This window comes from Eucalyptus grandis, chromosome 2 (genome assembly GCF_016545825.1).
Source record: "Eucalyptus grandis isolate ANBG69807.140 chromosome 2, ASM1654582v1, whole genome shotgun sequence".
Classification (NCBI taxonomy): Eukaryota; Viridiplantae; Streptophyta; class Magnoliopsida; order Myrtales; family Myrtaceae; genus Eucalyptus; species Eucalyptus grandis.
The window spans coordinates 31,510,028-31,582,116 of NC_052613.1; the positions used below are offsets into that span (position 1 = coordinate 31,510,028).

The following is a 72,089-nucleotide window of genomic DNA, read 5'->3' on the forward strand; positions in this document are numbered from 1 at the left end:
TGACCTAACTTTAATGATGAGGAAGTTCTAATTAAACGAACCTAGCAATCACTAAATGACGTGCATTTTATAAACCTAATTCTATATGACGTGCACATGAATTTTATTTTTCTAAAAATGCAATCTATTCTAGATAATGAAATTAATTTATTCTAAGACAATTTTTTTTTTGTATTTTTCATGAAATTCAAAATTAAGAAAAATGCAAAAATACTTATCTAGATTAAGACTCTATCCAGCTTATATTAAGGATCAGGTCAGACTAAATGCTAATTTAACACATGACATATCTTAACCTAGCAATCTCTAACCTAAGATGCAATTTATCTAAAAATCAATTTAAACTCAAAATGAGACATGCAATATTATCCAATATGCAATGACGTAACAAGAATGCCCTAATTCTGCATGATATATGCATGATGACCTTTTTTGTGTTTTTGTTTTATTAATTTTGAAATTAATAATTGTCAAATTATTAAACATGCAACCTAAGTAAAAAAAAAACTAGCAACCTAAATTGATTGATTTTATTTTTGATTTTTGATTTTGATTTGATTTTGGAATTCGAAATAAAATCTCTATTCTAAATATGTAAGATAACAAGAAATATTTTAAAACAAACCTAATCCTAACTCAAATATTTTTTTGGATTTTTTTATTTAACAAAATAAAATTGATTCAACTAACGTGACAACAAATTAGATAAGATAGTATCGATATCTACAAACCGGCAAACCATATATTGCGCATGAGATCAGGCTGGCCAATTTTTAAATAAATTGCGAATCGAATCTCGAACGGGAGATCGGATTGGCGATTTTTCAAGTGATTGCGATTGCGAGTCGGATTTCGGACGCGAAAATCGGACTATCAATCACAAATTTCACATGTTTCATATCGAACACCTCATCATCAAATAAAAAACAAAATGAATAATAAAAACTAAATAAATAAATAAATAAATAAATAAAATAAGAAATCTACCTAATTAGGGTTTTGGCCTCCTAAACTAGGGCTAGCCGGCGGCTAAATGGGTTGCCGTTCGCAGCTCCGGTGAGGGCGGCGGGTGGACCGGCGGCAGCATCATTAACCAACGGGCGGGGGGCTGCTGTTTGGCGTTTGGGAGCAAGCCGCAGCTGGTTCGTCACTTGGGCGTGCATCGGGTCGGATATGGCAGAGCAGCATGGCAGCAGGGTTCGGGGCCTGCTAGCATCGAGCGGACCACCAGATCTGCAGCAGCGACTGGTCACGGACCGGCGCGGAGGTGCGGGCTATAGGGGACGCCGGGGCATCGGATGGGCGTATAGTGGCTTGGGCTCCAGATCTGGAGCGGTGGGTCGTGCGGCGGTGGCATATGCAGAGCTGTGAGCAAAGATAAAAGGCGGGGGCACCTTGGCCCGGTGACGCTGCAACAGAGGGCGAAGCAACCCAGGCATCGCGGATCGACACGGCGACGGCTTCGTTGGGCTGCCGGTGTCACGGCTTGCGCGGGCGGCAGGGACCAGCATGGCTTCAGCAGATGACAACGAAGGAGATCGGCATTGGAACAACAACAACGAACAGGGCAGGTGACGTCGGGTTGTCGGGGCAAAGGCGAAGCGGCGACGGTGCGGCGTCGTGTCTGGACCTTGGGCAGAAGGCACGGTGGCACAGTGCTCGCGGTCGAGCGACGTGGGCGCAGCTGCCGGTGGCGGCGGAGGTTATCGGTGAGAGGCGCCGGCAGAGGGTCCAATGAAGAAGACAAACAGTGGTTCCTCTTTCCCCTCAGTTGCACGTCCGATCACTTCTTTCAGCAAAGCACTGTTGCAGCTGTACCTTCCCTGTTTCTTTTTCTTTCTTCACGTTTCCTATATCTTTTTCCCCTTTGTTGACTTATCAATCGGCTTTTTCTTTTCTTGTGCTCTTCTACGAAAGAAAAACCACGGAAAAGACTTCCCCCGTTCTTCCTTTTTGCGATTTTCCTTTTTACTCAAGAGAAAACTAAGAAGAAGTCCCTCTCTTGTGTGGCCGTATATTCAATGTGTGACCCTTTCCTCAAACCTACGCATTTAATCTATTTATAGGCCACGATTAGGGTTTTAATTTTTCCAAATTCGTAACCACGAAAATTCCTTTTTCCAAATGCAATATTTGCTTTTGATACGATTTAGGATTGCAAGAGGATTCTTCTAAAATTTGAAATCTCGCACAAATCAATTCGTAAAATCTTTCCGAGGATACGGGCTTGAGCCGATTTACTCCATTCGTGGGCTTAGTCCAATTCACCAAATTAATATTCTGAATCATCAATTTGAACCCATTTGTCACCGGCCTAATGTAAATGCAAATTAAAATAAATGCACCTAAAACTATATGCTATGCAATTAATTAATTAACTAATATTTTTTAAGGGTTAAAATTAATCCCTAATTTTTTTAATTAAAAGGGTCACCAAAATTTAGGTGTCAACACATAAGATTTTTGTTTCCATTTAGAAATTAAGAGGAATTAAGCACAGGTCAAAGACTCATCCGGTCAGAGATTCCAATGCGAATTTTAGATGACTCCATAGTTAGATAAAGTATATATAATAGGAAAAAACAATCCAATGTAATTTCTAAGGATGAAGTGGACCAATGGCCATTTCACGTAAGCTTTTGAACCTGCGCATTGAAACTTCCATATGAGCGAAGGTTAATCCAGGCATACCATGAATGAGTGTGCACTCTCCCTCTACAAAAAGCACCCGAGCTTGCATCTACCAAAGCCACATCCCTGAAAACAACATTTCTGTGGAATCAAGGAGAATCAAATCATCCATGGTGAAGGTCAGCAAGGAAGAGGTTGTGGTGGCCATTGTTGGCGTAGGGCCTTCAGGCCTAGCGGCAGTGGCATGCTTGAACTGCCTCGGCATAGCCAACATCGTGCTCGAGAGAGAGGATTGCTCCGCCTCTCTTTGGAGAAACAGGTCGTACGATCGATTGAAGCTCCACCTAGCCAAGCAATTCTGCGAGCTCCCCCCACATGCCCTTCCCCTCCAATTCACCCACCTTTGTCCCTAGGGCCTAATTCATAGAATACCTCGACAACTACGAGTCAGAGTTCAAGATAAAGCTGTATTGCTGACGGTCTGTCGAGAGCGCGTCGTACGACGACCTAATCGGCAAGTGGCGGATTGCAGCAAGAAACACGGGCTTGGGCGAGCATGAGTCCTACGTGGCGGAGTTATTGGTGGTGGCAAGCGGGGAGAACAGCGAAGGCGTGACACCGGAGGTCGACGGCTTAGAGAGCTTCTATGAGAAGGCGATGCACTCGAGGTACTACCGGAATGGGAGGGAATTCAGAGGGAGCAACGTGCTGGTGGTGGGATGTGGGAACTCAGGGATGGAGATTGATTACGATTTGTGGAGTCATGGCACCAACACTTCTATTGTTGCTCGAAGTCCCGTATGCAAACTCTTTCTTTAAACTCATGCAATTTTCCTTCTTTAGTAAGCGGATAGAAATTAGAGAATTTTAATTTTTTCGTGGAAATTCAGTCGGGAGTTGATAGCGGGATCCCTTGCAATAGACCAGACATATTCGAATGATTAAGGAATCCATTTACTTGGAGTGATAAACGACTAAATGATCAAATGATATAGAGAGCAAATGAAGCCCTTATCTTCTTTTATAGCTATAGATAGTGGCTACGTTTTTTTCACGACCTTTATAGCCTAATGAAGAGAATTCGCGGGTACATGTCGTTACCAAGGAAATGGTGTTTCTTGGTATGGTTTTGTTAAAATTCCTCCCATGCCGAATCGTTGCATCATCATGGTACTACTTAGCATACCAATATATGGTGACTATTTCAAGTACGGCCTTCGGAGGCCAAAGAAAGGTCCATTCTATCTGAAAGCAACGACCGGACGATCCCCCACCATCGACGTTGGGGCAATGAAGAGGATCGAGGATGGAGTGATGAAGGTGAATTAAGGAGTTATGGGCTTGTTTTCTTTGAAATTGAATTTCGAACTGAATCGAAAGTCTGTCAAACCTTCTCGAGTTATAATAAAGCCAATGATCTAGCTTTTCCCCTCCATCAAAAGCATTAACGGGAAGCCGGTCACGTTCATGAATGGCACGACCAGTGAATTAGCGCATGCATGGTAACGTTTCTATTTCTCCCAAATTTTGGTATTTTGTTTCTCGGAACAAAAAAAAAAAAATGAAAATCTGCTTGGTAATGCCAACCATTTTTTCTATTCCCCATTATAGAAAAGTAGATGGAGAATAGATTTGGAACATAAACAAGAAACAAAAAAAAAAAGTAGCATTTTGTTCTCAGGAACAATTTTTAAAAATAAGTTTTTTTTCTTTTCTATTTTTCTTTTGTTCTTCTTCCTTATAGCGGCCACTATCGGACGCCTGCCAACCGTTGGCTGCCTCCCGCCGCCCACAGCCACCATTGACAGCCGACTGCCGGTGATTGCCGGCGACGGTTGCTGCAGTAGCCCACCAGCTACCGCCTAAGGTCACCGGTCGATGATCGCCACCGTCTCGTCGGTAGCCTACCGTTGCCAACTGCCATACTATCGTGGCGCCACCGCACGACCGCCTATTGTCACCATCGAATGCCGCCGTAGGACCGTCGCCCACAGCTCACCAGCTACCGCCCCCTCCCACGAGCGGTGGGCGGTGGGTGGCAATCCTGCGGTAGCGATCGACGGCGACGGTCGGCAGTCGTGTGGCAGCGGGTGGCGGTCGGCAATCCGTGAGTAAGAAGAAAAAAAATAAATACAAAAATTTATAAATTCTTACCAAACATATTTTTATTCTTTTTCTATTCCAAGAATAGAAATATTGTATAATTATCAAACGCGTTATTTTACTAAAAAATTATTCATGGAGAAGAAATAGAAAAAAGCTATTTCTGACAAGAAATAGTTTATCGGAATAGATACGTTGACAGACGAACCCTTAAAGCCATAGTCTTTGCCACCGGCTACAAAAGCAATGTGCGTAAATGGCTCCAAGTACGTTTTCTTTGTATTATTTTCTTCGTTGGGCCACTTAATAATGATTGCTTTTTCTGAATTGGCAACTTCTCCCATTTTATCTTGATATTTATGGTAACTTTACTAGGGTGGAGATGATCTCTTCAACGAAGACGGAATGACCAAGGTCTTGCGCTAATGGAAAGGAGAAGATGGCTTGTACTGCGTCCGTTTCTCTCGGCAGGGCCTGCTCGGCATCTCTGATGACGCGCAGAATGTAGCATGCCATATTAGTTTGAAACTTCGACGCAGAAGGAAGTGTGAGTGACAGAAATAAGAAGCGATATTGTTCATGCAACAATATGCTAGTACCAAAAAAATAGAGGATGCATGATGACCTCGCACTGTAAACTAAATAAAAGCTTCATCAAGGTCAAAATCAATAACGTCATTTTATTTGCAGATTAGTGATCCATGAGTTTACGACTTCCCCTTTTGAAGTTTCTTTCTCTAATGTTCTTAAATTTTAGCAGTTCAAGTCACTTACCGACAAAGATCACTGATACTCTATGCAACAAATTGTTTTGAAACGGTTATATTATATGACTTACCTATTTCTCCTCTATCAAAACAAGAAAGTTATCTTAGAAGTTAAAGTACAATCCAAAATTGGAGACCTAGGAGACAGGTGACGGGCGACGGAACGTACGGCCATGCATTAAATGGGAACGTAACAAGATCATTTTTTAGTGTTTAGTCAATCTGACCGAGTACCTTGAACGCGAGGCAAAATAAATGTTTTATATGGGCAAATTTTAAGCGGTTGTTTGCCCATTATTTGGACCAAAATAAGATTTGTGCCAATCCAAGACTAGCAAGAATGATTTGAAAACGTCTTCTTTCTCTCCCTCTCTCTATGGAAAAGACAAATTCTACATTCCTTAGTTAGATCGTATGAAGCCATGTCTTTATTGTTCAAACCATAGTGAGATAATAATTCATACACTTGTGTAAAGAGAAATAAAATTCAATAATAGACTACAAGTGTCATCATTTTTTCAAATAAAAGCTTAAAGTAAACATTATTTCAAATAAGGGTATGAAAAATCCTCAATTTCTCAAATAAAGATTTAAAATGAATCTTATTTCAAATAAAGGCATGAAGTTGCCATATAACTTTAAAAAAGGGCCCGAACTTACTATGAAGAGCATTTTATGTTTTAATAATTTATTTTCTCCTTTTTCTTTATTTTTCCTATTTTATTCTTTCCATAAAAAGGGAAAATTCTAAAACGGACTCAAAATGCCATTATTTTCTTAAATAAAGGCTGGAAGTGTACCTTATTTCAAATAAAGGCATGAATGGCTATGTCTATTTCAAATAAGGGCCAACTTTCCGATGGTCGAGGGTATTTTGCCCGATGGTCAAGGGTATTTTTGTGATTTATAATTTTCCCTTTTTTCTTCCTTTTTCTTTTCTTTTTCTTTTTCCTGTTTCTTCTTCTTCCTCTTCGCCCATGGCTAACAATCCACCTGGTGATGCCCATAGAGGGGGCGAGGCTCGCCCTAGCCTGATTTGGTGAGGGCCACCTATGTTGACTATAGGCGAGGGACAACCCCACTTGGGCGAGGCAACCCTCACCCTAGGGGAGGCCACCCCTTGCAGCCATCGGTGAGGTTAGCACTCGTTGGCCTCGGGCAAGGCCGACCCTCCCTATATTTGGCGAAGGTGGCCTCGCTCGTGATCTATGAGGGCTCGACAACCTTGTCGATCGCTAGTAAGGGCCAAAGAGTGCTTGTAGGTCCTCGCTAGCCCTTCCCAGCAGCTAGCGAGGGTTGCCAAGCACTCGCTAGCCTTTCTTAGCAGCGGCCAAACAACACTATAAAAGAAAAAAGAAGAAAAGAGAAAAAAAGATAAGAACATTTGGACAAAAACTCCCTTGACTGGTTTAAGAGCCAGTTGGCGACCAACAAGGTCATGTCTTTATTTGAAACAACCATGGCTACTTTAGGCTTTTATTTGAAATAACAAATACTACTTCAGATTCTTATTTGAAAAAAGATCTACTCCAAACCCTTAGTTGAGAAAATGAGGATACTTTGGGCCTTGTTGTGGACACGAATGTCCAAAAGTGACGGGTCGAGGCTAAGAACATTTCGTCGAATGTGAGTGAAGCGTATGTGGGGAGGTTTCTAGTGGTGGCTAGTGGTGAGAATGGAGAGGGTTCGGTACCCAATGATGGTGCTTGGTCTACGTAGTTTTGGAGTGTTCATGCACTAGAGCAGGTACAAGAATGAGAGAGATTATCGGGGAAGGAATGTACTGTTTTGGTGGCTAGTTGTAGAAACTCCGGAATGGAAATCGCTCGAGATCTTTCCGATTGCGGCGCTTCAACTTCCTTCGTTGCTCGTAGCCTAGTGATCTTTCTCACACAAAGTGCGTATCGTCATGGAAATAGTCATGGTCTTTTATAGAAGGATCGTCATTGACAAGGATCACGTTTGTGGTGAAAAGGTAGTTTCTAGTAGAGGTGACCATAGTCTGAGTGAGTACTTCTTTGCTTAGAATTGGGAAGCGCCCACTATGGATTGGTTCCAAAAAATTTAGAAATGAAAACCGCCAGTTGGTTCCATGGATCTATCCGAGAATGAGACCGCCAGTTTAGTTTGGTTCCCATGTGAGCTTATGGAACCCTACAAAATTGCATTTATTAACTAATATCACGGTGAATCTAATTTCTATTTAAAGCACTAAAGCTTGTTCGGTCTTAAATTCAAATTGAATTACAAACCATTAATTTTGATTAAGGATTGAAAACTATAGGGTAGAATGAATTGATAATACTGGTTAGTTAGGAAATTAATTTCTTCGGGGGTAAGTACACCATTAGTGCCAAAAGTTGTGTATGGCGCTCACTTTGTTGCCAAAAGTTTATTTTGGATCACTTAAGTGTCAAAAAGTTTGAAAAATGATCATTTTAGTGTCAACTGTAATCTGTTCGCTGGAAATCTAACGTGCCAACTTTTTTATTAATTTTTGACATTGATTTGGTTTGCTAGAGAGTACAGTTAACATTTAAATAACAAAACGATGTTGTTTGGTGTCTTTCCCCCAATTCAAAACTCTAAATCCCGGCGGTTGCCGTCCTAGATGGCCCCGTGCTTGGTGACCGTGGCTTTGACCCCGACCCCAACCCCGACAATGAGTCACTCGGCGGCCAAGGGTCATTTGCAATAAAAATTCCTAAAAGCTACCGGGTCGCTTAGGTCACGCTAAAATCACGCCAAATTGAAATTAATTGCGAATTTAAATCCGATTTTAGAAATTGAAAGCTCTGCCATGTCATAAGTCATTTTAGGAACGTCGATTCAGTCTCCGAAGATTTTTCTGCAAATCGAGATTTTTGGTGAAAAGTCGAGATATGGCCATTCTCGACCTGAAAATGTAGAGGACCGTTTTTGATCCTGCAATTGGGATGCAAGTAGGTTCAATTGGTGAGGAAAATTACCAATTTGATCGAGGACTCGATATTGGAATTTTTAGAAGCCAAATTGGATTGATTCAATGGAGGATTGAAGTCCAATTTCAGAGGAATCAAATGAAATTCGTATGCCCCTCATGGACCTAACTTTGGACCACTTCAAGCTTCTAAAAGAGGAGTGTTTTGGCTGAAAATTGGATGCGGATGACAGCATGCATGGTGGGACCAAGCTAGGGGACAAGAAGATGAGGTAGAAGACCATGGTGGCCCCCCCTTAGCCAAACTGGTTCCTTCCTCCTTTCCTCTCCTCCCACCGTCGACCAGCACCCTCCATTGCAGCCTTGAAGCTTCAAAATTCCCTAGAAAACCGAGCTGCAGCCTTCTTTCTTCATTTGAACCATCGCATGTCGTAATGTCGTCACACCCCGCTTGCTTGTGCGCTAGTCCAGCGCCTCCTCAGGTCATTGTTCTGCCTCAACCACGAGCTCAAGACATCCTTGGAGCCAGTCGTAGCTCCCCCGCCGTCGCTGGAGCTGCTTCGTCGCTCACTTGCCGTCGTGAAGCTTCGCTACAGCCTTGCCGGTCTTCCTTAACTATTTCGGCCCTAACTAGCCATCGAAGCAGCTTTGCCAACCATCGAATAGAAGCTGAGCAGAGTGGGTCTCCAGCCACTATTTTGGCCCGCTTTGGACCATGTCTCGACCCCGTTTGGCGGTCTCGCTTAGGAGTTTTTTGTTCCTTGCCGCATCCCCGTCGTTTTGATCCGAGCGGATCATTAATCAAGTGAGTTTAACTCTCTAATCATTGCTTAGTAAGTTAATAATGTTTAAGGGTTGATTAGTTTAGACTAAGTATGGATTAGGTGGATAGTTATATTAGATTAACAATTTAATTAATTGTTATTGTATGTTAGGTGGTTAGAGTAGTGTAATTAGAGTCTAAACAAGATCTAGTATTTTTCTAGAGTGGTTCGGAAATTTTACGGGCCCGTCTAGGCTTTTAATTAGGCTTTTCCCGCCTAAGTTGCTATTTTTTGTATTTATTAATTAATTTTAGTAATTATTCAAATAATTATTGATTTTTTGGAAATTAGACTGGGATAGTCGATGATCGGAATTTCGTGTTGATTACAATGGTGTGATATATTTATTTAATTGAATGCCTATTTGTGCAAATTTAGTGTGATTGCAATTTTGGATATTTATCCCAAAATTTATTAATTTTATTTTTTAATTAGAAAATTACCGAGCGTCGGTTTACAGCACCAAAAATGTTTTATCATTATATAAATAGTGGGAATTTATAAAGTAAATATATTATATTTTTGGCTCATGCTGACTGTGTACCCATATACGATTATTTTTATTGGGTGTTTTTAACACGAGAAAATAGGCCAAGGTATTATATTGATTGAGAAATTTAAGCGTAGAATACCACGTTCTTGGCCATGGGTGATTAACTGTGTCATGGTTTATAGTCGTAATCAGATGACTATGGAAAGTTGTTGGGCATGTTGTTGGGTAAGATCAAGAAAACCGCCGAAGTATGGCCATGCTCGTTGAGCCGTAATCAACCACCGAAGTGTGGCTGTGCTCATTGAGCCGTAATTAACCACCTCATATAAGTTGTGATCGTTGGGCCGTAATCTACCGCCTAACATGGACAGGTTGTGCCCATTGGACCGTAATTCACCGCTAAACATTTAGTAGGCTGTGCCCATTGGGCCGTAATTAATAGTTGGAGCGAGTAATTGAAATGACTGTATGATGGTCCTGATGACATGTAATTGACTGAGTCGATTGATTGATGATTCGATCGGTTTGATGATTTGATTGTTTGAAGTCAATTGGTGAAATTGTGAATTATATTGACTTGTAGGAAGGAACTGATGCAAAGGTAAGTTCTCTGACCTATGCTTGTACTTAGACAGCCTTTGGGGCATATTTTCTTCCTAGTATGGGCTTAGGGGGTTGAACTTGCTGAGACGTCGTCTCACCCCGTTTTTATTGGGATAATATTTTCAGGTCCTTATATGGTAGTCGTGGAGGACCAGAAGCCTTAGAGTCTGGGAAGGTGGAGATCGAAGAATCGGTGAATGTGTCTGACTAATGGGTCATAGGACAGTTCCCTTTTTGGGTTGAGCCGATATATTTGTAAACAGCCTGGTATTGTAAATAAATTTATTTGTTTATAAAAGGCTTGTTTTGGTTTGAAAATTTGTGGCCATGGTTTCCTATCCCATCGTATTGTTGTCTGGAGATTATTTATTTGCTTCTGCATATGCATATTAAAAAGAAAGGGTCAGCGATGTGTCCTAGGACGTCGCTATTTAATCAACCGAGAGGGATGGGCACGTGCTCGGAGGATCGGGGCATGACAGCCACCGATCCATATGACCGTTAAATGGGTTAATTATATTAAATAAATTGTCATAAATGGGTTTAAATATAATATGGATATTAAATGGGTTATAAATGGATTATAAATAGGTTTACAACTTACTTAAACCTAACCCACCTTTACAACTCTCTTTTTTTCCTCGCCCACACTTGATCTCTTGCTCGCTCATTTCGTATTTTCACTTTAGTTTGTTTATGAGTTTCTGTAAAGAGTTTTCATAGCATAATAGTTTTTGAACTACTACCAAAATAACAATATGTTGTGAATCACAAATTCTTAAAAGAGTGGATCTCACAACGATTTATAATCATTTGTTATTTATTAGATCGTTGTTCTTATAATAAATTCAAGACTATCACATATGTATTCCTCTTTCGTAAATGGATTAATACCTTAAAAAACCCCAAACCGGTACACTTGTGACTAATTTACCCAAAATTATTTTTTTACCATAAAAAACCCCAAATGGTTACACCTTTAACAAATTTACTCAAAATTGCTACACTTGTGACAAATTTACTCTGTTAGCTTTCGTTGTTGGTATACCAATTTGGGATTTTATGCTTTGTTTGTCACATTTTACAATTTTTTTGATTTTTTTGTGGTATTAATCCAATTTAGTGGAGGGAATATTTGTTACAAATTTACCAGTTTCGGGCTTTTTATGGTCAATTGTGATAAATTTGTCACGTGTGTATCATTTTGGGGTTTTTTTTAGTAAAAAAAATAGTTTTGAGTAAATTTGTCACAGGTGTACTAGTTTGGGGTTTTTCGGGGTATTAACCCTTCGTAAATTGGGTTAAATACTGAAATGTCTTAATAATGTGAGTCAAGTCAGATATGACTTATGTTGGATATGAATCATTATATTTGTAATGCATGAAAGTTAATTAAAACGGGTTAAATGAATCTATTTAAGTCTAGTAAATCTCTAAGATCTTTCCAATAATGGCGCTTCGACTTCCATCGTCACTTATAATTCAATCATCTCTCTCTGCATACACATGAAAATAGTCGCGGTCTTCTTTGAGGGTAGTGTCATAGACAAGGATCATGTCCTTGATAAAAAGATAGTTTCAAGTACTCTTACTCCTCTCTGGGCAAAGCTCGTTTGAGTTTTTTTTTTAATGGTGAATTTTGAGCTTAAAATGAAAAGCTCATATAGGAATATGAGTCAAAAGAATTGGGTCATATATTAAATCATCTTCTTGCACCTTGAATATACAATTTACGTGGCTTTGTGTGCATGGTAAAACCAGAAAAGAATGAGCGACTCTATTATGCTACGAGGGAAAAGTACTAAAGAAATTCTAAATACATTGCATTGGTATCAATTAACTTTAAACCTTTCAATTGGACTGATTTGAACTTGCATGGTAACATTTATATTTCTCCCAATTTCTGTTTTTTTGTTCTCCAGAATAAAAAAAGAATAGAAATCTGTTTGGTAACGCCAACTTATTTTTCTATTCCTCGGAATAGAAAAGTGGCTGGGGATAGATTTGGAACGGAAATGAAGAAAAAAAGTAGCTTTTTGTTATCGGGAACAATTTTTAGAAATAATTTTTTTTTCTTTTCTATTTTTCTTTTGTTCTTCTTCTTTGTTGCGGCCACCGCCGGCGGCCTGCCAACCGTTGACCACCTCCTGCTGCCCACGGCCATCATTGGTAGTCGATTGCCGACGATTGTTGGTGACGGTTGTTGCTGCCTATAGCCCACCGCCGCACCCACGGCCCACTGGCTGACGACTGCCACCGTTTGTCGACAGCTTGTCATCACCAATCGCCGCACGACCGCCGCCTGCTGCCGCAGGACCGCCGACCGTCGCTGCCAACCGCCGTCGCAGGATCGCCGTGCACTCCTCACTAACCATTGCCCCCTCTCATGGCCAGTGGTTGTGGGCAACAATCTTGCAGCGGCGGTTGGCGGCAATGGTTGGCAGTTGTGTGGCAATCGTGCGGCGATCGTGCGGCAACGGGCGGCGATCGACGGTCTATGAGTAAGAAAAAAACAAATAAATACAAAAATTATAAATTTTATCCAAACGCATTTTTATTCTTTTTCTCTTCCAAGAATAAAATTTTTCTATAATTACCAAACATCTTATTTTACTCAGAAATTGTTCTGGAGTAGAAATAGAAAAAACTATTTTCGAAAAGAAATAGTTCTCCGTAATAGAAACGTTGCCATGCGCACCCTAAATGGATAAATTTAATCTCCTTATTCAATTTCTTGCTTGAAAATCAACACTAAATAGAACACGTCATAGCATAAGATTTTTGTTTCCCTTGAGAAATTAAGAGGAATTAAGCACAGGTCAAAGACTCATCCAGTCAAAGATTCCAATGCGAATTTTAGATGACTCCATAGTTAGATAAAGTGAATATAATAGGAAAAAAACAATCCAATGTAATTTATAGGGATGAAGTGGACCAATGGCCATTTCAAGTAAGCTTTTGAACCTGCGCATTTTAACTTCCATATGAGCGAAGGTTAATCGAGGCATACCATGAATGAGTGTACACTCTCCCTCAACAAAAAGCACCCGAACTTGCATCTACCAAAGCCACATCCCTGAAAACACCATAGCCGTGGAATCAAGGAGAATCAAATCATCCATGGCGAAGGCCGCGACGAAGAGGTTGTGGTGGCCATTGTTGGCGCAGGGCCTTTAGGCCTAGCGACAGTGGCATGCTTGAACCGCCTCGGCATAGCCAACATCGTGCTCGAGAGAGAGGATTGCTCCGCCTCTCTTTGGAGAAACAGGTCGTACGATCGATTGAAGCTCCACCTAGCCAAACAATTATGCGAGCTCCCCCACATGCCCTTCTCCTCCGATTCACCCACCTTTGTCACTAGGGCCCAATTCATAGAATACCTCAACGACTACGAATCAGAGTTCGAGATAAAGCTGTACGACGACCTAATCGGCAAGTGGCGGATCGCAGCGAGAAACACGGGCTTGGGCGAGCATGAGTCCTGTTGGGATATAATACGCGGAAAGGATCTTGTATCAATGCAAAATCACCAGAAAAATAAACGAGAAAAATAAGGACATCAGAAATTTACGTGGTTCGGTCCGAGTATCGGTACCTACGTCCACAGGGAGAGCTGGTAACAAATAATCAATTAAAATCGGAGAATCAGAGTTTACAATCGCTCAATCGCTCAAGTGTTTCCCACACCTAGATTTAACCCCAAACTTTAAGTGTTTATAAATAATAACTCACTTGGGAATAAACTCACGGCACAAATTACCACGCAACAAAACTCTCTATGTACGGCTTCGCGAGGCTTCAAGATCTTGTGGATCTTCTTCAAGCGGCGTGGACGTGCGGCTTCTCACGTACATAGGGCTTCGGTGGACGTTGAGCGGCTACTTCACACATAGGGTTTTGTTTTCCTTTTATACGTGTGTGTGCCCTAAAAGTCAAAGCTTGACTTTTGGGCCCCACCTTTTCTTACGCGTGCAGAAGAAATCACGTGCAGGGGCTTCACGGCTTCATTCTTCTTCTTCATTTCGGATTCCGCGGGCTTTGAAGCAATGAACTTTCCTCCCTTTTATTTTATCATCATGGGCTAAAACAAGAAAGCCCATGCCGTGGGATTTGAATACTTTTATTTTTAAATCTTCAAGAATCCAGCAAATCACGTTTTTACAAACGCTCAAAATCGAGACATAATTTAACAATTCTCCACCTTGGCTCGATGTTTGAAGCCAAGTTAAAGTGCTCATCATCCATGCTGCTCTCCCAACGCCCCGACGAGCGTTCACTCTCCACAGACACTAATAGAGCTCAAGCAAAGCTTGAATTTCGCTAGAGGAACAGACTTAGTCATCATGTCTGTTGGGTTATCTGCTGTAGCAATCCTTTTAACAATAACAAGACCCTTAGCTAAGACATCTTGTATGAAGTGATACTGGATGTTGATATACTCCGTTCGCTTGTGATAAATTGGATTATACGCCAAATATATGGCACCTTGATTATCACAGTGTATATCCACACTTTTCTGATCTAACCCAAAGTCCGAGAGCAAACTTTGTAACCATATTGCTTCTTTCACTACAAAGGTTAGTGTCATGTACTCTACCTCAGTTGAAGACAAGGCAATGTGATCCTGTAAGGACGCTTTCCAACTAACTGCACCACCCACTAGCGTAAACATGTAACATGTTAAAGATCTGCAATCATCCAAGTCACCAGCGTGATCCGAATCCATAAAACCTCAAATATCTGAGAATTCACTTCACAGCTTCCCAATGAGTTTTACCAGGACACTTCATATAGCAATTAACCACGCTCACAGCTTGTGAAATATCAGGCCTAGTGCACATCATAGCATACATAATACGACTCACGACACTAGAATAAGGAACACGAGACATATGCTCCTCCTCCTCCTCAGTCTGCGTTGATAATTTATCTGAAAGTTTAAAGTGCTTTACTAAAGGTGTACTTACAGATTTTGTCGACTGCATATTAAAATGTGCCATTATCTTCTCAATATATTTCTTTTGAGATAGAGGTAAAACTTCTGCAGTCCTATCACGCAAAATCTCCATACCCAAAATTTTCTTTGCTGCACCTAAATCTTTCATCTCAAATTCAACATTCAACTGCCTCTTCAGCACATCAATATCAGCCATATTCTTAGCTGCTATCAGCATATCATCAACATATAAAAGTAGATAAATCAAAGAACCATTCTCCAATTTCCTAAAGTAAATGCAGCTGTCCATCTGACTTTTTGAATAGTTTTGACTAGCCATGAAAGTATCAAAACGTTTATACCACCGTTTAGGAGATTGTTCCAAACCATATAAAGATTTCTTTAACAAGCAAACATGATTTTCCTTATTCGGAATAACAAATCCCTCTAGTTGCCTCATGTAAATCTTCTCCTCCAACTCACTGTGAAAAAATGCAATTTTCACATATAGTTGTTTTAACTCGAGATCCTGCGAAGCAACTAAGGTAAGTAAAACACGAATAGAAGTATGTCTTACCACAAGATAAAACATCTCATTGTAGTCAATGCCCTCACGCTGTGTATATCCCTTTGTCACAAGTCTCGTCTTATACCTCACTGCCTCAACACCAGGAATGCCCTCTTTCCATTTAAAGACCCATTTACTTTCGATAATCTTTTGGCTCTTTGGTACTTTGACCAGCTCCCATGTTTGATTTCGATGGAGAGATTCCATCTCTTCACTCATAGCCCCTAACCATTGCGACGACTCCGAACTAGCCATCACCTCAGAATAAGACGAAGGCTCATCTGTCTTCACCTCATCACCTCCAGTCAATGCATAAGCAACATCTGTATAACCATAACGTACCCATGGTTTAATTTGCCTTCTCTGTCTATCTGCGGCTATAGTCTGCTGCAGCTTTACTGGTTGTTCACTATCACCGATTTCAAGAATTGCGGCTTCATCTGTAGTCTCAACCTCTGTTACCTTCGAGGTCTCCGGAGTCTCCACCTGAAGCTCCACCTCACTAATGACACCATGATCTTTCTTCTCTGCTAGTTGTGTCTCAAAACTCCTCTGTTGAAGCATTGCAGTCTCGTTGAAGATCACATCTCTACTGATTAGAAAATCGGGTGATCTGGGATTGGTGCACCACAATCGGTAGCCTTTCACCCCATGTGCATAACCCAAAAATATGCACTTCTTCGCCCTCGGCTCAAGCTTACCATCACTCGCATGAGTATACGCAGGACATCTGAATATTCGTAATCCGGAATAATCAACAGGTTTCCCCGACCATACTTCCTTAGGAGTCTTCCACTCGATAGCAGATGATGGAGATCGATTAACCAGGTAACATGACATATTCACTGCTTTAGCCCAAAATTCCTTGCCAAGTCCTACATGCGAAAGCATGCATCGAGCTCGCTCAAGCAAAGTTCTGTTCTTCCGTTCTACCATGCCATTCTGCTGTGGTGTCCCAGGTATTGTGCGATGTCTTACAATACCTTCTTTCTCGCAGAACTCGGTAAAATCTTTACCATAGAACTCCATGCCATTATCGGTTCTCAGGCACTTGATCTGTTTATCTGACTGCTTCTCAATTAATGCCTTAAATTTATTGAACTGATCAAACACATCATATTTGTGCTTCAGAAAGTATACCCATACATTCTTCGAATAATTATCGATAAATGTCAACATATATAGGGCACCTCCTTTCGAAGGAACCGAAGACGGGCCCCAGACGTCTGACTGAATATATTCAACTAGTCGTTTGGTTGAGTGAATAATTGTAGTAAACCTAACTCGATGTTACTTCCCATAGATGCAGTGTTCACATAAGTCCAGCTTCCTTGTTTTTTGACACTTCAACAACCCCCTTTCACTCAGCATCGTCATACCTGCCTCACTTATGTGCCCTAAACGCATATGCCATAATTGAGTCAAGTTAGAGTCTGACTCACCTGATGAAACTGCAGTAGTTCCGGTCACGGTCTCTCCCAGTAGACGATATAGAGTATTTAACTTTCTTCCCCTTCATCACTGTCATAGCACCTCGAGATATCTTCAATACTCCACCTTCAACGATGTACCTAAACCCGATGTCATCGAGTGTCCCAGAGAAATAAGGTTCTTCTTGAGCTCTGGCACATGCCTTACATCTGTCATGTGCGAACCACCCCATCGTGCATCTGGATCGGAATTGTCCCAATCCCTACAGCCTTACAGACTACATTATTCCCTAAAAGAACCCTACCACCATCCGTAGCTTGGTAAGTAGTAAACCAGTTCTTATGATGTGTCATATGATAAGAACACCCCGAATCTAGCACCCATTCCTCTCTTGACGAAGTAGTAGTCACACATAAAACAGCTTCTGCATCCATATTGCTCCCTTTAGCAACGTTTGCCACACTGCTTGTGGCATTCTGCTTATCAACTTTATTTCTCCACTTTGGACAATCTCTCCTGATGTGCCCCTCCTCGCGACACTCAAAGCACTTCACACGTCCTTTGGACATTTTATTGCGTGATTTTGATCTGCTTTTACCTCCGCTGCTACTAGGCTCTCGATGTTGTTTTCTACCTCGAATCATCAGTGCTTGCACTGCTCCTTTCGCCAGACCGTCATCTCGCAACTTTTTCTGCCACTCCTTAGAGAATAAGGCGGACTTTACCTCATTTGAGGTAATAGTAGTACGTTCCTGCAACATCGAATCAATAAAGTGCTCTCATGACTCTAGTAAAGAAGCTAATAACATCATGCCTTGTTCTTCATCATCAAGTATCTTACCAATGTTCTGACGTTCTTCAGATCCAACATGAGTTTATTAAATTCATCTAAGTGGGTTCTGATAGACGTACCTTCAGTATATCTAAATTGAAACATCTTCTTCAACATATATAAGTGATTGTTCAAACCTTTCTTCATATAGAGAGTTTGAAGTTTTGTCCATAATGCTGTTGCATCCTTCTCCTCAATAACCTCTAATAAGACCTCATCTAACAAATTTAATAGGATTATGCTATTTGCTTTTCCCATAAGCTCTACCCTCTTTGAGGCTTTCATTATAATCGACAATTCATCTTCGCCATCTAGTGCCTTGGCCAAACCTTGTGTTGTCAATAAAGCCCGCATCTTCATGCGCCATAACACAAAGTTATTTCTCCCATCAAACTTCTCAATCTCAGATTTTCTTTCAGACATAATTGCAATAACATAATTTCCATATAATAATTAGACAAGCAAAATCTCCAAATCACAATCAAGAAATCCAACCCCAAGCTCTGATACCAATTGTTGGGATATAATACGTGGAAACGACAGGATCTTGCAATTTACGTCAATGCGAAATCACCAGAGAAATAAACGAGAAAAATAAGGATACCAGAAATTTACGTGGTTTGGTCTGAGTATCGGTACCTATGTCCACGGGGAGAGCCGGCAACAAATAATCCACTAAAATTTGAGAATCATAATTTACAATCACTCAAGTGTTTCTCATACCTAGATTTAACCCCAAACCCTAAGTGTTTATGAATAATAACTCACTTGGGAATAAACTCACGGCACAAATTACCACGCAACAAAACTCTCTATGTACGGCTTCGTGAGGCTTCAAGATCTTGCGGATCTTCTTCAAGCGGCGTGGACGTGCAGCTTCTCACGTACATAGGGCTTCGGTAAACGTTGAGCGGCTACTTCACACGTAGGGTTTTGTTTTCCTTTTATACGTGTGTGTGCCTTAAAAGTCAAAGCTTGACTTTTGGGCCCCACCTTTTCTTACGCGTGCAGAAGAAATCACGGGCAGGGGCTTCACGGCTCCATTCTTCTTCTTCATTTCGGATTCCGCGGGCTTTTAAGCGATGAACTTTCCTCCCTTTTATTTTATCTTCATGGGCTAAAACAAGAAAGCCCATGCCGTGGGATTTGAACACTTTTATTTTTAAATCTTCAAGAATCTAGCGAATCGCGTTTTTACAAACGCTCAAAATCGAGACATAATTTAACAAGTCCTATGTGGCGGAGTTCTTGGTGGTGGCGAGCGGGGAGAACAGCGAAGGCGTGACACCAGAGGTCAACGGTTAGGGAGCTTTGACGGGAAGGCGATGCGCTCGAGCTACTACCGGAATAGGAGGGAATTCAGAGGGAGCAACGTGCTGGTGGTGGGATGTGGGAACTCAGGGATGGAGATTGCTTACGACTTGTGGAGTCATGGCGCCAACACTTCTATTGTTACTCGAAGTCCCGTATGCAAACTCTTTCTTCAAACTCATGCAATTTTCCTTCTTTAGTAAGCGGATGGAAATTAGAGAATTTTAATATTTTCGTGGAAATTCAGTCGGGAGTTGATAGTGGGATCTCTTGCAACAGATCAGACATATTCGAATGATTAAGGAATCCATTTACTTGGAGTGACAAACGACTTGATGATCAAATGATATAGAGAGCAAATGAAGCCCTTATCTTCTTTTATAGCTATAGATAGTGGCTACGTTTTTTTCACGACCTTAATAGCCTGATGAAGAGAATTCGCGGGTAGTCGTTACCGAGGAAATGGTGTTTCTTGGTATGGTTTTGTTAAAATTCCTCCCATGCTGAATGGTTGACATCGTCATGGTACTACTTAGCATGCTCGAATATGGTGACTATTTCAAGTACGGCCTTCGGAGGCCAGAGAAAGGTCCATTCTATCTGAAAGCAGCGACCGGACGATCCCCAGCCATCGACGTCAGGGCAATGAAGAGGATCGACGACGGAGTGATCAAGGTGAATTAAGGAGTTATGGGCTTGTTTTCTTTGAAATTGAATTTCGAACTGAATCAAAAGTCTGTCAAACCTTCTCGAGTTATAATAAAGCCAATGATCTAGCTTTTCCCCTCCATCAAAAGCATTAACGGGAAGCCGGTCACGTTCATGAATGGCACGACCAAAGGCCATAGTCTTTGCCACTGGCTAAAAAAGCAATGTGCGGAAATGGCTCCAGGTACGTTTTCTTTGAATTATTTTTTTCGTTGGGCCACTTAATAATGATTGCTTTTTCTGAATTGGCAACTTCTCCCATTTTATCTTGATATTTATGGTAACTTAACTAGGATGGAGATCATCTCTTCAACAAATACGGAATGACCAAGGTCTTGCGCTAATGGAATGAGCAGGGCCTGCTCGGCATCTCTGATGACGCGCGGAATGTAGCATGCCATATTAGTTTCGAACTGCGACGCAGAAGGAAGTGTGAGTGACAGAACTAAGAAGCGATATTGTTCGTGCAACAATATGCTTGTACCAAAAAAATAGAGGATACATGATGACCTCGCACTGTAAACAGAATTAAAGCTTCATCAAGGTCAAAATCAATAATGTCATTTTATTTGCAGATTAGTGACCCACGAGTGTACGAGTTCCCCTTTTGACGTTTCTTTCTCTAATGTTCTTAAATTTTAGCAGTTCAAGTCACTTACCGACAATGATCAATGATACTCTATGCAACAAATTGTTTTGAAACGATTATATTATATGACTTACCTATTTCTCCTCTATCAAAACAAGAAAGTTATCTTAGAAGTTAAAGTACATTCCAAATTGGGGACCTAGGTGACAGGTGACGGGTGACGAAACGTACGGCCATGCATTGAATGGGAACGTAACAAGATCACTTTTTAGTGTTTAGTCAATTTGACTGAGTACCTTGAACTCGAGGCAAAATAAATGTTTATGGCCAAATTTTGATTTGCAAGCGGTTGTTTGCCCATTATTTGGACCAAAATAAGACTTGTGGCAATCCAAGACTAGCAAGAATGATTTGAAAACGTCCTCTCTCTCTCTCTCTCTCTCTCTCTCTCTCTCTCTCTCTCTCTCTCTATGGAAAAGACAAATTCTACATCCCTTATTTAGATCGTATGAAGATCTTTATTGTTCAAACCATAGTGAGATACTAATTTATAAAGTTGTGTAAAAAGAAATAAAATTCAATAATAGACTATAAGTGTCATCATTTTTCAAATAAAAGCTTAAAGTAAACATTATTTCAAAATAAAGGTATGAAAAATCCTCATTTTCTCAAATAAAGACTTGAAATGGATCTTATTTCAAATAAAGGTATAAATTTACCATATAAGTTTAAAAAAGGGCTTAGACTTACTATGAAGAGCATTTTATCTTTTAATAATTTATTTTTTTCCCTTTTCTTTATTTTGCCTATTTTATTCTTTCCATAGAAAAGGGAAAATTCTAAAAACGGACTCAAAATGCCATCATTTTCTTAAATAAAGGCTGGGAGTGTACCTTATTTCAAATAAAGGCATGAATGGCTATGTCTATTTCAAATAAGGGCCGACTTTCCGATGGTCAGGGGTATTTTCGTAATTTACAAATTTTCTCTTTTTTCTTCCTTTTTTTTTTCTTTCCTTTTTCTTTTTTCCTTGGTTCTTCTTCTTCCTCTTCGCCCATGGCCGACAAGCCTCCGGTGATGCCCATAGAGGGGGCGAGGCTCACCCTCGCCTGATTTGGTGAGGGCCACCTGTGTCGACTATAGGAGAGGGACAACCTCACTTGGACGAGGCAACCCTCACCTTGGGAGAGACCACCCCTTGTAGCCATCAATGAGGTCAGCACTCGTTGGCCCTAGGCAAGGTTGACCCTCCTTAGATTTGGCGAGGGTGGCCTCACTCGCGGTCTGTGAGGGCTCGACGACCTTGTCAATCGTTAGTAAGGGCCAGAGAGTGCTTGTAGGTCCTCGCTAGCCCTTCCCAGTAGCCAGTGAGGGTTGCCGAGCACTCGCTAGCCTTTCTTAGTGGCTGCTAGCCAACACCATAAAAGAAAAAAAAAAGATAATAGAAAAAAGATAAGAACATTTGGACAAAAACTCCATTGACAAGTCTGAAAATTTAGCTTGTTGGCGACCGGCAAGGTCAAGTCTTTATTTGAAACAACCATGGCTACTTTAGGCTCTTATTTGAAATAAACAATACTACTTTAGATTCTTATTTGAAACAAAATCTACTCCAAACCCTTAGTTGAGAAAATGAGGATACTTTGGGCCCTGTTGTGGACACGAATGTCCAAAAGTGGCGGGTTGAGGCTAAGAACACTTCGTTGAGTGTGAGTGAAGCGTACGTGGGGAGGTTTCTAGTGGTTGCTAGTGGTGAGAATGGAGAGGGTTCGGTACTGAATGACAGTGCCTGGTCTACGTAGTTTTGGTGTGTTCATGCACTAGAGCAGGTACAAGAATGAGAGAGATTATTGGGGAAGGAATATACTGTTTTGGTGGCTAGTTGCAGAAACTCTGGGATGGAAATTACTCGAGATCTTTCTGATTGAGGCGCTTCAGCTTCCTTCGTTGCTCGTAGCCCAGTGATCTTTCTCACACAAAGTGCGTATCGTCATGGAAATAGTCATTGACAAGGATCACGTTCGTGGTGAAAAGCTAGTTTCTAGTGGGGTGAGCATGGTCCGAGTGATTACTTCTTAGCTTAGAATTGGGAAGCGCCCATTATGGATTGGTTCCAAAAATTAGAAATGAAAACTGCTAGTTGGTTCCATGGATCTATCCAAGAACGGGACCGCCAGTTTAGTTTGGTTCCCATGTGAGCTTATGGAACCCTACAAAATTGCATTTATTAATTAATATCATGGTGATTCTAATTTCTATTTAGAGCACTAAAGCTTGTTCGGTCTTAAATTCAAATTATATTACAAGCCATTAATTACCATTAAGAATTGAAAGTCATGGGTAGAATGAATTGACAGTTTGGTTAGTTAGGAATTTAATTTTTTTGAAAGTCATGGTGTGATTCTCCTAGGTTTCTTGATAGCGGGAATATGTTGAGTTTGGACTCTACGTTAGAAGCCCTAACCTCCACAAAAGTCAAAACATTGAACACTTGATCCATCTTTTATAAACGCCAACATAATTTAATCACGAGGATGGGTAAGGAAAGACCTAATAATGCCCTTAAAACAAGCCATTGGCTCTTAATTTCGTATCATAACGACAAAGCGCAGCAATATTTAAAGACTTCTCCAGTTGGTCTCTTCCATCCTCTTCCTTTTTTTTTTTTTTTTTTTGATTGAGAAAGCACATAAATGGATTATTAGAATGAACAACAAAAGTGGAGGGATTAACTCAATTACACATCGGAGAGACAAATTTAATTAATAATGTCTAATACTAAAAATATATGTACATATATATTATTTGAAAAATTACAAAATAATTAAGCAATTGAGTTGCAATTTCTTTTTGAAATATATATACCAATCCGGTCCGGATGGGTGGTTCCGTGCTCGAAACCAGGAATCAGACTGATACTTATCAGTTCGAGTAAATTGGAATTGAGAATCAAATCAGTCTCCATGGAAATTGTTGGTTCCAGGCCGGTTCACTCTATTCCGTACGATTTCCGATTCTTGGCTGGGTAAGGGCCAGATTTGGCTAAGCGAGGCCCTAAGTGAGGTCGCCGCCTTGCCCGGGGGTAGCAAGGACGGCAACACCCTTGCCCAGGGCCGGTAAGGGTTGGCCAGCCCTCCACTATGGTGGGGGAGGGTTGGCCCCCCAAACCCAAAAAAAGAAAGAAGAAAAAAGTTTAAAAAAGAAGACAAAATTCAAAAAATTTATCAAAAAATGCCACGTCATTAATTTCCGACCAAAATTGGCTGGATGGACTCAATTAACAAGAAGTGAAAAACTTCAGGACTAATTTAGTAAAATTAAACGGTTTATGACTGAATTGACAAAAGTTTAATAAATTTAGGACTTTTTGAACAATTTTCCCGAGTTGCAATTTCTTTATTTCAATATAAATACTAGTCCAGTTCAAATGGACAATTAAAAACCCAAAATCAGGAACCCAATCCGTACTCGCTGAGTTTAGTAAATTGGAACCGGGAATTAGATCAATCCCCATGGGATCCGCCGATGCCAAGCCAGTTTGGTCTATTTTTAGGCAGTTCATATGGTTTACGGTTCTATTGCACATCCCTACTTTCTATTGCTTTTACTCTTCTATGCATAAAGCAATTTCAGTAATTTTCTTTTCCATTTTCTGAATTTATTGTTTTAAAATATGTCTCGAGTTTGAGTCCGTGAACAAAACTGAACCCAAGATATATTATGAAACCAAACCCAAGATAAATTAAAGGAAAATGGGTTTTTGGACTTCAAGTTGCCGATTTCTAGAGACCAAGCCATGATTTTGTAGATTATGGAAACAAAGCTTTGTTGGAATCCAAGTTCAAGAAGTCTGACTTTGTGTCAGAAAAGGAAATAAAATCAAGGCTATCCTAGTAGGTGTGTGTGACATCCTGAATTTCTGATTCTGTTTTCAATCGAATAAGTTGGATTTTTCATTGACACGCCAATAGCACTTTTCCCTAAGATGATCACTCACGGGATAACTAGTCTATTTGGTGAAGCCGTTAAGGGATTTTGACGCAAAAGACTAGATAATTCGATCAGAAATCAATTACTCGACCGTGCTAATCTTCAAGGGTCAATACAACATTCTATAATTGACTAGAGACTGAAGATAGGTCAGTTCGATAGAGGTATGTGATTAGAGTGTGGGTGATTCCACCTAATTGCAAAATTCTCGTCGAATTGCACTAAACCGATTTTTCTGTACCCTGTGCCCATATTTGAAACCTTGAGATTTTTATGACAACTCGATAATGTGTCGAAGATGTACACCATGGTTAAAAAATAATTAACTACGGGCCAATTGCACTGAAAATTCCTAAAAGCTACCAGAGAATAGCCAGCACTCTCTCCCCCTTGCCGTCGACAATTGCCAAACCGTCGGACATGTCGCATGCTGCTCACGAGCTGCTCAAAGCCCGTCCGTCTCGCGTATGTCTCACTCGCCTGCACCCGTGCGTCCATCGTCTAACCATCATTCACCGTCCCCAAGCCACCTCAGCTCGCCGTTCCAGCCGTCATCTGCCTCCGTTGAGCTTGCTAGGAGCTATTGTAGCCGCCACCGTCCCGTTGTGGCCGTTTCAGCCCAAGCCGAGCCCTCATCTAGCCTTTTTCAGTCCAAGAAGAAGTTGAAGCTTAGCCCCTTGCTGAGGCTTCAAGGCCCGTCTAGACCTCCGTTGGTGTCGTCGCAAGCTTGTTTATCGCTTGCCTCCACATCGTCATCGCCGTGGACTCATTGGCCCGTTAAATCAATGAGTTTACTTGCTAAACTATGTTTAGGGAATTAATGACGTTTAGTGGATAATTAGTTTAGGTTAAGTGTAGATTAGGTGGTTAGTTAATTTGGATTAGTGATTAAATTATTTAATTATGCATGTTAGGTGGTTAGAATAGATTGATTAAGGGCTAGATAGACTGTACTATTTATCTAGATAGGTTCAAAAATTTTCTAGGTCCATTTAGGTGGTTAGATTAGCATTCCCGGCCTAAGTTGGTATTTATTGTATTTAAATTGCATTATTTAATTATTTTTGGTATTTATTTAATTATTTTATATTTTTCGAAAATTATACTAGGATAGTCGGTGATCGAAATTTCGAACTGATTGTAGTGGTGTGCTTAGTTTATGCAATTGAGTGTTGATTTGTGCAAATTGAGCGGTGATTGGAATTTTGGTTATTTATTTCAAAATTGTGAAATTTTGATATTTAATTAGAAAATCCCGGGTGTCGGGTTTTAACATCAAAAGTGGTTTTAAAGACTATGTCAAATAGTGGGATTTTAAAAGGGAGGATATCAATTTTTCTGGTTCGAATTGACCGTGTACCCACACATGATTATTTTTACCGTATGTTTTTAATACGAAGAAAATGGGCCAAGTACATTATTTTAATTGAGACATTTGAGTGCAAAGCACGATTTCTTGGCTGATATTGGGTGGGTGCATAAATGGTATGAGAACCCGTTCCCGATATGAGTCGGGTGGACGTGTCCCTATATGGGATGCCTTTGTCAACAGATGTTGGTCGCAGTAGAGGCCGAACCGATGCTCTTTTGTGGAATGTCGTCGATGTAGTGACATTGCCGTGCTCGATGGGGCGAGACAATGCCTGGTTACGTCAAAAGACTACCGAACGTCGAGTAGGTCGTGCTTGTTAGGCTGTGATTAAAAATTGGAATGCATGATGAGTGACATTGACACGCCAAATTATGGGACAAAATTGTGTGGCACGAAATGAGACGTGTCATAACGATTTGGCCTTATAATCGGGACCTCTGTAGTTGTTTGAGGTTTAAGATGTGGCGGTCCAATTGATTGAGCATGATTACTGCTTATGGTTGTTTATATGAACTATACCGACCTACATGGGAGGGTCCGAGACAAGGTAAGTCTCTATGGTTATGTGATTGTGTGGCTAGGCATATTTTCTTCTTAGTTGGAGTTTAGGGGGTGGACTTGCTGAGACGTTGTTTCACCCTGTCGTGGGCTCAATCTTTTCAGGTCCTTAGATGGTGGCCCCACCGATTTGTTATGGTCAACCTCGGAGGATTTCTGAGCTGATTACTAACTTCCTTGTTCCTAGAGACCACCCGGTCTATGAGCTCATCATGATCACCGTCTAGGCCGATGAGGACCTACCTTAGAGGGTACCTCATCGATTTAGGACGTGGTTGTGTAGAAGGCTCAATGGATACAGAGGTTGTCCCCTCCAGGGCTTTGAGATCCCCGCTGTGGTAGTCGACACCGCTTTTGGTGAGGGTGCAATTGACTCTCCTGATGGTGCTGTGGAGAACTCGGCGCCCCCGGAGCTTGTGGAGTCCGAAGGATCGGTGAATGCGTTCGACTAGTGGGTCATAGGATAATTTCCTTTTGAGGGCCGACCTTTTTGGTAGACATATTAGTTTTGTATATAAACCTAGTTTGTTTATAAAAACGTGTTTTGGTTGTAAATTTGTTATCTTGTTATTCTATCCCATGTTGTTTGCTATCGGGGATTTGTTTATTCACTTTCACATGTGCAATAAAATAAATGAGTTAGCGACGCATCTTGGGACGTTGCAATTTCATCAACCACTAAGAGATGTGCGCACGCTTGAGGTTCAAAGCGTGACAATGTGGGTCTCTAGAACTTGGCCAAACAACAACGAATAAGAGAAAGAATAAAAGGAAATAAAAGATATGATATTATTTGATGTAGAAGTCGGCTTGAATTGTATGTGTGTGTGTGTGTGTGTGTGTGTGTGTGTGTGTGTGTGTGTGCACGTTCTTGTGAGATGCTGTGTGGATCACAAAAGGTCTTGAAGCCCCGCATGTGTGCTTGGTGTTCCACCATTGTTGATGCAAGCAATCTTGAAGCACCAAATATTGAGTGCTTGAAAGTGGGCTTGTTGTTTTTCATTCGTGCAATTACATCCGAGAAGAATTAGTGCTTGTAGCCGATTAAATCTTGTGTTAAGATTTACATGTTATTCCTTCGTGAGATTGAGAGATTACTTCTTAAGAATTTCGAGGCTAAACATTGCGTGTGTTATTGGGTGTAATTGGGGCTTGGAAAACACCAAGTGAGTGTTTGAGTGATTCGAGTGTGTAATCTCCTTGTATTGCATGATCTATAGTGAAATTCGTCGCTGCTCTCCCCGTGAACATAGATCTTTATGATTGAACCACGTAAATCCGGTGTCCAATTTATTTTCTTCTTCTATCTATATTATTGTTTGATCGCTCGTTTTTCGCAACATGTTGTTTAGATGAAAATCTTAGGCACAAATAAGAATTGATAGAAGTGGCCATATATTTTATTCTTTTTCTTGGCTACTTCGGGTTCATGTGTTGAGCCAGCAAATGGTGGTACAGGCTATCGTGCAAGTATCTCCCCTCTAATATCTTGGAAAATGTCCTCAGGTTATTGTGCAAGTACCTTCCTTACTAAGCTGAAAAATACAGGCTTCAAAAGTCAAAGAACGGGCCGTTTTTTCTCGAAAGAACAATCTGACCGACCCATATGAGTGTTAAATGGGTTAATCATATTAAATAAATGGTCATAAATGGGTTTAAATATAATATGGATATTAAATGGGTGATAAACAGATTATAAATAGGTTTACAACTTACTTAAACCTAACCCACCTCTACAACTCTTTTTTTTTTCTTGCCCACACTTGATCTCTTGCTCGCTCATTTCGTATTTTCACTTTAGTTTGTGTGTGAGTTTTAGTAAAGAATTTTCATAGCATAATAGTTTTTGAAGTACTATCAAAATAACAATCTGTTGTGACTCACAAATTCTTAAAAGAGTGGATCTCACAACGATTTCTAATCATTTGTTATTTATTAGATCGTTGTTCTTATAATAAATTAAAGAGAGTCACGTATTCCTCTTTCGTAAATGGATTAATACCCTGAAAAACTCCAAACCGATACACCTGTGACAAATTTACTCCAAACTATTTTTTTTACCATCAAAAACTCCAAATTAGTATACCTTTGATAAATTTACCTCAAACTGGTATACTTGTGACAAATTTACTCTCTGTTAGTTTTCGTTAAATTTTACAGTCAAATTATTAAGTTAAATGACACGTGACAGTTGACTGGTATACCAATTTGGGATTTCACACTTCGTTTGTCACAGTTTACAAGTGGAGGGTATATTTGTCATAAATTTATTATTTTAGGGTTTTTTGCCGTCAAATAAATTAGTTTGAGGTAAATTTGTCACATGTGTATCGGTTTGGGATTTTTTATGGTAAAAAAAATAGTTTTACGTAAATTTATCACAGGTGTACTAGTTTGGGATTTTTCAGTGTATTAACCCTTTATAAATTGGGTTAAACATTGAAATGTCTTAATAATGTGAGTCGAGTCGGATATGACTTATGTTGAATATGAATCATTATTTTTGTAATGCATGAAAATTAATTAAAACAGGTTAAATGAATCTATTTAAGTCTGATCAAACTCGACCCGGCCTATTTGTTTAATGGGTCTAACTTGGCTTACCTGTTTCTCCACTGTCAAAACAAGAAAGTAATCTAGGAGATGGAACATATGACCATGCACTGAATGGAAACGTAACAAGATCCCTTTTTAGTATTCAGTCAATCTAACCAAGTACGTTGAACTCGAGGCAAAACAAATGTTTTATATAGCCATATTTCAATTGCCTTTTTTGACCCGACTTATTTTATTTTATTTTTTTCCAATTACAAAAAATAACAAACACTGCCGAAGATAAGATAAGTTAATGTAAAAGATAAATTTTGGGTAAGCATTCCTATAGACAGCATGTAGATTGACATTGCAGAGTCAAATACAAGGAAAATGTACAAACTAGGAGAGCCGACTATGGTACATAGTGTCATTTAAAGAATAAAATCAAGCATTTAGGAACACTTTGAACTGAATTTAAGTGGGCAAACTTCATCACAATATTGGATTTCTTGCTTGAAAATCAACACTGAATAGTAGGTGAATAGTTACGTGAATGGAATATGAAAAAGATGCCGATGCTGATGCCAATTTTAGATGGCTTGATAGTTAGGTGGAGTATATGTATAGGAAAAAATCCCAACGAATGAAGTTGATTGTGGCAAGTTTAAGGAAAATCATCCATTTTTTACAACTCTGAACCTGCCAATTTTAGATGTGATGTGTTTCGCTAGATCAAGCACGTCATCGATAAGGATCTGTCATGGACCTGCATAAATGTGATTGTGATGTGCTGTTGTAAATGGAGGAGGAGGTGTTAGGGAGGGTGAAAAAGTTCCCACTATGCCAAATAGTACTACTTGAGACAACGTGGACATGCTCATCTTAACTCTTTGCAATTGAAGTATTGCTGAATCCGCATTTCTTTCATGGATCCAAGGTTGTGGTTATGGTTTGTGTACCCTGATTAAAGATGGAGCAGAAAGATGCGTATTTAGTTCCTTTAAGTGACAGTGACTTGTTAGTATTAGAATTGGGGTTGTGTGGAATTCAAGTACTTGCTAAAAGCAATGTTCGAGCAATAGGAGAACCCACATGCCAAGCCTCATGTGGACCGTAAAAATTGGTTCTTCTACATGTGCAGTGTACTTGATCTTACATCTCGAAACCAAGCTAAGGCAAAACGAAAATTATTGTGCTAATGGAAAACCTGATCACTCGGTTCGGGATTATAATAAGGATCTTACCTCAAGCAAAATTTTGTTCATGCTCCGGCAATAAATCCTCCTCCTCGCATCTTATGTTAGCCAACGGATAAAAGATCATCTGTTCAAGCGGGACTCTGAGAGGAGAGAGCATACTCCCAATAAATGCGCTCAGATGTACTTCCATATGAGCTCAAATTAATAATGGCAGATCCATACACGAGTAAATGCTCTCTCCCTACAAAAAGCACACGAGCTTGTAACTGCCGATACCTCATCACTAAGAACACCCTAGCTGTTGAATCAAAGAGAGCCAAATCATCATGGAGAAGGCCAATGAGAAAGAGGTTGTGGTGGCCATTGTTGGCGCGGGCCCTGCAGGCCTAGCGGCAGCGGCATGCTTGAACCGCCAAGGAGTAGCCAACGTCGTGCTCGAGAGAGAGGACTGTTCTGCCTCTCTTTGGAGAAACCGGGCGTACGATCGATTGAAGCTCCACCTAGGCAAGCAATTCTGTGAGCTCCCCCACATGCCCTTCCCCTCCAACTCACCCACATTTATCCCTAGGGCCCAATTCATAGAATACCTCGACAACTACAAGTCGCAATTCGACGTAAAGCTGTATTGCCAAAGGTCCGTTGAGAGTGCATCATACGACGATCAAACCGGCAAGTGGCGGATTGTGGCGAGAAATACAGGCTCGGGCGAGCATGAGGTCTATGTGGCGGAGTTCCTGGTGGTGGCGACCGGGGAGAACAGTGAGGGCATGATACCAGAGGTTGACGGCTTAGAGAGCTTTGGCGGGGAGGTGATGCACTCGAGCAAGTACCGGAATGGGAGGGGATTCAGAGGGAAAAACGTGCTGGTGGTGGGTTGTGGGAACTCAGGAATGGAGATTGCGTATGACTTGTGGAACCATGGTGCCAACACTTCCATTGTTGCTCGAAGCCCTGTATGCAGACTCTTTCTCTAATTCAATTCATGCATTTTTCCTTTTCGGTGGGGATGGAAACTAGCAAAAGTTTACCTTCCTAAGCAAATTCAGTCGTGAGTTGATTGGAAGAAGAAAGTGGTTCATTTCATATAGTCATGCTCCCATATAATTAAATGATAATATCCTGTAACAAGTATAGCCTAATAAAGAGGATTTGCAGGTGCAAGTTTTTACCAAGAAAATAGTGTTTATCGGCATGGTTTTAATAAAATTCCTTCCGCGCCGAATCGTTGACATTTTGATGAGGCTACTTAGCAAGCTAAAGTATGGCGACTTCACCAAGTACGGCCTTCAGAGGCCGAAAAATGGTGCGTTCCATCTGAAAGCAGCGACCGGACGATCCCCCACCATTGACGTCGGGGCAATGGAAAGGATCAAGGACGGAGAAATCAAGGTAGATTGAGTAATCATAGGCATTTTTTCCTTGAAAAAGAATTTAATATATAATCAAAAGCAAGTTAAACCTTCACAAGTTATAATAAATCAAACGATGCAGGTTTTCCCCTCCATCAAAAGCATTCACGGCAAGCTGGTCACTTTTGTAAACGACACAACAAGTCAATTTGAGGCCATAATCTTTGCCACTGGCTACAAAAGCAATGTCCGGAAATGGCTCCAGGTAAATTTCATTTATCTTAATCCTTTCCCTTAAGTCACTTAATAATAATTTCTTTAGCTATTAGAAGAAAGAAAATCAATTGATAACTTTTCCTTGTTCCTCTTGATATCTACGGTAACTTAATTAGGGTGGAGATGACCTCTTCAATGTTCAAGGCATGACCAAGGTCCGGGACCAATGGAAAGGAGAAAATGGCTTGTACAGTGTCGGCTTCTCTCAATGGGGCCTGTTTGGCATTGGCAGCGATGCACGGAATGCAGCTAACGACATTAACTTCGAACTTCAGCACCAAAGGAAGAGCAAGTGGGAAAAATAAGAATGCGATGCTTGTGTCACGGCCAAGAGGTTTCTGTAGCTAAAGGGTCGTGTCTTTCCGTGGAGGAACTCTTGCTACCACTAGGATTCCCAACAAGAGCTCTTTTGGAACATTCTAAGGACGGGCGATACGGTAATTGAGCCAAAGTCTAGAATTCTCATATTATTAGTGTTGATAGTTAGTAGGTTTGGTAGTGCGATCTCATCCACCAGATGAATTCTCGATCAATGGATGTAATTAGAGGGCCTCTAGTATAAAAAGGGTGCCCTCCCCCTCATTTGTAACCATCCAACCATTCAACAATACAAAGGGTCATTTCTTTTTAGAGCTTCTTTCTAGGAACTTTCTTCTCTACGATCCGGGTGAGCGAGCAAGTGTGCGATCAATCAAGCAAGTCTTGGCTTAGGCATCCCGACGATCCAAGTCGATCCAAAAGTACCTGAGTCGCCGCATGGTCATGATCCCAATCGATCGGCCCGTGACACTTGCATGTCGTACATGCGGCGATAGGCTTGTATTGATGAATTGTAGAGGGTCCATGATAATAGCGCTTTGTATACAGTAATCAAGCTTTATCAAAGCATAAATCAATAAAATGTTTCGGCTAAATTTTGATATGCGAGGACTTGCTTGCCACATAATTGGGACCAAAACAAGATCGGTCGCAATCTAAGACCAGCAAGAAAAACTTGACAGCCTCTTAAATTATGATTCAACATTCCTTGTATGATGCCACTTCTACATTGTTCAAAGAATGGTGGGAACACATTTTACCCACTTGTCTCAGAAAAGAAAAAAAAATCTTTAGGATAAACCATGTTCCACTACATGAGAAATGATTGAGTGACAGTTTTTAATTTACTGTGAGAATAATAGTCTATTTTAGACAAAAAAATTAAATAGCAAATAATTATAAGTTATTGTGGGATTCACTCTTTTAAGAATTTATGGTTCCCCAGAAACTGTTATTGTCAAAAATTGTTATGCTATCAAAGCCTATATAGATATATTCATAAACTTATGTACAATAACATGACTATCCAAAAAGAAATTGAAATGGGAGTGCCGATTATGGGCATGGGTCCTCGAGCGTCGCTGCATTAGCATGCCAGAACTGCCTCTTCATCGCCAACATCATTTTAGAGAGAGAGAGAGAGAGAGAGAGAGAGAGAGAGAGGATTGCTGTACCTTTCCCTCCGGAAGAAGAGGACCTGCGACCGGTTGAAACTCCATATCGGCACGCGATTCTACAAGCTCCCTCGCATGCCTTACTCGTCTAAATACATTTTCTTTTCTTCCCAAAAGCTGCTTCCGAAGTGATGTGGACATCGAGTCATATTGAGGAGGAGGTGCTAGGGACCCATTGTCTATTCCTACTGGTTCGATTACTCGAGCGCAGGCCAAACAATTCAGGCAAGCTGTTGGCGTCATGGTTCGTGATCTTTGGCGTGAAGATGACCTTGGATCAAATCTTGAAGAATCTTGGAAATCTTGGTGCAATTTAATTATCTTGTCACCAAATAATTGACCAAGTCAAGTTATATATATTCTTGTTTAAGAATATTCTAAAATAGGAATATTTTAGAATATAACGCATTAGATTTTTAGGGTTGGTTTTTAGGGTTTGTGTGGCAACCTATATAAAGGATTTGCCAAATTTCTTTGGGACAGATATATTTTATTTTTGAGAAAAAGAATTGAGAGGTTCTCTTTTTACTGTTCTTTTGAGGACTTGACCTAATCAAGATTCTCTTGTGGCGGTCAATAAGACTTATCGAGCGAGATAGCGAATTCTTTCGCTCGTGGCGTCTATAACGTTGGTTGGTTGACACGTGTTCGTCAATAGGTCACGTTCATACCGAGGTTGCCAATCACAGGTTTGATTGGAGGTCGAGGTTTGCAATTCACACCATTTGGGCCTTCGTAGAATGATCCCTCCGCAACGATTCACATTAGTTTGGTATTAGAGCTTGCTTCTACAAGGTCTATTTATCTTTAATTTTCTGTTGATATTCAGTAATTTGAGATTTATTGAGTTAGGGTTTCGATTCTAGCTAATTTAGGGATCATATTGCTTTTGTGCTTCCATACGTAGTTGTTTGCTGTTAGTTTTAAATTTTCTTTTCTAGCATCTTAAATTGTATCTGAGTTCGTCAAAACAAAAAAAGAAGAGAAAGAAAACGCACAAAAAAAAGTGTGCAAGAGAAAAAAAAAAGGATTCGGCAAAAAAAAAAAATTAGCCAAACAAAAAAAATAAATCAAGAAGGCGACTCGTTTGTTAGTAGACCAAATTGAAACAAAATCAGTAGTGATTTGCGTTTCAATTGGAATTTCGAAAGTTGTACTTGTTGGTTTGAAATTGTTACTTGCTTAAACAAAATCAATAGTGATCTAATATTGTTTGATTAGTTTGATTGATTGTCGTGAGGGGGTTGAGAGACAGGTTTTGATTCCATTAAAGAGCTTGTGAAAAGAGAATACGAGAGGAAAAAGGCAAGAGTGTGTAAGCTTAATTGAGGGTGGAAAAAGCCTAGACTTGAGTTAAACACGAGAGAAGTGACAAATATCTCGAGAGAAACACGTGAGGGAGTGATTGGTGAGGATTTTTTTTAGACTAACGTTTACTTGTAGGTCTAAAATATGTCGCGCGAAGAAAGTGTGAATCTACGGGAGGTTGACTCCATACAAAGGGATGAAGCGCTCGTGGAAAGCATCCAGCAATTGAGGGTCGTAGTGGAGGAGCTTAGTGGCCGAATGATGGAGAATGGCATGAGGGTTGATGGTGACCGAGAGATACCCCGAGGAAGGCCGCAACATCAGCGAGATGCCTCTAGAACACAACATAGAAGGCAACAGCAATATGATGATGATGAGGCCGGCATGGAGGATGATCGAGATGCTCGATTTGAAAGGTGGAATGGAGGCCGAAGGTTTAGACACCGAGGAGATGATGAACTTGGCAACATCAAGATGAAGATTCCTTCCTTCCAAGGGAAGAATGATCCCGATGCGTATCTAGAGTGGGAGAAACGCATGGAGATGGTATTTGATTGCCAACGATACTCTGAGCTCAAAAAGGTAAAAATTGCAGCTGTTGAATTTACTGATTATGCTATAATTTGGTGGGATCAACTTGTGACTAGTAGGAGGCGCAATGGTGAAAGACCGATAGAGACGTGGGATGAGATGAAAGCGGTGATGAGGAGGCGTTTTGTGCCAAGTCATTACCATTGAGATTTGTTTCAAAAGTTACAAACCTCACACAAGGCATAAGAGCGTGGAAGAGTATCACAAGGAGATGGAGATTGCCATGATCCGTGCTAATGTGATGGAGGATCGTGAGGCCACAATGTCAAGACTTTTGAGTGGTTTGAGCCGAGACATAGCAAGGGTGGTAGAGCTGCAACACTATGTTGAATTGGAAGAATTGGTGGACAAAGCCATCAAAGTTGAGCGGCAATTGAAGTTGGACTGAATCACAAGAGTGGAGGAGGTTCAAATCAAAATTGGAGATCCAATTGGAAGAGAGATGAGAAGCCAAATTGGAGAGGAAACAACACAAAAACCGAAACTTCAAAGGAGAAGGAGAGGGACGGTAAAGTTGGAACGAATCTGGTTTTAGGTAAAACAGAAAATTCTAACACTAGAACTCGTGAAATTAAATGTTTCAAGTGTTTGGGCAGGGGTCATATGGCGAATCAATGCCCTAATAGGAGGGCAATGATCATGACTAGACATGGTGTTATTGAGTCCGAAAGTGAAAGGGAAGAAGATGATGATGAGATGCCACCATTGGAGGATTGTAGTGATGGAGAAGTGGCTATAAAAGGAGACTTATTGGTGGTTAGGCATTCTCTGAGTGTGCAAGTAAGGAGGAGGAGCATCACCAACAAAGAGATAATTTGTTTCATACAAGGTGTGTGGTGAATGATAAGATTTGTAGTATGATAATTGAGGAGGTAGTTGTGCGAATGTGGCAAGTTGTATTATGGTGGATAAGTTGGGCTTGAAGACAACAAAGCACCCTAGGCCTTATAGACTTCAATGGTTAAATGATAGTGGTGAGGTGAAAGTATCGAAGCAAGTTTGAATTCCATTTGAGATAGGGAGATATAAGGACAAAGTAAAGTGTGATGTTGTACCTATGCAAGCGGGTCATATCTTACTTGGAAGACCATGTCAATATGATCGAAAGGTACATCATGATGGGTATACTAATCGTTATTCATTGATGATGAATCAAAAGACTTATACCTTGGTACCAATGACGCCTAGTGAGGTGTATCAAGATCAACTAAAGTTACAACGAGAAGCCGAGAGAGAGAGAAAAGGTGAGAAATTCGAGTGCTTGCGTGGTGTGTCTGAGATGCAAGGAAAAGGAGAGGCTGAGAGAAAGATTGTGGTAAAAACCGAGGGAAAAGAAGAGAGGAAAGAAAAGAGGCAAAATCATTTTTATGCAAAATCAAGTGAAGTGAGGAGAGCTTTAGTTCTAGATCAACCAATGCTTGTACTTGTGTACAATGAAGTTTTATTTTCTACTAATGATCTTGACCCAAGTTTGCCTAGTCCTGTTGTATCTTTATTGCAGGAATTTGAAGATGTCTTTCCTGATGAACTTCCTGGAGGGATACCACCGATTCGAGGCATAGAACATCAAATTGACTTGATTCCTGGTGCGCCATTACCTAATCGACCCGCATATTGAAGCAATCCCGAGGAGACAAAGGAACTTCAGCCGCAAGTTAGCGAACTATTGGAACAGGGGTATGTGAGAGAGAGTCTTAGCCCGTGCGCCGTCCCTATTTTGTTAGTGCCAAAGAAGGATGGAACTTGGCGAATGTGTGTCGATTGCCGAGCAATCAATAATATTATGGTAAAGTATCAACATCCTATTCCTAGGTTAGATGACATGTTGGATGAGTTGCATGGTTCTTGCGTTTTCACTAAGATCGATTTGAAAAGTGGCTATCATCAAATTAGGATGAAAAAAGGTGATGAATGGAAAATTGCATTTAAGACCAAGTATGGATTATATGAGTGGTTAGTAATGCCATTTGGATTAACTAATGCACCGAGCATGTTTATGCAACTTATGAATCATGCTTTGCGTGCTTTTATTGGTCGATTTGTGGTTGTCTATTTCGATGACATCTTAATTTATAGCCGAAGTCCTGATGACCATATTGAGCATGTGCGAGTTGTCTTGCAGGTTTTAAGGGCCAAGCAATTATACGCTAATCTAAAGAAGTGCTCTTTTGTTACCAACAAATTAGTATTTCTAGGATTTGTTGTTAGTGCTAATGGTATACAGGTTGATGAAGAAAAGTTAAAGCAATTCGTGAATGGCCAACGCCTAAGACCATAGGAGAGGTGCGTAGCTTTCATGGATTGGCGAGTTTTTATCGACGATTTGTGAGAAATTTTAGCCCTATTGCCGCACCATTAACTGAGGTAATCAAGAAGCACGTGGGTTTCACGTGGGGAGAAGAGCAAGAGAAAGCATTTAATCTGCTAAAAGATAAGTTAACTAATGCTCCTTTATTATCTTTGCCGAATTTCAGTGCTACTTTTGAGATAGAGTGTGGTGCTTCTGGTACAGGAATTGGAGTTGTGTTGATGCAAGGAGGGCGTCCCATAGCTTATTTCATCGAAAAATTGAGTGGAGCAACATTGAATTATCCTACCTATGATAAGGAGATGTATGCTTTAGTGCGAGCTTTGGAGACTTGGCAACATTATTTATGGCCAAAGGAGTTTGTGATCCACACTGACCATGAGACCTTGAAGTACTTGAAAGGACAGCAAAATTTGAATAAAAAGCATGCCAAATGGATGGAGTTCATTGAGACTTTTCCATATGTGATCAAGTACAAGAAAGGTAAGGAAAATGTGGTAGCCGATGCACTTTCTCGAAGGTATGCGATTCTAACTATGTTAGAAGCAAAGTGTCTAGGTTTTGAGCATATCAAGGGCTTATATATTGATGATGATGACTTTGGGAGAGTCTATGAAGCATGCGAACACACTGCATTTGATAAATTTTATAGGCATGAAGGTTATCTTTTTCGTGAAAACAAACTATGTTTGCCTAAGTGTTCTTTGCGTGAATTGTTAGTGCGAGAAGCGCATAGTGGTGGTTTAATGGGGCATTTTGGCATTAATAAGACTTATGAAGTGCTGTATGAACATTTTTATTGGCCACATATGAAGAGAGATGTCACACGTGTTTGTGAGAGATGCATTGCTTGTAAGCAATCAAAGTCTACAACTAAACCGCATGGCTTGTATACACCATTACCTATTCCAACGCAACCTTGGATTGATATTTCTATGGATTTTGTGTTAGGATTGCCTAGGTTTAAGTATGGTAGAGATTCTATTTATGTGGTTGTTGATCGGTTTTCAAAGATGGCTCATTTTATACCTTGTCATAAAATTGATGATGCATCTCATATTGCTAATTTGTTCTTTAAGGAGATTGTACGTTTGCATGGCATGCCTAGATTGATTGTTTTAGATCGAGATTCTAAATTTCTTAGCTACTTTTGGAAAACATTGTGGAAAAAACTAGGAACACGGTTGTTATTTTCTACTACTTGTCATCCACAAACCGATGGTCAAACCGAGGTAGTTAATAGAACTTTAGGGGAATTGTTGCGTGCTATTATTAAAAAGAACATAAAATCTTGGGAAGATTGTCTGCCACATGTTGAATTTGCATATAATAGGAGCATGCATTCTGCTACTAAATTTACACCATTTGAGGTTGTCTATGGTTTTAATCCATTAACTCCGTTAGATTTAACCCCTTTACCTGTTGATAAGCGTGTGGATTTAGATGGAGCAAAGAAAGCTGAATTTGTCAAGGCGTTGCATGAGAAGACGCGCACAAATATTGAGAGCAAGACTGAGCAATATGCAAGGCAAGCTAGCAAAGGGCGCAAGGAAGTGGTGTTTGAACCTGGCGATTAGGTTTGGGTTCATATGCGCAAAGAGAGATTTCTTGAGCAGCAACATTCTAAGTTATTACTGCGAGGGGATGGACCATTCATGGTTTTGGTAAGAGTTAACAATAATGCTTACAAGCTTGATCTTCCAGGTAAGTATGACGTTAGTGCCACATTTAATGTTTCTGACTTGACTCTTTTTGATGCTAGTGATGATTTGAGGACAAATCCTTTGCATGGGGGAGGGAATGATGTGGACATCGAGTCATATCAAGGAGGAGGTGCTAGGGACCCATTGTCCATTCCTACTGGTTCGATTACTCGAGCGCGGGCCAAACAATTCAGGCAAGCTGTGGGCGTCATGGTTCGTGATCTTTGGCGTGAAGATGACCTTGGATCAAATCTTGAAGAATCTTGGAAATCTTGGTGCAATTTAATTATCTTGTCACCAAATAATTGACCAAGTCAAGTTATATATATTCTTGTTTAAGAATATTCTAAAATAGGAATATTTTAGAATATAACGCATTAGATTTTTAGGGTTGGTTTTTAGGGTTTGTGTGGCAACCTATATAAAGGATTTACCAAATTTCTTTGGGGACAGATATATTTTATTTTTGAGGAAAAAAATTGAGAGGTTCTCTTCTTACTGTTCTTTTGAGGACTTGACCTAATCAAGATTCTCTTGTGCCGGTCAATTTGACTTATCGAGCGAGATAGCGTATTCTTTCGCTCATGGCGTCTATAAAGTTGGTTGGTTGACATGTGTTCGTCAACAGGTCACGTTCATACCGAGGTTGCCAATCACAAGTTTGATTGGAGGTCGAGGTTTGCAATTCGCACCATTTGGGCCTTCGTAGAGTGATCCCTCCGCAACGATTCACATCACGAAGTTATCTGAAGACCTACATGAAAAGTTTCCACGTCAAGCCTCGGTATAATCGGCACGTGATCTCAGTGAGTTTTGACACGAATGCTGGGAAGTGGCGGGTCAAGGCTAAGAACACTTTGTCGGAATTTTTCCAAATTAGATTTTTTTTCCTTTTAATTTTTTCTAGTGGTTGCTAGCAATGAGAATGGAGAGGGGTGGGTACACAATGATGCCTGGTCAACGTAATTTTGAAGGGAGTTCATCACTCAAGTAGGTACAAGAAGAGAAATGATTTGGTGTGAATTTTTAATCCACTCTAAGAATAACAGTCTATTTTGAACCACAAAAAAATCAAATATCGAATAATTATAAATTGTTGTGGAGTCCACTTATTCAAAAATTCTTTCCATAAACTGTTATTTTTACGGTAGCTCAAAAATTGTTAGACTAGTAAATCTCTAAGATCTTTCCAATAATGGTGATTTGACTTCCGTTGTCACTTATAATCTAATCATCTCTCTCTGCATACACATGAAAACAGTCACGGTCTTCTTTGAGGGTAGTGTCATAGACAAGGATCATGTCCTTGATAAAAAGATAGTTTCAAGTACTCTTACTCCTCTCTGGGCAAAGCTCGTTTGAGTTTTGTTTTTGTTTTTTTTAATGGTGAATTTTGAGGTTAAAATGAAAAGCTCATATAGGAATATGAGTCAAAAGAATTGGGTCATATATTAAATCATCTTGCACCTTGAATATACAATTTATGTGGCCTTGCGCTTATGGTAAAACCAGAAAAGAATGAGCGACTCTATTATGCTACAGGGGAAAAGTACTAAAGAAATTGTAAATACATTGCATTGGTACCAATTAACTTTAAACCTTTCAATTGGACTGATTTATGGCCTGCATGGTAAGGTTTCTATTTCTCTTGATTTCTATTCTTATGTTCCCCGAAAAGAAAACAAAAAAAAAAACAGAAATCTGTTTGGTAACGCCAACTTATTCTTCTATTCCCCAAAATAGAAAAGTGGCTGGGGCATAGATTTGGAATAAAAATAAGAAACGATAAAAAGTAACTTCTTGTTCCCGGGAACAATTTCTAAAAATAAGTTTTTGTTTTTCAATTTTTATTTTGTTCTTCTTCCTTATTGCGGCCACCACCGGCCATCTGCCAATTGTTGGCCACCTCCTGCCTCCCACAGCCACCGTTGGTAAGCCGATCACCGCGACTGCCGGCGATGTTTGTCACCACACATAGCCCACCGGCTGTCGCCCACGGCCCACCGGCTGACGTCCGCCGGTAGCCTGCCGTCGCCAATCGCAACATGACCGCCACCTGCCACCGCACTACTGTTGACCGCCGTCACAGAGACCGCCCACAGCTCATTGGCCATCGCCCCATCCCGCCTGCGACCGGTGGGCTATGGGTGGCAATCTTGCGGTAGCGGTTCGGCGGCAATGGTCAGCGGTCGTGCGACAGTCATGTGTTGGCCCTGCGGTGGCGAGCGACGGTCGGTGGTCCGTGAGTAAAAGAAAAAAACAAATAAATACAAAAATTTATAAATTTTAACCAAACACATTTTTATTCTTTTTCTATTCCAAGAATATAAATTTTGTATAATTGCCAAACACCTTATTTTACTTAGAAATTGTTCCCGTAGTAGAAATTGAAAAAAAAAAAAAAAAGAAGCTATTTTTGAAAAGAAATAATTCCCCGGAATAGAAATGATCCAATGTAATTTCTAGGGATGAAGTGGACCAATGGCCATTTCAAGTAAGCTTTTGAACCTGCGCATTTAATCTTCCATATGAGCGAAGGTTAATCGAGGCATACCATGAATGAGTGTACACTCTCCCTCTACAAAAAGCACCCGAGCTTGCATCTACCAAAGCCACATCCCTGAAAACATCATAGCTGTGGAATCAGGAGAATCAAATCATCCATGGCGAAGGCCAGCGAGGAAGAGGTTGTGGTGGCCATTGTTGGCGCAGGGCGTTCAGGCCTAGCGACAGCGGCATGCTTGAACCGCCTCGGCATAGCCAACCTCGTGCTTGAGAGAGAGGATTGCTCCGCCTCTCTTTGGAGAAACAGGTCGTACGATCGATTGAAGCTCCACCTAGCCAAACAATTCTGCGAGCTCCCCCACATGCCCTTCCCCTCCGATTCACCCACCTTTGTCCCTAGGGCCCAATTAATAGAATACATCGATGACTACGAGTCAGAGTTCGAGATAAAGCTGTACGACGACCTAATCGGCAAGTGGCGGATCGCAGCGAGAAACACGGTCTTGGGCGAGCATGAGTCCTATGTGGCGGAATTCTTGGTGGTGGCGAGCGGGGAGAACAGCGAAGGCGTGACACCAGAGGTCAACGGCTTAGAGAGCTTCGACAGGAAGGCGATGCACTCGAGCTACTACCGGAATGGGAGGGAATTCAGAGGGAGCAACGTGCTGGTGGCGGGATGTGGGAACTCAGGGATGCAGATTGCTTACGACTTGTGGAGTCATGGCGCCAACACTTCTATTGTTGCTCGAAGTCCCGTGTGCAAACTCTTTCTTTAAACTCATGCATTTTTCCTTCTTTAGTAAGTGGATGGAAATTAGAGAATTTTAATCTTTTCGTGGAAATTCAGTCGGGAGTTGATAGCGGGATCTCTTGCAACAGACTAGACATATTCGAATGATTAAGGAATCCATTTACTTGGAGTGACAAACGACTTAATGATCAAATGATATAGAGAGCAAATGAAGCCCTTATCTTCTTTTATAGCTATAGATAGTGGCTACGTTTTTTTCACGACCTCAATAGCCTAATGAAGAGAATTCGCGGGTACATGTCGTTACCAAGGAAATTGTGTTTCTTGGTATGGTTTTGTTAAACTTCCTCCCATGCCGAATCATTGACATCGTCATGGTACTACTTAGCATGCTCAAATATGGTGACTATTTCAAGTACGGCCATCGGAGGCCAGGGAAAGGTCCATTCTATCTGAAATCAATGACCGGACGATCCCCCACCATTGACGTCGGGGCAATGAAGAGGATCGAGGACGGAGTGATCAAGGTGAATTAAGGAGTTATGGGCTTGTTTTCTTTGAAATTGAATTTCGAACTGAATCAAAAGTCTGTCAACCTTCTCGAGTTATAATAAAGCCGATGATCTAGCTTTTCCCCTCCATCAAAAGCATTAACGGGAAGCTGGTCACGTTCATGAATGGCATGACTAGTGAGCTAGGGCTTGCATGGTAACTTCGCTATTTCTCCCGATTTCTATTCTTTTGTTCCCCGAAACAAAAGAGAACGGAAATCTATTTGGTAACGCCAACTTATTTTTCTATTCCCCGGAATAGAAAAATGGTTAGGGAATAGATTTGGAACATAAATAAGAAAAAAAAAAAGTAGCTCTTGTTCTTAGAACAATTCTAGAAATAAGTTTTTTTTTTTTTTTTCTTTTCTATTTTTCTTTTGTTATTCTTTCTTGTTGCAGCCACCGCTAGACGCCTACCAACCGTCGGCCACCTCTTGTCGCCCGTGGCCACCGTCGGAGTTGACCACTAGTGACCGCTAGCGGCGACGGTTGTCACCGCTCGTAGCTCACCGGCCGCCACCCATGGCTCACTAGTCGATGACCGCCTTTGTCCGTCGGTAGCCTACCGTCGCCAACCGCTGCACGACTATTGCCTACCGCCACATGACCGCCGACTGTTCCTACCAAACGCCATCGCAAGATCGCCGCCCATAGCTCACCAACCACCGCCCCCTCCTGTGGCCGGTGGGCTGTGGGCGGTGGGCGGCAATCTTGTGGTGGCAATCGGTGACGATGGTCGACAGTTGTGCAGCGGTCGTGCGGTGGCCGTGTGGTGGCGGGCGCGCGATCAGCAATCTATGAGCAAGAAGAAAAAAAAAATACAAACATTTATAAATTTTACAATACGCATTTCTTTTTTTCTATCTTAAGAATAAAAATTTTGTATAATTATCAAATACATTATTTTACTTAGAAATTGTTTCTAGAGTAAAAATAGAAAAAAAAAACTATTTCTGAGAAAAAAATAGTTACCGGAATGGAAACGTTGCCATGCACACCCTTAAAGGCCATTGTCTTTGCCACTGGCTACAAAAGCAATGTGCGGAAATGGCTCCAGGTACGTTTTCTTTGTATTATTTTTTTTGTTGGGCCACTTAATATGATTGCTTTTTCTGAATTGGCAACTTCTCCCATTTTATCTTGATATTTATGGTAACTTAACTAGGGTGGAGATCTCTTCAACAAATACGGAATGACCACGGTCTTGCGCTAATGGAAAGGAGAAAATGGCTTGTACTGCGTCGGTTTCTCTCGGCAGGGCCTGCTCGGCATCTTTGATGACGCGCAGAATGTAGCATGCCATATTAGTTTCTAACTTCCACGCAGAAGGAAGTGCGAGTGACAGAAATAAGAAGCGATATTGTTCATGCAACAATATGCTTGTACCAAAAAAATAGAGGATGCATGATGACCTTGCACTATAAACAGAATTAAAGCTATATCAAGGTCAAAATCAATAACGTCATTTTATTTGCAGATTAGTTATCCATGAGTTTTCGACTTCCCCTTTTGAAGTTTCTTTCTCTAATGTTCTTAAATTTTAGCAGTTCAAATCACTTACCGACAATGATCAATGATACTTTATGCAACAAATTGTTTTGAAACGGTTATATTATATGACTTACCTATTTCTCCTCTATCAAAACAAGAAAGTTATCGTAGAAATTAAAGTAAAATCCAAATTGGGGACCTAGGTGATAGGTGACGGGTGACGGAACGTACACCCATGCATTGAATGGGAACATAACAAGATCACTTTTTAGTGTTTAGTCAATCTGACCGAGTGTTGACACCTTAATTTTAACTATTTTTTTTTTAGGGTAACAATGATATTTAACTTATTTCTTAAAAAAGGTTGTTAAAATATATATATATATATATATATATATATAGGGGGCTTTTTCTCGGTTTAGGGGGGTTTCTCTGGAGTTTGAAGTAAAAAAAGATTTCAACACGAAAAGGAGAAGTCTCTATTCGTTTCCTTTGAAAAAAGAAAGCTTTTTGAAAAGAAAGCTTTTTGGGGAAGAGGAGAAAAGTCTTTGCTTCTAAAAAAGAGTGGACGTACGTGCAGTAGGGCAGAGGGAAAAGAGATTAGGTCAGAAAAGAAAACGTGAGGCTGATTGGAGGAGAGAAAAAATTAAAGCAGAAGAAAACTTCTTCTTCTTCTCCAACGGTGCTTGCTGCCGTCCACCTGGGTTTCGCCCTCTGCTCGCTGGACGCCGTCATCTCGCCACACCGATGCCTGCACCGCCCGGTAGCCGTCTGAAGCTCCGTTGCCGTGACTGTCCCCCGCGCAACATCTCCACTGCTCGCCTCCACTGCCGCGCCGCGCCCTTCGCGTCCATCATCGTCGCTATAGCACAGGGCCGCCCTTCACTACAACTGCCGCCGCACCCGCATGTCGCACTTTGCGATCTACAACCCAGCCCTATCACCGACGTCCGTGAGTCCGCCGCTGCGCCGCTGAGATTCCCAACCCAAAGTTCCGCCGAGCCGTGACCTGCTTGCTGCTCGCGACTCCACCGCCGAGTTCCCTTGCCCGCGAGCTCGCACCGCCGCCTTGCCATGTCGATCCGCAACGACCTGCCGCCCGAGCGACGAGTCGCTACCCCCGATCTGAGTTTACCGCTATCCTCGGTGCGCCATCGGCTACTTGCTCGAGGGATCTCCTATTTTGTTGCGGGTTTACCTTCGCCGAACCTCGTCGGAGCTCCGATGACCGTGCCCATCACTCTCACCGGGAGTCCCAAGGTAGCCGTGCCGTCGAGCCGATCTGCTCTCTGTTGTAGCCCATTGCGACCCGCGACGCCCAAGCTGCCACGCCCACACCGCCGAGCACCGACGCCGATCCACCCAACGCCGGCCCCGCCCATCCGGACCCGAACTTCCCTAGCTCCGCTCCCGTGTTGCCGCCGTCGCCGGTTCACCTTGGCCAAAGCCTCCTTTGCCGAGCCGATTCGTCGATTCCCTTTGAGCGGTGCTCGGAAAAGAAAAAAAAAAAAAAACAAAAAAGGAAATTAGGTAGTTTTATTTTCTTTTTCTATTTACTTTATTTTATTTATTTCTTTTAATTTTAGTTGTTATTGTGAAAATTTGAAGTGATCTTCATTTCATGAATTATGTAGGCATTATCCGTAGGGTCTTCCCCATAATTATTGTATTTACTAATTTGATCCGTAAGATATCGGATCATTTTTTTAATTATATTAATTTTTGGGGTTTGTCGATAGTATTTTAAGTGTTTAATCAATATAATTATTAATTTGATTCATAAGAATTCGGATCAGATTTTTAGTTACTTTGAACTCTTTGTCGTGATAATTAGAGTTAGGATAATCGTTAATTTGACCTATGAAACAATAGGTTATTTTTTCGATTATTTTAATCATTTATTTGATTGAATATCTTGATTGTTTAGATTTAATGTTTAGTTGATAATTGCTTGTTTTTTTGAAAACCACTAAAAAAAAACTAAAAATATTTGAATTAGGATTCAGTTTGTTTTAAGATATTTCTCGTTATCTTGCATATCTAGAATAGGGATTTTATTCAGAATTTAGAAAAATATAAAAACAAAAAACAAAAATGTGCATTCATTTAGGTTGTTAGTTTTATCATTATTTGAATTGCATGTGAAATTTAATTTCGAAATTAATATAAAAACACAAAAAAAAAAAAAATCATCATGCATATATCAAGTTGAATTAGGGCATTCTTTGCACGTCATTGCATATTAGATAAATTGCATGTTAGATTAAGATAATATCTTATTTTAAATTAGGATTTAATGTGACTTGATCCTTAGTTTAAATTAGATAGAATTTTAATCTAGCTAGATTATTTTTGCATTTTTATAGAAATATCAAATGCAAGTCATTTAGTTTTTATTAGAACTTGCTTGTCATTAGACTAAGTCATTTAATAAATGTCGCGTGACATATAACTCGCATACTAAATTGTATGTTGCGTGTCATTTTATTATGTCATTGCATCGCATTGCATGTCATTAGAATTAGGTCATTTTGATTGTATTTAATTATTACATTTCTTCATGTCATATAGTTTAGGTCATGCTGCCATGTCATATTAGATTATTAGCATGCATCGCATGATTTTCATTAAGAAAAGCGAAAACAAAAATTGGGTAATTGCGTGTTCATTAGAAATCATATCTAGGGTTGTTGATGTAAATTCTGATTTAACAATGCAGATGATTTCGTTGCTTTGAGGTAAGTTCTGCATTATTTAATTGCTTTCTTGAGTGTTAAATTGGTGGTATGCGCACATGTATGATCACCTCACATGTTAGGAAGTTAAATTAAAATCAATTCAATTGCCAAACATTTTTTGAAAATGAAATAAAAAGGTACCGAAAGGGCACTAGGATAGTCTGGTGTAACCAAGTCCCCGAACTCATGAATCTCCGGTTCGTAGGAGTAAAGTAAATCTCCCATTACTTTACTTAGGTTTCTACTCGACCCACCAAAAATAGATTAGTGGCGACTCTTGATTGAAAATCATTTGCATGTTAAGAATTCAAACCTAAGTCGCGAATTGGTATGGGCTTGGGAGAGCCGAGCTAAGCTTAAAGACTTAGTGATCCTTTAACCTAGTTTTAGGTGGTGAACCCGAAAAATCGGGTCGCGACACCGAGTACCTTGAACTCAAGGCAAAATAAATGTTTTATATGGCCAAATTTTGATTTGCAAGCGGTTGTTTGCCCATTATTTGGACCAAAATAAGACTTGTGGCAATCCAAGACTAGCAAGAACGATTTGAAAACGTCTTCTCTCTCTCTCCCTCTCTCTCTATGGAAAAGACAAATTCTACATTCCTTATTTAAATCGTATGAAGCCATGTCTTTATTGTTCAAACCATAGTGAGATAATAATTTATGCACTTGTGTAAAAAGAAATAAAATTCAATAATAGACTATAAGTGTCATCATTTTTTTTTCAAATAAAAAGCTTAAAGTAAACATTATTTCAAATAAAGGTATGAAAAATCCTCATTTTCTTTGATAAAGACTTGAAATGAATCTTATTTCAAATAAAAACATAAAGTTTCCATATAAGTTTAAAAAAGGGCCCAAACTTATTGTGAAGAGCATTTTATCTTTTCATAATTTATTTTTTTTTCCTTTTTCTTTATTTTTCCTATTTTATTCTTTCCATAAAAAAGGGAAAAATTCTAAAAACGAATTCAAAATGTCAACATTTTCTTAAATAAAGGCTGGAAGTGTACCTTATTTCAAATAAAGGCATGGATGGCTATGTATGTTTCAAATAATGGCCAACTTTCCGATGGTCAAGGGTATTTTCGTAATTTATAATTTTTCCCTTCTTTTTCTTCCTTCTTTTTTTTTCCTTGGTTCTTCTTCTTCCTCTTCACCCATGGCTGACAAGCCACCGATGATGCCCACAAAGGGGGTGAGGCTCAACCTCGCTTGATTTGGTGAGGGCCACCTATGTGGACTATAGGCGAGGGACAACCTCACTTGGGTGAGGCAACCCTCACCCCGGGGAGGCCACCCATTGTAGCCATCGGTGAGGTCAGCACTCATTGGCCCCAGGCAAGGCCAACCCTCTCCAGATTGGCGAGGGTGGTGTTGCTCGTGGTCTACGAGAGCTCGAGGACCTTGTCGATCACTAGTAAGGGCCAGAGAGTGCTTATAGGTCCTCGCCAGCCCTTCCCAATAGCCAACGAGGGTTGTCGAGCATGCTAGCCTGTCTTATTGGTCATTAGCCAACACCATAAAGGAAAAGATAAGAAAAGAGAAAAAAAAGATAAGAACATTTGGACAAAAACTCCCTTGACTGGTCTGAAAATTTAGCTAGTTGGCGACCGGCAAGGTCAAGTCTTTATTTAAAACAACCATGGCTACTTTAGGCTCTTATTTGAAATAACAAATACTACTTCATATTCTTATTTCAAATAAAATCTACTCCAAACCCTTAGTTGAGAAAATGAGGATACTTTGGGCCTTGTTGTGGACACGAATGTCCAAAAGTGGGGGGTCGAGGCTAAGAACACTTCGTCGAGTGTGAGTGAAGCGTATGTGGGGAGGTTTCTAGTTGTTGCTAGTGGTGAGAATGGGGAGGGTTGGGTAACCAATGATGGTGCTTGGTCTATGTAGTTTTGGAGTGTTTATGCACTAGAGCAGGTACAAGAATGAGAGATTATGGGGAAGGAATGTACTGTTTTGGTGGCTAGTTGCAGAAACTTCGGAATGGAAATTGCTTGAGATCTTTCCGATTGCGGCGCTTCAGCTTCCTTCATTGCTCGTAGCCTAATGATCTTTCTCGCACAAAGTGCATATCATCATGGAAATAGTCATGGTCTTTAATACAAGGATCGTTATTGACAGGGATCACGTTTGTGGTGAAAAGCTAGTTTTTAGTAGGGGTGAGCATGGTCCGAGTGAGTACTTCTTAGCTTAGAATTGGAAAGCGCCCACTATGGATTGGTTCCAAAAAAATTAGAAATGAAAACCGCCAGTTGGTTCCATGGATCTACCCGAGAATGGGACCACCAGTTTAGTTTGGTTCCATGTGAGCTTATGGAATCCTACAAGATTGCATTTATTAACTAATATCATGGTGAATCTAATTTCTATTTAGAGCACTAAAGCTTGTTTGGTCTTAAATTCAATTTGAATTACAAGCCATTAATTTTGATTAAGGATTGAAAACTATAGGGTAGAATGAACAATACTAGTTAGTTAGGAATTTATTTTTTTCAAAAGTCATGGTGTGATTCTCCTAGGATTTCTTGATAGTAGGAATATGTTGAGTTTGGACTCTACATTAGAAGCCCTAACCTCCACAGAAGTCAAAACATTGAATACTTGATCCATCTTTTATAAATGTCAACATAATTTAATCACGGGGATGGGTAAGGAAATACCTAATAATGCCCTTAAAACAAGCCATTGGGTCTTAATTTCTTATTATAATGACAGAGCGCTGCAATATTTAAAGACTTCTCCGGTTGGTCTCTTCCATCCTCTTCCTTTTTTTCTTTTTTCTTTTTTATTTTGATTGAGAAAGCACATAAATGGATTATTAGAATGAACAATAAAAGTGGAGGGATTAACTCAATTACACATCGGAGAGACAAAATTAATTAATAATGTCTAATACTAAAAATATATGTACATATATATTATTTGAAAAATTACAAAATAATTAAGCAAATGAGTTGCAATTTCTGTTTTTAAATATATACACCAGTCCGGTCCAAATGAGTGGTTCCGTGCTTGAAACCGGGAACCGAACCGATACTCATCAGTTCAAGTAAATTGGAATTGAGAATTGAATTAGTGTCCATGGGAACTGTTGGTTCTAGGCCGATTTAGTCTATTTCCAAGTAGTCCATACGATTTCCAATTCCTGGTTGGGTAAGGACCAGATTTGGCCAAGCGAGGGCCCCAAGTGAGGTCTACCCTTGCCCAAGGCTGGCAAGGGTTGGCCAACCCTCCATTATGGTGGGGGAGGGTTGGCCCTCCAAACCCAAAAAAAGAAAGAAGAAAAAAGTAAAAGAAGAAAAGCCAAAATTCAAAAAAATTATTTAAAAATTCCACGTCATTAATTTCCGACCAAAATTGGCCTGATGGACTCAATTGACAAGAAGTAAAAAAGTTCAGGACTGATTTAGTAAAATTAAAAGGTTTAGGATTGAATTGACAAAAGTATAATAGATTTACGACTTTTTGAAAAATTTTCCCGAGTTGCAATTTCTTTATTTTAATACATATACCAGTCCGGTTTGGATGGACAGTTTAAAACCCAAAATAAGGAACCTAATCGGTACTCACTAAGTTTAGTAAATTGGAACCAGGAATTAGATCAATCCCCATGGGATCCGTCAATGCTAGGCCAGTCCAGTTTATTTTTAGGCAGTCCATATGGTTTATGGTTATATTGCACATCCCTAGTTTCTATTGCTTTTAGTCTTCTATGCATAAAGCAATTTCAATATTTTTCTTTTCCATTTTCTAAATTTATTGTGTTAGAATATGTCTCAAGTTTGAGTTTATGAATGAAACCGAACCCAATATAAATTAAAGGAAAGTGGATATTTGGACTTCAAGTTGCTGATTTGTAAAGACCAAGCCACGAATTTGTAGATTACGGAAACAAAGATTTGTTTGAATCCAAGTTCAAGAAGTCTGATTTTGTGTCAAAAAAGGAAATAAAATCAAGGCTATCCTAGTAGGTGTGGGCTTTTGGAACTCGGTCAAACAACAACTAATAAGAGAAAGAATAAAAGGAATAACATATATGATATTATTTACTGCAGAAGTCGGGTTGAATTCTAAGTGCATATATATATATATACGTTCTCGTGGCATCTTGAAGGACTGCGTGAGTGCTTGGTGTTCGGCCGTTGTTGATGCAAGCAATCTTGAAGTACCAAATATCGAGTGCTTGAAAGTGGGCTTGTTGTTTTCTGTTCGTGCATTTACATCCGAGAAGAATTAGTGTTTGTAGCTGATTAAATATTGTGTTAAGATTTATTTGTAGTTCCTTTGTGAGATTGAAATATTATTTCTTTAAGAATTTTGGGGATAAACACCGCGTGTGTTATTGGGTGTAATCAGGGCTTGGGAAACACCAAGAGAATGTTTGAGTGACTTCAAGTGTGTAATATCCTTGTATCACTTGATCTATAATGAAATTCGTGGCTGCTATCCCCATGAACGTAGATCTTTATGACCAAACCACGTAAATCTAGTGTCCAATTTATTTTCTTCTTTTGTCTATATTATTGTTCGATCACTCATTTTTCGCAACATGTTGTTTAGATGAAAATCTCAGGCATGAATAAGAATCGATAGAAGTGACCATATATTTTGTTCCATTTTCTTGGCCACTTTGGGTTCATGTGTTGAGTCAGCAAACGGTGGTGTGGGCTATCACGCAAGTATCTCCCCTTTAATATCTTGAAAAACATCCTCAGGTTATTGTGCAAGTACCTTCCTTACTAAGCTGAAAATACAGGCTTCAAAAGTCAAAGAACGGGCCGTTTTTTCTCGAAAGAACAATCTGATCGATCGCCACCAACCCATATGAGTGTTAAATGGGTTAATTATATTAAATAAATGGTCATAAATGGGTTTAAATATAATATGGACATTAAATGGGTCATGAACAGATTATAAATAGGTTTACTACTTACTTAAACCTAACCTACCTCTAAAACTCTCTCTCTCTCTCTCTATTTTTTTTCTCGCCCACACTTGATCTCTTGATTGCTCATTTCGTATTTTCACTTTAGTTTGGGTATGAGTTATTGTAAAGAGTTTTCATAGTATAATAGTTTTTGAACTACTATCAAAATAACAATATGTTGTGAGTCACAACTTCTTAAAAGAGTGGATCTCACAACGATTTCTAATCATTTGTTATTTATTAGATCGTTGTTTTTATAATAAATTAAAGACAGTCACATATGTATTCTTCTTTCGTAAATGGATTAATACCCTGAAAAACTCCAAACTAGTAAACCTATAACAAATTTATCCCAAATTACTTTTTTTTACTATAAAAAATGCCAAATTGGTATACCTTTGACAAATTTACCCAAAATTAGTAGATTTGTGACAAATTTACTTTCTATTAGTTTTTGTTAAATTTTACTGTTAAATTATTAAATTAAATGACTTGTGACAGTTGACTGATATACCGATTTGATATTTTAAGCTTCATTTGTCAAAGTTTACAATTTTTGTGATATTTTAGTAGTATTAATCCAATTTAAGGGAGGGTATATTTGTCACAAATTTACCAGTTTAGGGATTTTTTCCATCAAATAAATTAGTTTGAGATAAATTTGTCATAAATGTACTATTTATGATTTTTTATGATTAGTCGAGATAAATTTGTCACATATGTATCAGTTTGGGGGGTTTTTTGTGGTAAAAAGAATAGTTTTGAGTAAATTTGTCATAGGTGTACTAGTTTGGGTTTTTTAGGGTATTTGTGACATCCCGAATTTCTGAGTCTGTTTTCAATTGAATGAGTTGGGCTTTTCATTGACACGTCTATAATTCTTTTCTATGAGTTGATCACTCATGAGATAACTACTCTATCTGGTGAAACCACTAAAAGATTTTAATGCAATAAACTTGAAAATGTGACCAAGAATAGACTGCTCGACCATGCTAATCTACAAGGGTCAATACGGCACTGTCAAAATAGATTCAAGGTTAGAGATAGGTCGGTTCAACTGAGGTATGTGATTAAAGTGTGGGTGATTCCACCTAATTGCAAAATTCTTGTTGAACAACACTAGACCAATTTTTCTGTCATTTTTGTACCCTATGCCCGTATTTGAAAGCTCGAGATTTTCACGACAATTGAGAGTCGCCAAAGTGTCGAAGATGCACAATGTGGTTTGAAAATAATCGACCATGGGTTAATTGTACTAAAATTTCTTAAAAGCTACCTGGTAGATTAGGTCACACTAAAAATTATGCCCAGTTGAAATTAATCGCAAATTTAAACCAATTTCAGAAATTGAAAGTTCTGTCATATCATGATTTATTTTAGGAATGTCAACTCATCCTCTTAAGATTTTTTGCAAACACGAGATTTCGGCGAAAAATCAAAGTATGGGTATTTTGGATCGGAAAGTTCAATTGACCCTTTTTTGTCACAATTTTGGCCGTCAAGTTGGTTCAATTGATGAGAAAAAAATCATAAGAGGGACGATGACACATTGGCTAAATTTTTGGGGCTTCAATTAGATGAAATTGGAGGAGAATTGAATTGGATTTGGGGGGAAATTGTCCAAATTCGTAGCCAAGGGGGTGCAGCCACTTTTGGACCTCTTCAATGGCTTCGAGGGGAAGCCTTGGGTGTGCAATTGGCTAGGGATGAAGGCTGAAGTAGTGGGGGACTTTGCAATTAGCAAATTGTGATATTTTGGTTGACTAGAAGGCTTGGTGGTCCCCCTCTCTTCAGTAGCTGGCTTCTTCTTCTCCCTTCCACTACTTTCTCCATTATCAAGTGTTTTGAGAGCTCAAAATTGCAGAGAAAGCCAGCCAAGAGCCAGCAGCAGCAGTCAAAGCTCTCTCGCCGCCCGTCCGCTTGTTGCATGCCAACTACTCGGCCACAAGCCCATTGTCGAGCCACTGCCGTCCCACCTCCTGCTCGTGCTCAGCTGCCGTCTCGAGCCTCCCTAGTTGTCGTTGAGGTTGCCTGGCCACCATTTGTAGCTATCCAACCACCATCGAGTACCGCCGTCGCCCACTGTAGCCTCCGCCACCACCTCCTCGTCATTTCAGCCCCAACTAGCCACTCGTTCCGGCTTTCTTAGCCCAAAGTAGTGGCCGAAGCTCAACCCCTAGCCGAGAGCTTATGGCCGTTTTTAGGCTCATTGGACCTCTATTGGTGTTGCCGCAAGCTCAAGTGTCACTCACCTTTGCATCGCTAATGTTGTGGACTCATTGGTCCGTTAAACAAGTGAGTTTACCTGCTAAACTCTGTTTAGGGAGTTAATGACGCTTAATGAATAATTAGGTGGTTAATTAGTTTAGATTAGTGATTTAATTGTTTAATTATGCATGTTAGGTGATTAAGATAGACTAATTAGGGACTAGATAGATTGTGCTATTTATCTAGTTAGGTTCAGAAATTTTCTAGGTGCATTTAGGTGGTTAGATTAGCATTTCCGACTTAAGTGAGTATTTATTGTATTTAAATTGCATTATTTAATTATTTAATATTTTCTGAAAATTATACCTTATAACCGGTGATCGGAATTTCGTGCTAATTACAATGGTGTGCTTAATTTAAGCGATTAAGTGTTAATTTGTGCAAATTGATTGATGATTGGAAATTTGGTTATTTATTCCAAAATTGTGAAATTTCGATATTTAATTAGAGGGTTTTGACACCAAAAATGGTTTTAAATACTATATCAAATAGTGTGATTTTAAAAAGAAGGGTATCAATTTTTATGGTTTAAATTGATCGTGTACCCACACACGACTATTTTACCGTGTGTTTTTAATACGAAGAAAATATGCCAAGTACATTATTTTAATTGGGACATTTGAATGCAAAGCACGATGTCTTGGCCAGAATTGAATGGGTGCATGAATGATATGAGAACCTGTCACGAGCCTTTGGGGCCGGGCAATGCTCCTTCGGGAATGCCCCAAGTCAATGGACGCCGGTCGCAATTGAGGCTGTACCGATGCTCCTATGTGGAATGCTGTCTAGATGTAGATGTTGCCGTGCTCAATGGTGTGAGATGACGCCTGGCTATGCCAAAAGACCGTTGACTGTTGAGTCGACCGTGGCCGTTAGGTTGTAATTAATTGGGATGCTTGATTGATTGATTTGACATGCCTAATTATGCGAAACGGGAAATTTGTCCAAAAAATCCTAAATTTATTGCAGTTTTGTCAATTCATTCCTAAACCTTTCAATCTTGCCAAGCCTTTGTGAGTCAAGTCCATCCGGCCAATTTTGGCCAAAAATACCGATGTGGACGCGGTGGTGCAACGTACGACGCTGGCGCGACGTTGACAATTTTAATAATATTTTTAAAATTTTAAAATTTTTTTATTTTTTTATTTTAAAATTTTCTGTTTTTTTCCTCCTTTTTTTTTTTTTTTTTTTTTTTGGCTTTTTCCTTGCCTTTTCCAGTGGCCGGCCACCGGCCACAGCCCGCTGGCTGGCCTCGCCCGCCACAGGAGAGGCTCGGCTAGGCGAGGCCGCCCTAGCCTCGGCGAGGACCGGCCTCGCCAGATATGACCTACGTTGGATATGAATCATTATATTTGTAATGCATGAAAATTAATTAAAACGGGTTAAATGAATTTATTTAAGTCGTATCAAACTCGACCCGGCCTATTTGTTTAACGGGTCTAACTTGGCTTACCTATTTCTCCACTGTCAAAACAAGAAAGTAATCTAAGAAGTTAAAGTACAACCCAAATTGGGAATCCAGGAGATGGAACACGTGACCAACTACGTTGAACTCGAGGCAAAACAAATGTTTTATATAGCCATATTTCAATTGCCTTTTTTGACCCGACTTCTTTTATTTTATTTTTTTTCCAATTACAAAAAATAACAAACCCTACCGAAGAAATGATGAGTTAATGTAAAAGAAAAATTTTGGGTAGCATTCCGATAGACAGCATGTAGATTGACATTACAGAGTCAAATACAAGGAAAATGCACAAACTAGGAGAGCCGACTATGGTGCATAGTGTCCTTTAAAGAATAAAATCTAGCATTTAGGAAAATGTACAAACTAGGAGAGCCCACTATGGTACATAGTGTCGTTTAAAGAATAAAATCTAGCATTTAGGAACACTCTGAACTGAATTCAAATGGGCAAACTTCATCACAATATTGGATTTCTTACTTGAAAATCAACACCGAATAGTAGGTGAATAGTTACGTGAATGGAATATGAAAAAGATGCCAATGCCAATTTTAGATGGCTTGATGGTTAGGTGAAGTATATGTATAGGAAAAAATCCCAACGAATGAAGTTGATTGTGGCAAGTTTAAGGAAAATCATCCATTTTTTACAACTCTGAACCTACCAATTTATACTCAGATGTACTTCCATATGAGCTCAAATTAATAATGGCAGATACATACACGAGTAAATGCTCTCTCCCTATAAAAAGCACACGAGCTTGTATCTGCCGATACCACATCACTGAGAACACCCTAGCTGTTGAATCAAAGAGAGCCAAATCATCATGGAGAAGGCCAATGAGAAAGAGGTTGTGGTGGCCATTGTTGGCGCGGGGCCTGCAGGCCTAGCGGCAGCGGCATGCTTGAACCGCCAAGGAGTAGCCAACGTCGTGCTCGAGAGAGGACTGTTCCGCCTCTCTTTGGAGAAACCGGGCGTACGATCGATTGAAGCTCCACCTAGGCAAGCAATTCTGTGAGCTCCCCCACATGCCCTTCCCCTCCAACTCACCCACATTTGTCCCTAGGGCCCAATTCATAGAATACCTCGACAACTACAAGTCGCAATTCGAGGTAAAGCTATATTGCCAAAGGTCCGTCGAGAGCGCATCATACGACGATCAAACCGGCAAGTGGCGGATTGTGGCGAGAAACACAGGCTCTGGCGAGCATGAGGTCTATGTGGCGGAGTTCCTGGTGGTGGCGACTGGGGAGAACAGTGAGGGCATGATACCAGGGGTTGACGGCTTAGAGAGCTTTGGCAGGGAAGTGATGCACTCGAGCAAGTACCGGAATGGGAGGGGATTCAGAGGGAAAAACGTGCTGGTGGTGGGTTGTGGGAACTCAGGAATGGAGATTGCGTATGACTTGTGGAGCCATGGTGCCAACACGTCCATTGTTGCTCGAAGCACTGTATGCAGACTCTTTCTATAATTCAATTCATGCATTTTTCCTTTTCGGTGGGGATGGAAACTAGCAAAGTTTACCTTCCTAAGAACATTCAGTCGTGAGTTGATTGGAAGAAGAAAGTAGTTGATTTCATATTGCTCCCATATATTTAAATGTTAATATCCTGTAACAAGTATAGCCTAATAAAGAGGATTTGCAGGTGGATGTTTTTACCAAGGAAATGGTGTTTATCGGCATGGTTTTAATAAAATTCCTTCCGCGCCGAATCGTTGACATTCTGATGAGGCTACTTAGCAAGCTAAAGTATGGCGACTACACCAAGTACGGCCTTCAGAGGCCGAAAAATGGTGCGTTCCATCTGAAAGCAGCGACCGGACGATCCCCACCATTGACGTCGGGGCAATGGAAAGGATCAAGGACGGAGAAATCAAGGTAGATTGAGTAATTATAGGCATTTTTCTTTGAAAAAGAATTTAATATCTAATCAAAAGCAAGTTAAACCTTCACAAGTTGTAATAAAGCAAACGATGCAGGTTTTCCCCTCCATCAAAAGGATTCATGGCAAGCTGGTCACTTTTTTTAAACGACACAACAAGTCAATTTGAGGCCATAATCTTTGCCACCGGCTACAAAAGCAATGTCCGGAAATGGCTCCAGGTAAATTTCATTTATCTTAACTCTTTCCCTTAAGTCACTTAATAATAATTGCTTTAGCTATTAGAAGAAAGAAAATCAATTGATAACTTTTCCTTGTTCCTCTTGATATATACGGTAACTTAATTAGGGTGGAGATGACCTCTTCAATGTTCGAGGCATGACCAAGGTCCGGGACCAATGGAAAGGAGAAAATGGCTTGTACAGTGTCGGCTTCTCTCAAGCGGGCCTGTTCGGCATTGCCAGCGATGCGCGGAATGTAGCTAACGACATTAACTTTGAACTTTGGCACCGAAGGAAGAGCAAGTGAGAAAAATAAGAATGCGATGCTTGTGTCATGTCCAAGAGGTTTCTGCAGCTAAAGGGTCATGCCTTTCCGTGGAGGACCTCCTGTGATTGCTAAGATTCCTAATAAGAGCTCTTCCGGAACGTTCCAAGGGCGGGTGATACAATAATTGAGCTAAAGTTTAGAATTCTCTTGTATTAGTGTCAGTAGTTAGTAGATTTGGTGGTGAGATCACATCCACCAGACGAATTCTCGATCATTGGAGGTAATCAGAGGGCCTCTAGTATAAGAAGAGGTGCTATCTTCCTCATTTGTAACCATCCAACCATTAAGCAATACAAAGGCTCATTTCTTTCTAGAGCTTCTCTCTTTAGGAACTTTCTCTCTCTGCGATCTGGGTGAGCGAGCAAGTGTTCGATCAATCAAGCAAGGCTTGGCTTAGGCATTCGGACGATCCATGTCGATCCAAAAGTACCTGAGTCGTCACATGGTCACGATCCCAATCGATCGGCTCATGACACTTGCATGTCGTAGATGCGGCTCATACTAATGAATTGTAGAGGGTCCATGATAACGTCGCTCTATATACAGTAATCAAGCTTTATCAAAGCATAAATTAATAACGTGTTTCGGCTAAATTTTGATATGCGAGAACTTGCTTGCCACATAATTGGGACCAAAACAAGATCGGTCGCAATCTAAGACTAGCAAGAAAAACTTGACAACCTCTTAAATTACGATTCGACATTGCTTATATGAAGCCACTTCTACATTGTTCAAAGCATGGTGGGAACACATTTTACCCACTTGTCTCGGAAAAGGAAAAAAAAAATCTTAAGGATAAGCCATATTCCACTACATGAGAAATGATTTAGTGATAGTTTTTATTTTACTGTGAGAATAACAGTATATTCTAGACAAAAAAATTAAACAGTAAGTAATTATAAATTATTGTGGGATTTGTTTTTTTAAGAATTTATGGCTCCCTAGAAATTGTTATTCTCAAAAAATGTTATGCTATCAAAGCCTATATAGATATATTCATAAACTTATGTACAATAACATGACTATCCAAAAAGAAATTGAAATGGGAGTTCGGATTACGAGCACGGGTCCTCGAGCGTCACTGCATCGGCATGCCTAAACCGCCTCTTGATCGCCAACATCATTTTAGAGAGAGAGAGAGAGAGAGAGAGAGAGAGAGAGAGAGAGAGGATTCTTGTGCCTTTCTCTCCGGAAGAAGAGGACCTGCGACCGGTTGAAACTCCATATCGGCACGCGATTCTACAAGCTCCCTCACATGCCTTGCTCGTCTAAATACATTTTCTTTTCTTCCCAAAAGCAGCTTCCAAAGTTATCTGTGTTAGACGAAAATTGCACAAACCCCAAGATCTCCATAACTAGAACAAAAACATGCATGATTGAGTAGAAAGAATTGACACACCTGTTTTGGAATCCATTGTTCTTGAAGCGGAAGCGGAAACACAATGTTCCACGCGCAAGTCCTTCTCCTCTATTGCCCTCTAAATCACTGGCTCAATGAGGCGGCGCCTCCTCACATGTAGCGTTAGGTAAACGCCTCTTAGATGAAGATATAGGTGAGAATTAGGGTTAGAGGAGAGACTTGAGCACTATTTATAGGATTTCCAGCCAGTCCCCCTCATTACAGGCCAGGCTCAACTCGGCCCACACTAGCCAGCCCATATTAGACTAATTAAGAAACCTACTATCTCACCTTAGACCAAACCCCGTAAAACAATAAACGTTAAACGGTAAATTACAATATCAATTAATGTAGTCCACAATTAGAAAAACTCTTACATTCTCCCACTTGGACTATATTAATTGAAATTGTACTGTATGTGCGCACATTGGTCCAGAGATAATTCTTAATAGTCAATCCTATCCCATAAAGTCCCAAACACCGAATCATGGTGGTAACTGCATGTACACACACGGAGCCTTCCATGGTCACAAGTGCTCTCAACTTCATTGATATGGATTCAATATGGTAGTGTGGCAAATGGATAACATCTCTCATAGAGAGACCCCATTTGTCGGGCCACCATTCTCTTAACTTTAGGCGTCACAAAAACTTGTGCCACTAGAGAATGCTTTATGGTTTCAATGAACCCACATATGTCTTATCCTTACGGTTAACCTTTCTTTATGTATCACAAGACATATGCACAGGCTAATAACCGGATGCCCGGATGCCCCTAGCCTTCACTCAAGGTTTAAGTAATACTTTGAGACTTTTAACAATATATATATTCAACATAATAACAATCCATTCAAAAATATTTTATTGAATGCAAAAGTTGACATATATATATATATATATATATATATATATATATATATCAAAGTGTTACTAAATTGTGACAAAACAGATGTAAACTTTATTCAAAGAAAATAAAAACACAGCTCCCACTAAATAACAGCATCCCAAGATGCTCCTAGGCCCATACTAATGACATGTCAATCAAAAACACACGGGCATAGGCCTTTAGTTAGTGGGTCTGCAACCATATCATTTGTATGAATATAATCTACTGCAACGTCACCATTCTGTACTGATTCTTTTATAGTCAAAAACTTGACCTCCATGTGTTTAGACCCCTTTCAACTTCTGTTGTTATTAATAAACAACACTGCAGAGTTATTGTCACAATATAACTGTATGGGTCTATCCATAAAATCATAAACTGATAACTCTCTAATGAGGTTCCGGAGCCATATAGCTTGAGTAGCAACTGAAAAACATGCTACAAACTCCGCTTGCATGGTTGAAGAAGATATGGATTTCTGTTTCTCGCTCTTCCATGATATTGCACCTCCGCCAACATAAATATGTATCCATTCGTTGATTTCTTATCATCTTGACAATCAGCAAAATCTGCATCTGAATAACCTACTAGTCGTAGGTCTGGAACATATTTATAAATCAGCATATAATCTTTTGTTCTTTTTAAGTACCTTAAAACCTTCTTGGCAGCAACCGAGTGATCGCGTCCTGGATTAGACTGATATCTGCCTAGAAGCCCTATTGCAAAAGCAATATCTGGCCTAGTGCAAACTTGAGCATACATGATGCTTCCAAGCACACTAGCATAAGGTACATCCTTCATTTGAGCTTTCTCAAAATCTGAATTAGGGCATTGTGAAAGACTCAATTTATCACCCTTAACAACAGGAGCAATTCCTGGTTTGCAATCCTGCATATCGAATCTTTCTAAAATGCGATCAATATACGCCCTCTGAGATAAACCCAATGAACGGCGTGAGCGATCCCTATGGATCTCAATGCCAAGAACAAAAGACGCCTCACCAAGGTCTTTCATGTCAAAAATTTTCAATAGCATCCGCTTTGTCTCATGCAGTAAACCAATGTCACTACTAGCAAGCAAGATATCATCTACATAAAGTATGAGAAAAATATATTTCCTCCCACTGACCTTGGTGTATATGCACTGATCTACTTTGTTCTCAATAAATCCAAATGAAGTAACAACACTATGAAACTTGAAATACCACTGTCTAGAAGCTTGCTTAAGGCCATAAATAGACTTTTTCAATCTACAAACAAGCCGACCGAGTCATCGCTACAAAACCTTCAGCTGCACCATATAAACCTCCTCATCAAGGTCTCCATTTAGAAAAGCAGTCTTAACATCCATCTGGTGTAACTCCATATCGTAATAAGCTACCAACGCTAAGATCACTCTAAAGGAATCTTTAGAAGAAACTGGAGAAAATGTTACTTCATAATCTATTCCTTCTCTTTGAGTGAAACCCTTAGCTACCAGTCTAGCTTTAAACTTTTCAATCTTTCCTTTGGAATCCCTTTTAGTCTTGAATACCCATTTGCAGCCAATAGGTTTACAACCTTCAGGCAATTCAACAAGCTCCCAAACACCATTGTGTTTCATAGATTGCATCTCATCTTTCATTGCTTCTAACCACAAATCTGATTGAGGACATGAGATGGCTTCAGTATAAGTCACGGGATCAACAACACAGCCTATGTCATAATCATGCTCTCCTGGGTAGACAAGATAGTCCGGTGGTATAGCTGAACGTCTTTCTCTAGTTGATCTTCTGAGTGGAGCTACGTCAACCTCATTCTGAATTTGAGGGGCATGAGGAATTTCATCAGGAACTGTCTCAATAATAGGATCATGTGCCACAATAGGCTCAGTTTGTGGCGTAAGAGGCTCCATAATTGTCTGCACAGGATGAGACAGAGATCCAAGAATCCCCACCATACTATCATCTTCGATAGCTTGTGAGCAGCTACCCTTTTCAGCTACATCAAATTCTAGAAATTTTGCAGTCTGAGATTCCACAATTCTTGTACCTCCATTAGGGTTATAAAAGCGATACCCCTTTGAATGGTCTGGGTAAGACACGAAGTAACATCGAGTAGTTTTGGAATCCAGTTTACTCAATGTTGGATTATATAACTTCACTTCGATGGACATCCCTAAACTTTAAGATGATTTAAGCTAGGTTTACGTCCAGTCCATAACTCAAAAGGGGTCAATGGAACCGCTTTAGTAGGAACACGATTTAGAATATAAAGAGCAGTTTTCAAAGCTTCTCCCCATAGAAAATTAGGTAAATTTGTCCTACTAATCATACTTCTCATCATGTCCATAAGAGTACGATTCCGCCTTTCAGCTACACCATTTTGTTCAGACTTCCGGGCATAGTAAGCGACCTATTATCCTAGAATCTTCTAAGTATTTAGCAAACCGCCCTTTAAGTTGGCCAACATCACCGTGCCTACCAAAATACTCACCACCACGATCAGATCTGACAATCTTAATAACTTTTCCCGACTGTTTTTCCACTTCAGTCTGAAAAATCTTGAATTTATCAAGAGACTTGGACCTTTCTTTAATCAAGTATAAGTATCCATATCGGAAATAGTCGTCAATAAATGTGATGAAATAAAAATTTATGCACAAAGTAGCCGTGTATGGTCCATTAATATCAGTGTGAATAACCGCCAACAAGTCTGAACTTCGTACATCAGATTTCTTCTTTATCTTAGTCATCTTACCTCTGCAATAGTCTACGCAAGTCTCTTGATCATCTTTAAGAGTAGGCAAGATATCAGCCTTTATAAGCCTTTCTACTCTATCTTTAGATATGTGACCAAGACGTTTATGCCACAATGCATAAGACTGTTCCTTAGGTAGAGGTCTTTTGGAAACAACCTTTTCAGCGGAATAAGCAATGTATATGTCGTTGGGAGATAAGCTCAATCGATATAATCCATCGGATAAATTGCAACACCCAATCTTATTTGAATAAAAAAAACAAGGAAATAGTTTTACTCTTTATTTCAAAAGAGTATCCACACATGTCCAAACAGGACACAGAAATTAAATTTCGCCTAAAAGAAGGTATGTAAAAAGTGTTTCTTAACACCATCCGAAAACCAGAATCTAAAATCAAAATAACATCTCCCACGAACTCAACGTCAACTCCAACGCTGTTTCCAACAGTGAGCTTTGATTCATCCTGAGTTGGCGTCCTTCGGTTTATGAACCCCGTATAGTAAATGCAACATGATTAGTTGCACCACTATCTAGCCACCAAGAATTGGTCGGAACTTCGATAGATTGGATTCATAAACTAATGCCAAAGAATCATTACCTTTAGGCTCTCTCTTATTTCTCTTAGACAACCAAGCCTTAAACTTGCTACAACGTTTCTTCACGTGTCCTCTCTCCCTACAAAAGTAGCAAAGAACACCATCCTTCTTGGTGATTGCCTTCTTAGGACCCAGAGTGTTAGAAGGACATGCTCCTTCAGAATTTCCTTTGTTGTTGGAAGGACCAGCAACTTCTGAATTGCTTTTATGGGTATAAGTTTTCACCTTCTTACCCTTGTCACTAGCGAGAACTAGAAGCATAAAGAGCAATATGTCCTTTATATTTCTTTAATATATCTTCTCGCCACCAACCTTGCAATCAGGTCATTAACAGACAGGTTTCATCTTGGGAATTATAATTGGTCTTAATAATCCCAAAATCAGGAGGAATAGTATTTAGAGCTTGATGGACAATGCAAGCAGTATGAATTTCAACATTGAGAACCTGAAGCTTTGTTTGCAAATCAACCATCGAGGTCGGGACACTGAGTGCCATAACTTGGCACGCCGGGACACTTAAGTGCCATAACTTTAAAATGGTACACTTAAGTGCCATCATCGGAGCAAAATGGGACACTTAAGTGCCACTCCGGCGAAAATCCGGCCAAATGGCTGACGTGGCAATTTTCCGGCGACCTTAGTCCAAAACGGCGTCGTTTTACACGCTGACGTGGCGGAGAAAACGCAAAAACGACGCCGTTTCGTGTGTCTACGTGTAATTATTAATATAAAAATTAATTAAATTATAAAGTATTCAAAAAATTAAAAAAAGAAAATTAAAAATTTAAAAAAAATTAAGAAAAATTTAAAAATTAAGAAAAATTTAAAAGTTTAAAAAAAAAAAAAAAAAAAAAAAAGGGGTCTAAGGGGCGGCCGAGGGCCGAGCCCTCGCCGCCGCCGCCGCCGCCGCCCCGCCGTCGCCGCCGCGCCCCGCCATCGCCGGGAAGGGCCGGCGACGGAGGGGGAGGGTCGGCGGGGGTCGCCGGCCCCGGCCGACCGACGGCGAGGGCTCGCAGCCCTCGCCGGATCGCGGCGAGGGCCGCGACCCTCGCCCAGATCTGGGCGAGGGCTCGCGGGCCTCGCCGGCCGGCTGGCGGCGAGGGCCCGCGAGCCCTCGCCCATGATCAGGGCGAGGGTCGCGGCCCTCGCCGCGATCCGGCGAGGGCCGCGAGCCCTCGCCGTCGGTCGGCCGGGGCGGCGACCCGGCCGACCCTCCCCCTCCGTCGCCAGCCCTTCCCGGCGACGGCGGGCGGGCGGCGGCGGCGAGGGCTCAGCCCTCGGCCGCCCCTTCGACCCCCCTTTTTTTTTTTTTTTTTTTTTTTTTTAAATTTTCTTATTTTTTTAAAATTAAAATTTTTAAAATTTTCTTATTTTTTTTAAATTTTTAAATTTCTTAAAATTAAAAATTTTAAAATTTTTAAAATTAAAATTTTTAAAATTTTTTAAAATTAAAATTTTAAATTTTTTTTTTTTAAATTTTTAAAATTTTTAATTTTTTTTTAAAATTTTTAAAATTTTTTAAAATTAAAATTTTTAATTTTTTTAATTTTTAAATTTTTTAAAATTAAAATTTTTAAATTTTTAAATTTTTTATTATTTTTTATGCCGATTTGAGCTCGGCGAGCCACGTAGGCGAAAAATAATAATAAAAAATGCCACGTAGGATTTCCGGCAAGGGTCGCGGAGGTGGCACTTAAGTGTCCCACTTGAAAAAAAAAGTGGCACTTAAGTGTACTGTTTGGAAGTTATGGCACTTAAGTGTCCCTGCGTGTGGCACAGACTTGCGCCGTACTTCGCCATCAACCATCCTTAGAACATAATCTCTAACTCCACCAGAACCATCATACTTCATAGTAAAAAGTGTTTGCATATGTGTCCCTATCTCAGCATTAGGTGACACACGGTTTCTAGCCATCAAAGCTTCCATCATTTGCCTAGCATTGCAGTCTGCAAGCAAACCACTTTTCAAGTGTTCCTGAATGGAACGCTTCATGGATAGCAAGCAAATTCTATTGCTCTTTTCCCAGGCAGCAAAATTTGCTTTTTGAGCCTCTGTACTCTCGGCAGTCAAAACTGCTGGCCAATCAGTAGTAAGAGCCATATGAACATCTGCCATTTCCATAACAAACAGAAAATCCTCTCTCCACCTCTTAAAATTCGAACCAGCAAGAACCTCAATGGTGACGGAGTTACCATTTACAGAAAAGGTGACTGAAAGACAAGCAATATATACAATTAGCATCATGTGAACGTTGTGTAACTTGACGCACAAGTACACATCCAGAGAGTTACATGCAAAATCACATGATCACCTTTGGGCAGAATACATGACAAGCAATTGTACACTCCCCACATGATAAGGGTTATGAGAATATATTTCAATTTTCGTGAATTCATCACCTTTGGGTATATGAATCATTAGGATCGGTCACTCCTCCACCACACTATCATGTATCCCTCCATGAACTAATACATAATCACCTCCTTTGGGAGTATGACTATGCATTAGACCAGAGACATCCCAATCAATATACGAGATCGAACTTTTCAAACTCAACCAAGTGTGCCACTTTGGCGGTCACAACTCAATTGAATCCTTGAAACTCTCTCATTCCAAGGATATAATCTTTACATCTCACATACATCATATACATGTGATTTAACTTTAGTGATAGGGGCATCATATCACTCAAATCACATGCCATGCTAATTATATTGCCTTATTCATTAATAAAATACAATAAAGTTTAATTTTATTAAAGAATCACACCTTTATAATGTTTATGTGATAACATACCTGTATCCCGGCACCTGTATTTTCTAAATCACAGAAAAATATAAGAAAAATACGCAAAAAATACACTAAAAAGCACGTATTTAGGGCTTTGCATGTATTTTCACATCCATAAAATCATTAAAAATATAAAATAAATACACCATGACGTAGGAAATAATCATACGAGTCCATCGCCGTCGGCCACGCGCAAATCGGAGCCTCCACGCGCCCAAACGAGCCGCCCGAGTGCCCGGCGCGTGGAGCCCACTTGCGGGCGTCAAAGGCCGGTCAAAACCGGTCCGACCGGTGGCGGTCCGACCGGTTCCCGGTCCGAAAATCCGGTTCAGCCGCCCGATCCGACCGGTTGACCGGTTCGGTCAACGACTGACTGGGTCGGGTCAGTCAAGGGTCGTAATTGGTCGGATCGGGTCGATCGGGTCCGGTCCGGTCGAATTCGAATCCGGGTCGGTGACGTCATCATGACGTGAGCGCGTGCGAAATCCGAGTCCGGGTCGCTGACGTCAGCGCCCCGCGCGTGGGCGCGCGTGTTCGACGCCCGGCGGCGCGTGGCCGCGCGTGGGGGCGCGTGGGGCCTCCCCCGGCGACGCGCCTCCCACGGTTTTGCTCGCCTCGTCGAGCCCAGTCCGAATTTGTGATTTAATTTTATTTATATTGAACAAAAAGTCTCGAAAATCACAAATTATGGCAAGATCCATACTAATTAGTGCTAATCAGTACAAATTAGGGAAAAATCAATTATGTTTGTGTTCTAGGGTTATGGAGGCTCTGATACCACATGTTAGACACAAATTGTGCAAACCCCAAGATCTCCATAACTAGAACAAAAACATGCATGATTGAGTAGAAAGAATTGACGCGCCTGTTTTGGAATCCATTGTTCTTGAAGCGGAAACACAATGTTTCACGCGCAAGTCTTTCTCCTCTATTGCCCTCTAAATCACTGGCTCAATGAGGCGGCCTCTCCTCACGTGTAGCGTTAGGTAAACGCCCCTTAGGTGAGGATATAGGTGAGAATTAGGGTTAGAGGAGAGACTTGAGCACTATTTATAGAGTTTCCAGCCAGTCCCCCTCATTACGGGCCAGGCTCAACTCGGCCCACACTAGCCAGCCCATATTAGACTAATTAAGAAACCTACTATCTCACCTTAGACCAAACCCCATAAAACGATAAACGTTAAACGGTAAATTACAATATCAATTAATGTAGTCCACAATTAGAAAAACTATTACAATCTGAAGACCTACATGAAAGGTTCCCACGTTGAGCCTCGGTATAATCGGCACGTGATCTCAGCGAGTTTTGACACGAATGCCGGGAAGCGGCAGGTCGAGGCTAAGAACACTTTGTCGGATGTGAGTGAGGAGTATGTGGGGAGGTTTCTAGTGGTTGCTAGCAATGAGAATGGAGAGGGGTGGGTACACAATGATACCTGGTCAACGTAATTTTGAAGGCGAGTTCATCACTCAAGTAGGTACAAGAAGAGAAATGATTTGGTGTGAATTTTTAATCCACTTTAATAATAATAGTCTATTTTGAATCATAAAAATATCAAAATGATGAATAATTATAAATTGTTGTGGAGTCCACCTATTCAAGAATTCGTTAAACAAACTATTATTTTTATAGTAGCTCAAAAATTGTTAGACCAGTAAATCTCTAAGATCTTTCCAATAATGGCGCTTCGACTTCCATCGTCGCTTATACTCTTACTCCTCTCTAGGCAAAGCTCGTTTGAGTTTTTTTTTTCTTTTTTTAATGGTGAATTTTGAGCTTAAAATGAAAAGCTAATATAGGAATATGAGTCAAAAGAATTGGGTCATCTGTTAAATCATCTTGCACCTTGAATATACAATTTACGTGGCTTTGTTCGCATGGTAAAACCAGAAAAGAATGAGTGACTCTATTATGCTACGGGGGAAAAGTACTAAAGAAGTTCTAAATACATTGCATTGGTACCAATTAACTTTAAACCTTTCAATTGGACTGATTTGGGGCATGCATGGTAACATTTCTATTTCTCCCAATTTTTGTTCTTTTATTCCTCGAAACAAAAAAAGAACATAAATTTGTTTGGGCGCCGGCCACCGTTGGCCACCTCCTGCCGCCCGCGGCCATTGTCAGAAGCCAATCGCCGGCGATTGCCAACGACAGTTGCTGCCTCTTGTAGCCCACCTGCCGCCACCCACGGCCCACCGGCTGACAACCGCCACCCTCCGCTGGCAGCCTGCCATCGCCAACCGCCGCACGACTCTATTATGCTACGGGGGAAAAGTACTAAAGAAGTTCTAAATACATTGCATTGGTACCAATTAACTTTAAACCTTTCAATTGGACTGATTTGGGGCATGCATGGTAACGTTTCTATTTCTCCCGATTTCTGTTCTTTTATTCCTCGAAAAAAAAAAAAGAACATAAATCTGTTTGGGCACCGGCCACCGTTGGCCACCTCCTGCCGCCCGCGGCCATTGTCAGTAGCCAATCGCCGGCGATTGCCAACGACAGTTGCTGCCGCTTGTAGCCCACCTGCCGCCACCCACGGCCCACCAGCTGACAACCGCCACCCTCCGCTGGCAGCCTACCATCGCCAACCGCCGCACGACCACTACCTACCGCCGTAGGACCGCCGCCCATAGCTCACCGACCACCGCCCCCTCCTGCGGCTAGTGGGCTATAGGCGGTAATCCTACGGCAATGGTCAACGGCAATAGTCAGTGATCGTGGGGCGATCGTGCGGTGGCGGGTGGCGATCGGCAGTTCATGAGTAAGAAGAAAAACATATAAATACAAAAATTTATTAATTTTTATCAAATGCATTTCTATTCTTTTTTTATTCCAAGAATAGAAATTTTGTATAATTTCCAAATACTTTATTTTACTCGGAAATTTTTTTTTTTTTTTGTGACCAGGGGAACCTCCGTGAGCGCTTCGCGGCGAAGAGTAAACCCGGGGTGGACTGGGCCACCACCACAGACCCAGGCACAGGTGAATCGCGCGTTTTGCATTGAAGTAACGCGGACGCGGAGTCTCGAACTCTTCCCCCTACGGATGGGGTACCAAGCCTTAATCATCGCGGCCACCGCGGGCGGTGGTTTTACTCGGAAATTGTTCCCGGAATAGAAATAGAAAAAAAACTATTTCTGAAAAGAAATAATTCCCCAGAATAGAAACTTTGCCATGCACACCCTAAATGGGTAAATTTAATCTCCCTATTCAATTTCTTGCTTGAAAATCAACACTAAATAGAACACGTCATAGCATAAGACTTTTGTTTCCATTGAGAAATTAAGAGGAATTAAGCACTGGTCAAAGACTCATCCAGTCAAAGATTCTAATGCGAATTTTAGATGACTCCACAATTAGATAAAGTATATATAATAGGAAAAAACAATCCAATGTAATTTCTAGGGATGAAGTGGACCAATGGCCATTTCAAGTAAGCTTTTGAACCTGCGCATTGAAACTTCCATATGAGCGAAGGTTAATCGAGGCATACCATGAATGAGTGTACACTCTCCCTCTACAAAAAGCACCCGAGCTTGCATCTACCAAAGCCACATCCCTAAAAACACCATAGCTGTGGAATCAAGGAGAATCAAATCATCCATGGCGAAGGTCAGCGAGGAAGAGGTTGTGGTGGCCATTTTTGGCGTAGGGCCTTCAGGCCTAGCAGTAGCGGCATGCTTGAACCGCCTCGGCATAGCCAACATCGTGCTCGAGAGAGAGGATTGCTCCGCCTCTCTTTGGAGAAACATGTCGTACGATCGATTGAAGCTCCACCTAGCCAAGCAATTCTGCGAGCTCCCCCACATGCCCTTCCCCTCCAATCACCCACCTTTGTCCCTAGGGCCTAATTCATAGAATACCTCGACGACTACGAGTCAGAGTTTGAGATAAAGCTGTATTGCTGACGTCCGTCGAGAGCACGTCGTACGATGACCTAATCGGCAAGTGGCAGATCGCAGCGAGAAACACGGGCTTAGGCGAGCATGAGTCCTACGTGGCGGAGTTCTTGGTGGTGGCGAGCGGGGAGAACAGCGAAGGCGTGACACCAAAGGTCGACGGCTTAGAGAGCTTCGATGGGAAGGCAATGCACTCGAGCTACTACCGGAATGGGAGGGAATTCAGAGGGAGCAACGTGCTCGTGGTGGGATGTGGGAACTCAGGGATGGAGATTGATTACGACTTGTGAAGTCATGGCGCCAACACTTCTATTGTTGCTCGAAGTGCCGTATGCAAACTTTTTCTTTAAACTCATGCAATTTTCCTTCTTTAGTAAGCGGATGGAAATTAGAAAATTTTAATATTTTCGTGGAAATATAGTCGGAAGTTGATAGCCGGATCTCTCGCAACAGACCAGACATATTCGAATGATTAAGGAATCCATTTACTTGGAGTGACAAACGACTTAATGATCAAATGATATAGAGAGCAAATGAAGCCTTTATCTTCTTTTATAGCTATAGATAGTGGCTACGTTTTTTTTCACGGCCTTAATAGCTTAATGAAGAGAATTCGCGGGTACATGTTACCAAGGAAATGGTGTTTCTTGGTATGGTTTTGTTAAAATTCCTCCCATGTCGAATCGTCGACATTGTCATGATACTACTTAGCATGCTCAAATATGGTGACTATTTCAAGTACAACCTTCGGAGGCCAGAGAAAGGTCCATTCTATCTGAAAGAAGCGACTGGACAATCCCCCACCATCGACGTCGGGGCAATGAGGAGGATCGAGGACGAAGTGATCAAGGTGAATTAAGGAGTTATGGGCTTGTTTTCTTTGAAATTGAATTTCGAACTGAATCAAAAGTCTGTCAAACCTTCTCGAGTTATAATAAAGCCAATGATCTAGCTTTTCCCCTCCATCAAAAGCATTAACGGGAAGCCGGTCACATTCATGAATGGCACAATCAGTGAATTAGGGCATGCATGGTAACGTTTCTATTTCTCTCGATTTTGTTTTGTTCCCCGGAACATAAAAAAACGGAAATCTGTTTGGTAATGCCAACTTATTTTCTATTCCCTGAAATAGAAAAATCGCTGAGAAATAGATTTGAAACAGAAACAAGAAATAAAAAAAGAAAAGTAGCTTATTGTTCTCAGGAATAATTTCTCAAAATAATTTTTT

The 72,089-nt window shown here is 40.5% G+C and overlaps 2 protein-coding genes and 4 pseudogenes across 2 annotated transcripts; all 6 read left to right on the plus strand.

Moving 5' to 3' along the window:
* Positions 1-2,801: 2,801 nt before the first annotated feature.
* LOC104446042 lies at positions 2,802-5,289 on the plus strand (annotated as a pseudogene).
* Positions 5,290-19,433: 14,144 nt separating this feature from the next.
* Positions 19,434-27,088, plus strand: LOC104435156 (probable indole-3-pyruvate monooxygenase YUCCA10). Its single transcript, XM_039306986.1, has 3 exons — positions 19,434-19,574; positions 19,984-20,094; positions 26,954-27,088. Exons 1-3 carry the CDS (start codon positions 19,434-19,436, stop codon positions 27,086-27,088), a joined length of 387 nt encoding a protein of 128 aa, XP_039162920.1.
* Positions 27,089-30,696: 3,608 nt separating this feature from the next.
* Positions 30,697-32,300, plus strand: LOC104435157 (probable indole-3-pyruvate monooxygenase YUCCA11). The gene is made up of 4 exons (XM_010047964.2): positions 30,697-31,323; positions 31,526-31,759; positions 31,862-31,984; positions 32,112-32,300. Exons 1-4 carry the CDS (start codon positions 30,697-30,699, stop codon positions 32,298-32,300), a joined length of 1,173 nt encoding a protein of 390 aa, XP_010046266.2.
* A 9,761-nt stretch (positions 32,301-42,061) lies between these two features.
* On the plus strand, positions 42,062-44,520 carry LOC104435158 (annotated as a pseudogene).
* A 12,417-nt stretch (positions 44,521-56,937) lies between these two features.
* LOC120290639 lies at positions 56,938-58,523 on the plus strand (annotated as a pseudogene).
* A 12,042-nt stretch (positions 58,524-70,565) lies between these two features.
* On the plus strand, positions 70,566-71,897 carry LOC104435160 (annotated as a pseudogene).
* Positions 71,898-72,089: the final 192 nt, after the last annotated feature.

What these genes read in the sequence shown, in the direction of transcription:
- LOC104435156 (XM_039306986.1), top strand. Translation starts at nt 19,434, where the DNA reads ATGCGCTCGAGCTACTACCGGAATAGGAGGGAATTCAGAGGGAGCAAC. An exon ending in CTATTGTTACTCGAAGTCCC is followed by an intron (nt 19,575 to 19,983) that starts GTATGCAAACTC and finishes GACTATTTCAAG; the next exon opens with TACGGCCTTCGGAGGCCAGA. An exon ending in TCGACGACGGAGTGATCAAG is followed by an intron (nt 20,095 to 26,953) that starts GTGAATTAAGGA and finishes TGTCCCCTCCAG; the next exon opens with GGCTTTGAGATCCCCGCTGT.
- LOC104435157 (XM_010047964.2), top strand. Translation starts at nt 30,697, where the DNA reads ATGGAGAAGGCCAATGAGAAAGAGGTTGTGGTGGCCATTGTTGGCGCG. An exon ending in CCATTGTTGCTCGAAGCCCT is followed by an intron (nt 31,324 to 31,525) that starts GTATGCAGACTC and finishes GAGGATTTGCAG; the next exon opens with GTGCAAGTTTTTACCAAGAA. An exon ending in ATGTCCGGAAATGGCTCCAG is followed by an intron (nt 31,985 to 32,111) that starts GTAAATTTCATT and finishes TAACTTAATTAG; the next exon opens with GGTGGAGATGACCTCTTCAA.